The sequence below is a fragment of the Lactuca serriola genome, chromosome 2 (assembly GCF_051521515.1).
Source record: "Lactuca serriola cultivar US96UC23 chromosome 2, Lser_US96UC23_V15, whole genome shotgun sequence".
Lineage (NCBI taxonomy): Eukaryota > Viridiplantae > Streptophyta > Magnoliopsida > Asterales > Asteraceae > Lactuca > Lactuca serriola.
Genome location: NC_136409.1, coordinates 192,129,720 through 192,201,808, shown reverse-complemented (window position 1 = coordinate 192,201,808; position 72,089 = coordinate 192,129,720). Strand labels below are relative to the sequence as shown.

Below are 72,089 nucleotides of genomic sequence, written 5' to 3'. Positions count from 1 at the left end.
GTGTGGTGTTTTTCAGTATGGAGATTCCGAGGCATGCTGGGAGTGGATCCGGATCAGGATCGGGAGCAGGAGAGGGAGTTCCGGGCGGGTCGGTACCGCCCGAGGTTATTGTTCAGATGAGCACGTACGAGTTGGATGCGAGGATTCGTCAGATCCTGCGTGATGAGATTGCTGAGTTGTTCCGGGCTGAGTTGCCGGAGCTGTTTAGGTCGATCAAGACCACCATGGTTGAGTATTTTGATGAGCGCTATGCAGCTCTCACAGAGACGGCTGTCGTGGCGGCTACAGCAGCTGTAGTAGCGGCAGGGGGAGGAGCTGGTCGGGGATTTCAGTATCGGGACTTCGATAATACGAAGCCTCCCACCTTCGATGGAGTTTAGGACCCGATTGTTGCTATGAGGTGGTTATCGGGAGTGGAGGGGTGTTTCTTCACGTGTTCATGCCCTGCTGAGCAAAGGGTGAGGTGTGCTCTGAATCTGTTGAGGCTCGGGGCGAAGGATTGGTGGAGATTGACCACGGGGTCATATTCGGATGTGCAGAAAGATGCGGTTTCATGGGATCAGTTCAGGGAGATGTTCAGCACTCGCTATGTTCCGCGAGTTGAGAGGGAGAGATTGGCTCAGGAGTTCCTTGAGCTGAAGCAGGATTCGGAGTCGGTGACTGAGATCACCAGGATGTTCACTGAGAGGGCGATGTTCTACCCTGAGTTCGCTTCAGAGCAGGCTCAAATGTCTCGATATCTGAGCATGCTCAAGAGGGATATCAGACAGTTTGTGTCTACACAAAGTTGCGAGACCTTTTTGGAGTTGCAGGAGGCCGCCAGGCGGCACGAGTTAGAGATTGAGTTGCAGATGCGTGAGTTGAGGCAGGCTCCAGTGCAATTGCAGTCGGCGCCAAAACGGTCCAAGACCGTTGATTCTAGAGTGGGGGATCTGAGTAGCCACACTTGTAGGAAGTGTGGAAGGATTCACACCGGAGTTTGTAGGTCCGGTGGTGCATGCCGCAAGTACGGAAAGGAGGGGCACTATGCGAGGGATTGTCGGCAGTCAGCGCTGGTTCGGGATTTGAGGATTTGTTACCATTGTCATCAGGTTGGACATTTGAGGGTCAACTGTCCACAGCTCGCGGCAGGACCGGTGCAGGCTCCAGCACCGGCCACTTTGAGGATCACGGGTGGAGGTCAGGGTAGAGCGGAGCCCCCAAGGGCCCAGGGTCGTGCTTTTCAACTTGCAGCAGAGGAGGTCGGAGCAGTGTCGGATGCAGCTGCGGGTATGTTTCTTCCTTGATGTCTTGTTATCTTATGATTATTGTGGAGTATTATTTATGTGCTAGTATCTTTGTGTGGTTCTTGGTGTGGTATTTGTGTTTTTGAGAGTTATGGTATGGCTAAGGGTTTAGTTTTGGGAATTCCGTGGTTATCATTTATGAGGGGTTGTTAGTGGAAACCTGGCACTGGTCTGAAGGCTGGGTAGCATCTGCCTTCTGAGGGGTGGATAGCTACAGATTGAGTTTCTTTCGAGCGGGATGATCAGTGTGGAAATGTGATTTTGTGAAGGTTGCTAGTGCTAGTGGGAAATCAGTCCGCGTGTAAGTGTGAAGTTGTGCAGGGTTGTTTTGGGAGGTCGGTGATAGCGACCGGTGGTTGATAGTCAGTGCCTTAAGTGGGGGAGAATTGGAAAATTCTCTGGATGATCGATGAGTATGTGAGATTGTTGAGCTGTCTGGGATTCAACAGTGTTCTGTCAGCCAAGAGCGTAGGCGGGCATGAGTAAGTGGCAGGCATGCGGGGCGGAATACAGACCAAGGGTAATTATTTGCGGAGTGTCTGGGATCAGGCCGGGATTGAGTTGTGTGATGGAGATAGCTTTCGGAACCCCTAGAGGGCTAGAACGGTATGTATGGGAAGATTTCTCGGAGAGATAGCTTGGAATGATGAATGCTAGTTGAGCGGTCCGGATAGACTGAAGGCTGGTAGGCGTACCAGTCAGGCCGAAGGCTCGGAGGACGGTCCAGCCAGACTGAAGGCACTGAGAGCGGTCCAGATTGGCTGAAGGTTCTGAGAGTGATCCAGATTGGCTGAAGGCCTAGTGAGGCGGTCCAGTCATGCTGAAGACTCTGCAGGTATTGTTGGATCGGTTCGAGGATATGGATTGTGTATGTTGCGGTGTGACAGCATTAGAAGGTCTAGCCCCAGGTAGTGATCTTGATTAGTTGAGATAGTGCATGGGCTTGAGAGTCCCTGCGATCAGAGTCAGAGCATGTGTGTTGGATGGATAGCGGTTACGCTATGAAGGAGTGGTGTAGCGTTGGTCGAGCACCGTGGCACTTTTCGGAGTGACAAGGCGGCCAAGTGGATTCCTTGGTAAAGGAATTAGAGAGGAGTGTAACTCCGAGAAGGAGTGCAAGTTCACGGAAGTGAAAGCGGCAGAGCAGAGTTATGATTAGAGTGATCCAAGTATGGTCATTGAGCAACATGGTTGCGGCAGTGGAATGGAATCACATCCGGTTTGGGATGTCTGCTGAGGTCGCGGAAGGAATTCCGCGGGTGTAGAGCCAAGAGGCTCGGAAGGGATGTAGGGAGGGAGTCTCGGGCTCTCAGTGTGATTCTGATCAGGGAAGTGCGTATGTAGTGGTGGTTCATCCTGGGGATGTTTGGAGATGTCGTCAGTGTGACGGGTTTTCCCAACCCGAGAGTGCGAGGGCTGGTTCAGCATGTGCGTGTGATTGCAAGAAGAGAACTCGTGGGAGTTGCTCTAAGATTGAGGGATGTGTCTTTCTGTCAGCGGAATGGATAGAGTTGGATTCGGATCGGGAATCTGGTGGTGCATGGTTATTTCTAGCTCATATGGGCCGAGTGATGGTTGTGATTTGGAGAAGTGTTGCATCATGAGTAGTACTCAGTTGTCAAGTGGAGTTATCAGAGGGTAAAGCCGATGGTCGGCTTGAGACGGTGGTCAGGACACCGCAAGAAAGGAGAAGGCGATTTTTGGGTTTCGGCGGTTGTGCCTTGAGGAACCTTGTGTGGTTAATGCCAAGTGGCGCGTGGCGGGAGTATTTCTGGAGTTGAGTTGCCGTAGGCTTCAAGGACGAAGCCTAATTTAAGTGGGGTAGAATTGTAACATCCCGAATCCAAGGTTTGCTAGTTCAGGGTTCAAAATGAAAATGTATAAGGGCAACTCGGCGAGTCCATGGGTGGACTCGGCGAGTAGAGTCGCGACTATGGTCGCGTGTTAAGTGGCCAACTCGGCGAGTCGGCGGCTGGACTCGGCGAGTTGGTGATGGGTGAAGAAAACCCTAATCTTCGGGGTTTGCTCCCTATTTAAAGGATGTTATACCTTCTTTTCAGCCTCTATGCCCCCTGAGAGTTCCATAGAACACCCCCAAACGTGAGAAACTCCATTATTGAAAGGATTGAAGCTTGGAAGAAAGGATTTATGAAGAGAAGTGGGAGAGATTCGAGGATAACATCAAGAGGGCTTGGGGATCTGGAGTCTACATCAGTTTAGGCTCATCTTTGGGGTAAGAATTCTCTGTCTTGAGCTCTTTCCCCCTTATTGTCTTCCATGAGGGTTGTTTTGGGGTTTTTGGGAGTATTTCATGAGTATTTCGGGATTGGAAGATGGATATGAGGATGCTACCTCAGATCTGGAGTAGTGAGGATCCAAATATGCATAAAGCCCCTGTGTTTGAGTGTTTGGTGAAGTCATCTTGTCCCAAACCCTAGCCCTAGAATGTAAAATGCCTAGATCTCTTTAGATTCACATAAAGTTTGCCACTTTACGTGATGGATGGCCTTAGGAAGGGTAGATCTATGGTTTGGATCATCTGCATAGCTTGGAGAGCCTCTGTATGGATTCAGACCCGATGGTACTCGGCGAGTCACATGAATGGACTCGGCGAGTTGCTTGAAGATAGGATGGGACTCGACGAGTTGGAAGAACAACTCGGCGAGTTGGATGAAGATGGCCTGGAACTCGACGAGTTGGAAGAACAACTCGACGAGTAGGTTGAAGATAGCCTTAGACTCGACGAGTCTGTTCTTGGACTCGACGAGTCTTGTCGAAGAGTCCCAATCTTTTCTGGTTGAGCCTTGAATCGGTGAGTCAAGGGATGACTCGGTGAGTTGTGTGTGATTGGACTTAGAGTTGTTGGACTCGGCGAGTCTCGGGGTGACTCGGCGAGTTGAGTCGCGGATTGGGGGAATTCTGAGCATGGGGACTCGGCGAGTCATCGGGTTGACTCGGCGAATAGAGTCAGTCAGGGGTTGACTTTGACTTTAACTTTGACCAAGGGTTGACCAGTGATTTCCAGGGGCATTTTGGTATTTGTTGGATATTGTTTTGAGTTCAGTGCCTTGGTGGTTGTCCAATGGTGGAGGTCGTATCAGTAATCGGAGCAGCTTGGGTTATCTGTTCAGTCGGCAGTTTCGAGGTGAGTTATCCTCACTATATCAACAGGGTCTAAGGCACCAAGGCCGGCCCTTATCGGATTGAGATCCGGGTAGTTGTTGTTATGTTATAGCTTTGATATGTTTGCATTCTGGTAGCTAGGATGGTATATGTTAGAGACCTGGTTGAGATAGGTATCCTGAGATGTAGGGTGATGCTATGCTAGTGACCGGTTAGGTCGGTATCCTGGTTAGGATGATGGTATGTTATGTGATCTGTTTGATTGGCTTGTTGACTATGAATTGCTATATGATTGTATGTTTATGTGCACATGGTTGTTTGGACTGGAGTTGGGTTGAGGCGGGTCCTGCTTTGTGCTGTTGGCTAAGATACCCAGGGCGGACCGGTTGTCCCGAAGGCCCAGCGAGCGGTCCGGATAGGCTGTAGGCCCCAAGAGGGCGGACCAGACGTGCCGAGGCTCGGAGAGTGGACCAGGCCGACTGAAGGCCCGGTGCGGGCGGACCAGTCATACTGTAGACTCAGAGAGTGGACCAGGTGGGTTGAAGGCCCGGTGCGGGCGGACCAATCACACTGCAGACTCGATGTATGTGGTTAGATTCGGAGAGTGGACCAGGTGGATTGAAGGCTCGGTGCGGGCGGACCAATCACACTGTAGACTCGAGGTATATGGCTAGACTCGGAGGGTGGACCAGGTGGACTGTTGGCCGGTGCGGCGGACCAGTCCCACAGTAGACCCGAAGTGCATGGCTGTTCTGTGATCGGATATGTTATGGCATGTTATGCGTGTATGGTATATGTGGTTGGTATTTTGGGGATATCTCACTAAGCTTTTCGGCTTACAGTTGTGGTTTAATGTTTTTTAGGTTCTTCAGGAGACCGTGGCAAGGCGAAGGCGTGATCGTATCGCTCCTCGTGTTTATATTGTGATGAGATTCTGGGAATACTTAAAATAAATTGTATTGAAAACCTTTTTGTAATAACTTTAATGGAATTGGGTTGTTTTCGAAAATTTTAAATTGGTTGAAATTTTTGGTCGTTACAAATAGAGGCAATGATCTCATACCTCTCCTGCCAATCACTTTGATGATACCTTTCCATCAAATCTTGGTGCATTTCGAAGGGCCAGAAGTCCTCATAGGACTTTTTCAGCTCAATAGTCACGGTAGCAATCATAATGCATGACACCTTTGTCGCATCCCTCACATGAACCATGTATTGCTCGATTTGTTTAGGATTAGCAGTTTGTTCATCAATCTCCTTCAGCTCTTTATCGAGAACATATTCTTTGTCCTTGTAGAGAAGATCCATACGAATGTTTCTAATCTAATCGTTAAAGTTTGACCCATCGAAGATAGTTCTCCCAACTAAATTTATGAGGGAGAATGAGCTTGAAGGGTTGGAGCCTGAAGCATCGTTTGGGATAGACATCTGAAAAAAAATAAGAACAAAGTTTATATTAGATGAGAATCCTTAATATAACATCCAAATAAAATATTAAGGCTAGGACCCAACACAATATTTTACAATTCGGAAGAGGGATTCCGTAATCCAATTGCAAAATATTTGAAGGTAGGTAAATGACGATTTACCAATTTGCACCACGAAAAATGAAATTGATTATTAAGTTTTAATTGGTTTGAAATTCCTAGATTCTTTTGAGATTCATTGAACTTTTCAAGGGCACGTATAAATCTCGACTGTGCCCTTCAAGTTTGTGACTCGGATGCCGAGGATCACAAACAAGGTGTGAATAACCATGAAAATGTGCTTGGTACTCTTAATGTTACAAATAACCTATTCAATGTGCCGGTTAACCACACACGCTCCATTGATCTATGATTAACATCAAGCTACCCTTTGCCACCCTTGTTAGTCCCAGATTAGTGTGTCGGTTAACCACACACGCTCCACTAACGATTTAGCAAGGTGCAAAGTGCAATTTCATGGAATAGAACCATTTTCACATTTTTCCTAAAGTAACTAAGATTGGGAATTTAATAAAAGTTTAGTTACTTTATAATTATCATTATACTTATAACGAGAATTAATGTAATATCCTACCCGTTCAGCTAACGACCCTCCACCAGTCAAGGAAGCGGTGGGTGAGAGTGGACACCCATTAAACCACCATTTTATAGGTTGTAACCTTATACCCCCCCCCCCCCCTTATAGACCGGCTTTATGAGTGAAGCCTACTAACGGTAAGACTAACTTGTCTTATACATATATATATATATATATATATATATATATATATATATATATATATTAAAATTATAATATTATAATAGTATAAGGGTTGAATTTTAACTTTTAAAACTCTAGGGTTTGGAATTAAATGTTATATTAGTGAGACTTTACAAATTCCAAAACTTGAGGGCAAGTTTTGAAACTCTTCAAAACTTTTGGTTTCCATAACTTATGAAAACTTATGAGTTTTTAATGTTCATGAATGAGACTCTTCATATAACTTGAGGACAAGTTACAAAACTCACTTCAAGAACAACTTAGATCAATTTTAACTAACAAAATTATCATATAATTTCACTATTGATCTAATCTAACTCACAGCAAGGCAATTCATATCAAATAATACAAATATATATCTCATTATCTTAAAATTTGAAAATTTCCCCTTAATTTGATGAGGATCATCATTAACAAATCAGAAAATATGATTTTTTATGATTACAAAATAGTTTGTGGTAATGATCCTAATCCAATTCTGGCCAAAAACTCGAAATTCTGCAAACCGAAGCCTCTACTCGACGAGTACATGAACTGCACTCATCGAGTTGCCCTTTCAGTTAGTGAACTCGTTGAGTCAGGCATTGGACTCGGCGAGTTCATCAGTAAGAGGCCAGAAAATCAATTTTTTCAGCTTTGAAAAATATCCAAGCATCAAATATAATAGAAAACAATCCTAGGCTCTAATACCATTGTTGGGTTTTAAGCACTATAATACTCCTATGGTGCACATGCAACCCTAGATGATTTGGATATATGCTTTCTCTAATTATACATACATTTTCAATTTTCCAAAGCATACATCCTAACTAGCATACAATAGAGGATATACAACATAAAACCAAGTTAGATGAATACCTCTTTATGTAGTTGTAGTTCTTGGCCTTAGAAAGCTTTAGCACCTCAAGTGTGATGCCTCTAATGTGTCACAAACACCAAATGCAAGAGGAGGCTTGAGAGAATAGGATAGTTAGCTCAAAATCGATTATCACGCTATTAGAATGAATGGGCAACCAATTTTAGCTCTAGGGGTTTGGTTTTATAGTGTTAAAAAGGCTAGGGTTTCATCCATGCAAACCCTAATGCACCATGACCCTTCATATTACTTAGGCTCCGTGGGTTAAACCTCAATGGACTATCATATTGGTTTAGCCCATCCTAATCAACCATGGATCATTGGTCCACACTATAAGAATCATTGATTTACTTAGTCAGTCCCCGTATATTTAATCAGTTTCTTTTGATCACTAAATTAATTCCAAATTAATTCTTAGTCAATACTAATTAAATAATATGATTTATCAATTAATATATTATACTTATAATATATTAATAAATCACAAATAACCTTTCTCTCAAAAATCCATCCTATCAAATTGCACTGATGAAGGCAACACAAAAGGACCATGTTACAACTGGGTCAAGTTCATCCCAGTTATAGTTATGGGCTTAGACACCTAATCCAACATGTGCCTACCGCCACAACCAACTCAAGGGTGGTTGTCGTGCCAGAGAATCGAGCCTATTTTGAGTGTGGGATTACTAGGCACATCAAGAGGAACAGTCCCAATCTAAGGAACGAGGTAGGAAACGCCCAAGGAAGAGAGTTTGTGATTGGCGCAAAGGATGCCATTCAGGACCCCACCATTATTATTTCCTATTAACGGTTTATACACATCTATACTCTTTGATTCTGGTGCCGAAAGAAGTTTCATTACACCTAAGTTTAGAGAACTTTTAAGCCATAAGTCTAGGAACTTAGATGGGCCTTATATAGTAGAAATGGCCAACGAAGAATACGGTAGTACTCAAGAAATACTAGAAAATTGCCTTTTAACTCTCCATAACCACACATTTCACGTCAACCTCATGCTTATGATCATCGGTAGCTTCGATATCATAATTGGCATGGATTGGTTATCACCACATCGAGCTGAGATCTTATGCTACAAAAGGTAGTATGATTACCCTTACCCAACGAGGAATCCTTAGTAATCTACAGAGATAAGACCAACAAAATCCTTAGAATCATCTCTTGAATGAAGGCACATAAATATCTTCACAAGAAATATCACGATTTCTTGGACCACATCGTAGACAAGAGGGGTGAGAATAAGGAAATCAAGTACATACCCCCAGTATGTGATTTTCCCAATTTATTTTCAGAGGACTTGTTCGGACTACCGCCAATTCGCGAAGTTGAGTTTCAAATTGACCTAGTTCTAAGGGCAGCTATAGTGGAAAATCTCCTTACCGACTAGCCCCTTCAGAAATGCAAGAGTTATCTTGTTAACTTCAAGAGCTTTAGGATATAGGACTTATAAGACCAAGTTTCTCACCATGGGGAGCCTCGGTTCTATTCGTCAAGAAGAAGGACAAAACCTTCAGAATGTGCATCAATTATCGAGAACTGAATAAGTTGACGATCAAGAACATATATCCACTCCCAAGGATTGATGATCTATTCGATCAACTCCATGGATCCACCTGAAAGATTGATTTAATGTCAAGGTACCATCAACTTCGAGCACAAGAAGAAGACATCCCGAAGATGCCATTTAGAACTTGTTACGGCCACTACAAGTTCCTTGTTATTTCTTTCGGTCTAACTATTGCCCAAAAAATCTTCATGAATCTAATGAACCGTGTCTGTAAATCCTACCTGGACAAATTCATGATCGTATTCATCGTTGATATATTGATATACTCACGAACAGAGGAAGAGCATGGCCAAAACCTTCAAGTCATTTTGGACTTACTAAGAATGGAGAAATTGTACGCAAAATTCCCAAAGTGAGAATTTTGGATCGGGGAAGTACACTTTCTGAGACACGTGGTCAGTGATAAAGGTATTCACGTGGACCCTTCCATGATCAAGGCCATAAGGAATTCGGAATCACCAACAACGCCAACAGAGGTGCATCAATTTCTAGTATTGGCAGGCTATTACAGGAGATTTATAGAAAATTTCTCAAAGATAGCAAAACCCCTCACGACACTCACACAGAAGGATGCAAAGTTTGAATGGAAAGAACAACAAGAATCGGCAATTCAGAAATTGAAACACATGTTGTGTAGTGTGCCAATTCTTTCACTTCCAGAAGGAACCAAAGAATTTGTCATGTATTAAGACGCATCACACCAGGGCATGGGATGTGTACTTATGCAAAGAGATAAAGTGACCGCTTATGCTTTGCGCCAACTCAATACTAACGAGAATAATTACACCACCCAGAACTTGGAATGGGGTATGTAATTTTTTTTCCTTAAAGATCTGGCGACACTACTTGTATGGCACGAAGTGTGTCATATACATTGATCACAAAAGTCTTCAGCACATCTTCAACCAAAAAGAACGCAACATGAGACAACAAAGATGGTTTGAACTGTTGAATGACTACGAGTGTGAGATTCGATACCACCCGAGTAAGGCTAACGTAGTTGTCGATGCCCTAAGTAGAAAGGAGCGAGCCAAACCTCGCAGAGTGAAAGCACTCACTCTAACTATTCAATCAAGACTTTCTGCCCAAATTCGGGAAGCAAAATTAGAGGCACTTAGAGAAGAAAATAAGGCAGAGGAAGCTTACGAGGTATGGAGAAACAATTCGAGTTCATGGAAGATGGAACCTTATGTTTCATGGACCGAAGTTTGGTACCAAAATTTGGCGACATCAGGATCCTAGTACTGGACTAGGCTCATAGGACAAGATACCCAATTCACCCATGATTTGATAAGATGTATCTTGAATTAAATAAAAGGTATTGGTGGCCGAACTTGAAGGCAGAAATCGCCACCTACGTGAGAAAATGCTTGACCTGCAGTAAGGTCAAGGAAGAATACCAAAAACCATTGGGTTGACTGCAATAGCCCGAAATACCCAAATGGAAACGAGAGAAGGTTTCCATGGACTTCATCACAAAAATACCCAATACGCCTAGTGGTTAAGACACAATTTGGGTAGTAATCGATCGTCTGACTAAGTCTTCCCATTTCCTACCCATTAAGGAGACGTGCAAAATGGAAAAGTTAGCAAAGACTTATATCAAGGAAATAATTCGGCTACACGGCGTACCGAAATCTATCATCTCGGACAAAGAACCGTTTTACGTCCTGGTTCTAGCAAACAATGCAACAGACATTGGGAACCCAACTCGATATGAGTACAACCTATCACCCTCAGACAGATGGTCAAAGCGAAAGGACCATAAAAACCTTAGAGGATATGCTCAGAGAATTTGTGATAGACATTAGATATGCTTAGGATATTTACCTACCATTTGTTGAGTTCTCCTATAACAATAGTTATCACACGAGTATAAAGGCTGCAATATTTGAAGCACTTTATGGTTGAAAGTGTCCTTCACCTTTATGTTGGGCATATGTCGGTGATACCTAACTAGAAAAGAAACACGCAGGGGACACTTTGCTAACCGGACCGTAGATTATTCACGAAACAACTGAGAAGATTATGAAAATTAAGGACCGATTGAGAATAGATCATGATCGTCAAAAGAAATACGTTGACTTTCGATGAAAGCCACTTGAATTTCAAGTTGGAGATAGAGTCCTATTAAGAGTATCTCCTTGGAAAGGAGTTATAAGATTTGGCAAGAGGGGAAACCTTATCTCAAAATAAATATGACCTTTTCAAATACTTGCCAAAATAGGCCCAGTAGCCTACAGACTCGCTCTGCCCCAAGAGCTCAACAGCGTACACAATGTTTTCCACGTGTCAAACCATAAGAAATATCTCTCTGAAGACACGCTAGTTGTACCTCTCAACGAAATCCAGATTGACACAAAACTCAACTTTGTTGAGGAGCCAATCGAGATCATGGATCGCGAAGTCGAGGCTTAAACAAATCCGCATTCCCATAGTCAAGGTATGATGGAACTTTAAGCAAGGATCGTAGTACACGTGGGAATCAAAGATCAAATGAGGAGAAAGTATCCCCATTTATTTGAAAACACCCCAACTACACGTTAAATTTCGGGAAAATTTTTCTTTTAACCAGGGGGAGGGGGTAGGGGTGTGACAAACCAGTAAATACGTCATCAACCGCCGTTAGTATTTAACGATAGAATGTGAAAATCATGGTTGCAGAAATCGGGATTAATCGGCGATTAATCGTGGATTAATCGTTTACCGTTCTCCAACCGTCGAGGATTAGGGCATTAATCGGAAATTTAGGATTAATCGTGTTTGACGGGATTAATCGGTCAACAAAAGTAAAAAAAAGTAAAAAAAAAAAGTCAAAAAAACCAAAAAGTGGTCAAAAAATTTTAAATTTTTTTTAAAAAAAATTCATAAAACCAACTTTCTTTTTTTACTTCAAAATTTTCAAAATTTCAAAATTTCAAATATTATACGAAAATGTTCATATTTTCGTATTTCTAAATTTCAAAATTACAATTTTTCTTATTTTCTGATTTTGAAGCACTTTTTTTTCTTAAGATATATTAATATTTAATTAATTTTAATATTTTATTAATATCTTATGGTCCCCGATTAATCCTCGATTAATCCCCGCCAAGACCGATTAATCCCTTAACACCAGTCCACCGTCGAGCTACCGTCAAACGATTTTTACAACCTTGGTGAAAATGCAACAAGGACAACCTTGTAACCATCCATTGTATTTTAATATATTCAAATTTTTTCTTCCTTAATTACCTTTAGGCTTAAAAATAAATGCACAAAAAGTCACATCACTTTAAGAGCATGTTAGCGTATTTAGACTCCTTAAGCCACCTCGATTCTAGAAATAATAATTTTGCAAGGATCTGACTCGGTATGGATGAGATATGACGTTTATAGTAAATAAATATCTATCGTACTTAAATAGTTACAACGACGAAAACTACAAAGAGAATGGTTGACTTTTGGAAAAAGTCACCAACTAGGCAAGCATAGTACTACTTAAAGTAGGAATTATTAGGCAAAGAACGCCTACGATGGAAGTCGTATGAGAAAGTTATGAGTTTTATAAAATCATAACGGTAATAAAAATTAATCGAAAAACGAAAGTCAAACTAGACAAAATGACCAAAAAGAAAGTTGTAGAGAACGACGAGACCTACACAAATATAAAAGAGTCGTTGAGAATGAAGTTCATATGTGAGAGTTATGGAATTTCAAAGTTGAATTTTTACCATCACACGCGCTCGCGAGCAGTGTGTCGCACGCATTCTGACCGTCGATCCGCCTGGATACGGGATGACATGGCACTAGAAGATGACGACATGTAGCAGCCTTCTGTGGCTCACGCATAAAATCATAGAACACACTCCAAAACTTTCTATAAATAGGAAGATTTTCCAGATCATTACCTCACCCTCACACTCATTCTTTCTCTACATCAATTCTTGTGCCGCTACCCCGAGCACCTCTCAAAGTGTTGACTTTCGGTTTCTACCCTGCAGCAACATTTTCATAACTCACAGGTGAGTCATACCCCCATTTTCCAAACCTTTTCGAGGGGAGGGGGGTACATGTTAAAATACAACTTGTTGGATTAATGTCTAAGTCCATAACTATAATTGGTAAGACTTGACCCGACCTGGCATGGTCCATTTGGGTTGCACTTCACCGAAACAATTTATATGGATAATCCTTTGAGAATAGCATGCTTATGATTTATATTAATATATTATAAGTTCTAATATATTAATATATAATCATATTATTTAATTAGTATTGATCAAGAATTAATTTATAATTAATTAAGTGATCAAAATGAACTAATTAAATATGGACTCTTAGATATATATGTGTAGTGGGCCAAGTTCATTTAGGTTGGGCTAAGTCTTCATGGATAGTCCACGGAGCTTTAACCCATGGATCCTAGGAAATGAAAGGTCATGGGTATTAGGGTTTAACCCTAATACTCCACACTATATAAAGGGTCTTATGGTTCATGAAATTGGGCTTATATAAAGGGTCTTACGGTTCATGGATACACTAAAGAGGGCAATAACCGATTTCATAAGTGTGATCCAAGTATCCATATTCTCTAAAGGTTTTCTAAGGTGTTTTGGTGATTTGTGATTCCACTTGAGGCTTCCCCACTATTGGGGCTAAGCTCTTAAAGTTCAAGACTTCAAGCTTCATTAAAAGGTATGTATTATAACTTGTTATATTACCCAAGTATCAAGGATTGTATGCTATATAGGGTAATACCTTGGAATATTCATATTTACATGTATAAAAGAGAAAACATAGATCCAAGGTATTTAGGGTTGCATGTACACTTAGGAGTGTTAGAATGTTCAAAACCCAATAGTGGTATCAGAGCCATGGGTTGTTTCTATTATATTCATGCAAATGTTTGATTTTCAAAGTTGAAAAAAAAAAACAAAAAAAAACATGAAGTTTGTCAAATTTTAAGATAATTCCTTGTTTTGTGAAAAACTAATTATTTGTAAAATTTGAATCATTTGCTATATGAGTTGAATTAGGTCAAATTTAGTAAAAGATAAAATGATATGATTATTTTATTAGTTTTAAAAGTTTGATCTAAATGTTTTAAGGAGTTACAAATTTTGTCATAAAATTTTGGAGCTTAAAAGTTTTTTTTTAAAGTTGTGATCTTAAGTGTTTTGAAACCTCCATAAGCTATGGATATGAAAAGGTTTTAAAAAAAATTGATTCAAAGTTTTTATGGAGTTACAAAATTTGGTGTTAATGTTTTAAAGAATTCCAAAACTTATTCTTAAGTTATGGAACATGAAAGGTTTCATCATAAAACAAGCATTTAAATCCATAAGTTATGGATTACCAAAAGTTTTATGTTTCCTTGATTTATGAGTTAGTTTAGATTAAGGAAAAAAAATTGTGTTTTAGTTGTTTTCAATCCTAATTAATCTAGTGGTAGTTCATAAAATGTGTTTTTGTAACTTGTCCTCAAGTTACATAAAAGGTCACATTTATGAATCTTAAAACTCATAAAAGTGCCAGAGGTTACATAAAAAAATGAAGAGTATTTTTCATTAAATAGTATTATGACTTCATAACTTGTCCTCAAGTTATGGATGTTTAAGAGTCACTTCTTTAAAAGTGTTATTACAGGATAAGAGGTTACATAAAAAATGAAGAGTCTTCATTTTAATGAACCATTAAACTCATAAGTTATGAAATGAAAAGTTTTGAATAGTTTCATAAACTTGACCTGAAGTTTTGGAATTTGTAAAGTTTTCACTTATGAATACTTTAATTCCAAATTAAGCCCTTGGAATTTTAAAAGTTAAAATTCAACCCTTATACTTTATAATATTATAACTTAATAATATTTATATATATGTATAAGAGTAAAGTCGTCTTACCATTAGTAGGCCTCATTCACGAAGCCGGTGTATAAGGGGGGGTATAAGGTCACTGCCTATAAAATGACAGTTTAATGGGTGTCCACTCTCACCCACCGCTTCCTTGACCGTTGGAGGGTCGTTAGTCGAACGGGTAGGACAAGGACTATAATTCTCCCTTCATTGAAAGTATTAATGATAAATACTAAGTAACTAAACTCTTATTAATACCCAATCTTAGTTACTTAGGAAAATGCGAATTTGGTGCTAACCCATGAAATTACACTTTGCACTTTGCTTAAGTCAGTTAGTGGAGCGTGTGTGGTTAACCGGCACACTAGCTTGATTTAACAAGGTAGGAAAAGGGTAACTTAATGTTTATCATAGTATCGGTGGAGCGTGTGTGGTTAATCGGCACATCGATTGAGGGGTACATATTAAGGATACCAAGTATATTTGCATGGTTATTCACACCTTGTTTTGTGATCCTCGGCATCCCAGTCACAAAACCTGAAGGGCACACTCGATATTGAAACATGCCTTTGAAAAGTTCAATGAATCTCAAAATAATCTAGGAGTTTCAAAACCAATTAAAACCTAATAATACATTTCGTTTATCTTGGTGGAAATTGGTGAATCGTCATTCACCTACCTTCAAATATTTTATAGCTTGGATTACGGCATCCCTCTTCCAAGTTATAAAATAGTTTGTTGGGTCCTAGCCTTAATATTTCATATTGGGTGTTATATTAAGGACTTTAGATCAACTATCTTGAATATCTCCCAAAAAGATGTCTGGTTCAGACATGTATTATCCTCCGAAATCTCTTGGAACTTCACTTCCTCCACTTCCTCCAATTATTCTCCATAACCCATAAGTTCAAGGTCACTCAATCCCTATTGGCAAGCAAGGTCTATGTGTGATCGCATCTTGGAGATGAAGTCACATATTGACAAGCTGGGAGAGTTGGGTGTCAAACTCTTGAGAAAGTTGGTGGTTCAATCACTTTCTAAGTCACATAGTGAATTCCTTTGGGACTATTAAACAGACTATGACATGACCCTTAATGATTTTATCTATTTGCTTGATGCTGCTGAATCAGCAATAATTTGGAGCACTGGGATAGCAAATTTGATTAGTAGATCAAGTTCCCAAACTACCATGGACATTGACAATGGTAACATTGGATATCTTGAAAAGCCTTCTCTTCCCAAGGAAAGGGATTGACCATAGTCAACTAGGTTGACCAAATGGTAAAGAGAAAGGCTAAGTCTGCGATAGTCCCATGTGCCATTCCCAAAGAGTCCCTATGTTTCTCCTGCCAAAGGAAGGGGCATTGATTGCGAAGCAGCCTATTTACCTGAAAAATCATAAGGTTGATCAAGTCAAGAAGATTGACTCTACTTCAGGTAAAGTCCACTATCTAACTCTGTTAAGTTTCTATTCTGAGATTCTTGTTATATGATGTGACTGGGTCACATGTTAATGTTTTAAGAATCAAAGAAAAGTGAAGAAAGTTAAAGGAAGTATATGCTGATTCTAATCGCGAAGATGGATCTCGATCGCATGGTTCTGTGATCATAATTTTGAGTTGTTGCTTAGGAGTTATGATATATTGCTTAGGAATAGATAACAACAAAGTTTTTCATGTGGTTTTGCACTGTAAGGATAGTTTTTCCGCAAATTTTTTAAAATAAAAGGAAAAAAATTGATTTTATTTATTTTAAAATATCCTTACAATGGCATTTGTGAAAAGGAAAAAAAAAATTGTTGCTTATATGATTCCATTAAAAGCAAGAGTGGAAATATGAATTTGAATCTTTCATTTGTGGTAGTGTCTAAATTTTCCAAAAAAGGAAAGATTCTCATCACCCAAGTTTCAGTTGGATAGAAACTTGGAATCATGCAAGTTATATAGTATGATGAATGAGAACTTTCATGCATTGGAAAATTAAGACTAATTACTTGTTCACATGGATGTGTGAGTCAAGTAAAGGACTAAGGGATCCAGTACACATTCTTGTGCACTAATCAAGTCCACCACAAATGTAACTTGAGTGACACATCTTAAAGAAGGTTTATAAACACTAGTGAAATGTAAGAGTAAAAGGTTTTCTACTCTTGTACATTTGAATTTGGTAAGTTGTGATGTTTTGGATAAAACAGAGACCAACTTAGGCCAATTGTGTTAAGTGTTTGTCTTGATTAGAATACACACTATCTCTTGAATATTTGGCAAGAAAGTCTTATAGGTCAAGGAGACAGTGGGAGACTAAAAGATCCTCAAAGGGTTTCAAGAAGTAATCAAGAATAAAACATGTATTTCATCACTAGCACACAACTAAAGGTTTATAACCTATCGTTTTGACACTTATGTGCCCATTCCAGTTAAGTTGGCTATACATTTGAGTTCTACATGTTCTCAATTGTTTGCATAGCTACTTGGAAGCAATGGTAGGCCCTTGAGCTACCAGGTGGCCAAAAGTTCAGATTGCACAAGTTCAATCCATATGAGTTAGGATTTGTCACTAACCTAGTCTTGTGATTACGGTTTGACAAATTCACATGGATAAGAACACATACACCATAAAATCTAAGTTTCATAAGGTTTCTCTCCGATCCATGAAAATGTTGGTGAGAAAATTCTTTCACTTAGTAGATTTTAAGTAGATAGCAATTGTGATATTTGCAGTTCTCAAAGTCATTAGTGGAGCGTGCATGGTTAACCAGCACACTAACATTAACTTATGAGACATGGCAAAAGGTCTAAACAATTGAGACTATGATTATGGCATCCCTTTTCATAGTTCTGAAATTGTTTAGACACACCTGTGATCTATCTAAGATAAGGTGTATGATTTTGATAAAGTCTTATCAAAGCAATCTAGTATCAGAAATCTGAATTTTGGTAAGAATGTCAATAAAGTATTGACTTCTAGAGGTCCAACTGTTTTCTAGATACATGTCAAAGCTAGTGGGAGCATAAGTGTTATGCTAATAATAATCATGTTAGTGGGAGCATGATAATTATGATAAGTATTGCAAGTTAGCAATGTTAATTATAGAAAACAAAATTTTCAATTCGCGAGGTTGAAGGGGTTGAAAAAGTTGTTTTGCTATAATTAAGGGAGAGGAAATTATACTTCATTTCAATTCTAAAAAGCTTAGATTGAGTTTATAATCATTCTAAAGAGCTTATATTGAGATTTTAATCACCTTTAGTCAAGAATATATATATATATATATATATATATATATATATATATATATATATATATATATATATATGAATTTCATGTTGGATTGGTTCAACTTAAGAAAATTCTATATATTGCGTTCTCAAAATTCGATTATGATTACGGCATCCCTTTCATAGTCAAATTTTGAGAATATGGCAAACAAAAAATTATTATGGCAAAAGACTGGTCTAGAACCATGTCTTTATGTGAAACATCATGAATCGTGTCCCATTTACTTTGGGTACAAAATCGATTACATGTGTTATAATATTTATCCTTTCTAAATTTTCCAAATGCCTTGGGGCATTAAGGGGAACAGTGTCTAGAATTGGATATGACTAAAGTGATTAAGCAATTGTCGAGGACAATCTAAGGTTTACCAAAGATTGGTTGATCAAGGACAGTTGGAAGTATGCTGTTTATATTGGAAGGACCATATTGACATAGTCTGAAAAGAGGCAACTCTTGTTCAGAAGTGGTAGTCAAAATGGGAATATAGAGTTGTCTTCATATGTGGAAGCAATATGTGTAAGGTTAAAGAAACTTAATGCAAGAAGCATGTTCAAATCAATGTGCTTTGAATTTGAGACATCGTTTCCATGCAATTGATCTCCAATGGAATACTCTGTAATGATTGTTGCCAAGTCTATGTGGCTTTGTGCATAATCATTACAAGAGGAACAGTGCATATAAGTTTAAAATCTAAACAGATTTCGATAAATGTTAGGTATTCTTACATTTACGATGAGGATCTGGGAGTGTGAAAAGAGAATCAATGAAATTATGTTCATTGATCTAGTTCACAAAGAAAAGGATCATAGACAAACATAGAGTGCATACTTGGTGTATGGCAAAGCTATTGTTTAGAAAAACATAGTGTACATGCTTGGAGCATGGGACAACTAGTGTTTTTAATTCAGGTATAAAGTTGATAAAACCGAAAAAATGAATAATGAGTAATCAGTATGGTGATAAATAAAAGTGGTCTATTTATATTCATAGGGTTTGATACCACATTTGATTCATTTATTCTTGTGTTTCACTTTGCATGTTTTGACTTCCATAATAACTAGGTTATTCTTCCGGAATGACTAAGTTATTCAAACCATCCACAGTCGGTCATATGTTGGAAGTAGATATGAATCAAGACTGTCATGGGTTGGCTTGTAGAGGTCCAAGTTGGTGGACAAAGCTGTGCTACAACCATCATGAGTGCTCATAAGTTCTGAGTATTGGATTCAGACTATGCTCATTTGAATCACTTCATGGATTTTATCATGAGTGATCATGAGACGATAATATCTTATATTTTTCAAACCTAGAGATATAAGTTGTTACTATGAGTTGGTTGTACATTGATTGCACGAAACCGCATTGGTAACTCGATGTTATAAAATGTGCCTTTGTGTATGATTCAACAAGTATTAAAACAAGCCATATGAGTCGAAGTTTATCCATTCCTTTTACCTTCGAGATAAAAGCGATATCTGTGGGCCCCTCGATGATTTAATGATGACACATGTGAGTGCTTGGCCAAGCCAGGACTGATTTGATTTGTTCAATCAGTCAGTCGTCATAAATCGTAAATCGGGAAACAACAAATGGACAGAGAGAATGATTTATAATCCATGTCTCGGTCCATATGATATCTAGAATGGCGGAATATATGATCCCTTATCTAATGGACAAGTTATTGAGAAAAGTCAGAGTTCATTGGCGAGGTCAGAGTTCGACAGAAGCTTTTGAGAGCTACAATTGCTAGTCGGGGTTTGAAGTCATACTCAATAATAGTTTTAGATTTATCCAAGTGGGAGACTGTTGGATTAATGTCTAAGTCCATAACTATAATTAGTAAGACTTGACCCGACCCGACCCGGCATGGTCCATTTAGGTTGCACTTCACCAAAACAATTTATATGGATAATCCTTTGAGAATAGCATGCTTATGATTTATATTAATATATTATAAGTTCTAATATATTAATATATATAATAATATTATTTAATTAGTATTGATCAAGAATTAATTTATAATTAATTAAGTGATCAAAAGGAACTAATTAAATATGGACTCTTAGATATATATGTGTAGTGGGCCAAGTTCATTTAGGTTGGGCTAAGTCTTCATGGATAGTCCATGGAGCTTTAACCCATGGATCCTAAGAAATGAAAGGTCATGGGTATTAGGGTTTAACCCTAATCCTCCACACTATATAAATGGTCTTATGGTTCATGAAATTGGGCTAGTGGCTAGTGTGGATACACTAAAGAGGGCAATAACCGATTTCATAAGTGTGAGCCAAGTATCCATATTCTCTAAAGGTTTTCTAAGGTGTTTTGGTGATTTGTGATTCCACTTGAGGCTTCCCCACTATTGGGGCTAAGCTCTTAAAGTTCAAGACTTCAAGCTTCATTAAAAGGTATGTATTCTAACTTGTTATATTACCCAAGTATCAAGGATTGTATGTTAGATGGGGTAATACCTTGGAATATTCATATTTACATGTATAATAGAGAAAACATGGATCCAAGGTATTTAGGGTTGCATGTACACTTAGGAGTGTTAGAATGTTCAAAACCCAATACAACTATACACAGTGAATACTAACTATATTTAGATAATTATGCTTATAACATTAAGATGATATTATGCCCGACAGATACTCTGCCCAAACTATTTAGCTAATATTATGCCTACTTGTTATACGGAATCACAATGATGGATAACATCAAACCTAGTTATCACGTTTTCCAGTTGCCAGGAAATGTTGATACTCGAATCATTATTATAGCTACCCTTTGGATAAGCTTACTACCTAGTGTTACTATGCTCAAATACTCGGCTACGCAGAACACACTAATTATATATACATATTAGATAAATAATTTATATAATAAGTAAACACGTACGAATACAACACGAATAAAAACACGACTGACCAGGTGAGGCCCTCATAACAAGAGTAAAATGAGACACAATTTATCAACACATTGAAATATTTTCAGCTAGCTCCTAGCCTATAATCTCTAAATATTAAGTTAGCAGGAGAGATGTGTATAGATCTATACGTGATTTACACTCCCAACTATGGTTGCTAGCTACAACCTGGCGACAAGTCAAAACAGACATAACTTTCTAAACACATATGCGACGTCCAATGAAGCGTCGTGGTTTTCAGGATCAACGGTCATAACTCGATTATAGGAACTCATTGTAACTTTGTTAAACCAAAACCAACTATCTTAGACTACTACTAGGAACCAACCTAAGAAAGTAGTGATAGTACACAAAAAATCGAGGAAGTGAGTTTAGGATAAACGAGATAGCTAAAATACCCACACAATGTTTTATAAACATAAACCTGTGGACTCACCAACATTATGTTGACCTCTCAAAACCACATGTATTCTCAGGAGAATGAACCCGAATGAAGAAGGGGGTAACTCTAGTGATGAAACCCGGAATCTATGTGCTTTACTTTTGTAATTCGCTTTTGTGACCTACCTGGACCTCGAGCAATTGTGTAACATATTTTATTTAATGAATAAATAATAAGGTTGTTTAATATATCATTAAATTACTCAATGCATGTCTTTGGCCTGAAATCCAACATCCAAACGTCGCACAGCCTGACGTTTCCGCCGTCGGCCAGGGGTGTGACAAACACATAGTACATATAGTATCCAAGCAAGATATACATATAATATTTCACATAAAGAGAAGCTTTAAAGTACATTTCCACTTTAGGGGAAATATGTTACATGGAAATGTACTCGACTCAAGTATATGTAAACTAACCTTCAACAAGTTCCCTTAAGTGGAAAATGATTAACGATCATGTATACAAGTGTTTTCAAGTAACGTTACAACCTATAATTAGCCTTAATCAAGTAATTTATGATTTCTTAGCTATAATTAAGCTCTTTTACCTTCTATCTACTCTTAATATGTTTACAAGGAAGGATTGGAAGCAAGCGACCCACCAACATAGTCATACTACAAAAAGTTATAAATTTTGAGTGGACTGGACAAAACAATCACATGGACCATGTGTTTTAACAATAGAAAACACATGATCGTGTGTTTTCCCATGTATAACATCAACGAAAAAAATAATCCCAAAAATGACCAATAACATTTCTAATTTTACTTTAACCCTTCCACTTTAGATTCTAATAATTTTGGATGATTGTACATGGTGTAACACTTTGCTTAAACTTATCATGCATAAGTAATGCATTCATTCAAAGAATAATCAATATTTTTTCCAATCAAAGTTTGAAAACACTAAAGATGACCACTAGAGTGAAATTTATTCAATGCTTCATATAGAGGACATTGGGATTCATATCCAAATCATATTCAAATGTAGGTGGACCAAAGGGTGATCCACCATTATAAGGCTCACACGCCTATCTAAACTTCATATTTTAAACTCTACTATATTGATGAATTTAATTTAACGACTCTGATATGGAACACTAAAACCAATCTCCAAGCACACTAAGTCATTAGATTTTAACCAATAATTCAAGGTAAGTGGATCTAAGTGATGAGCTACCATTTTTAGAAGCTGGAAACTCAATTCAAATATTCAAATGGAGAATGAGACTGAATCAACATATTCACACTACTTGGAAGGAAAAATGACATTGTAGCATATCAAAGTTTTGATAATTGTCTAATTTGGTCACTAAAGTTTCTTTTTTGGTACATTAAACCACTAAACTCCATTTTTCCTTCTAATTACATCATTTTTCAAAAATTTAGACGGTTTCACAGGTTACCTTTGCCTAGTTGTATTTTTTCAGTTTTATAAAAAAAATCAATACATGGTCTTTTTCTTTTCATTATCCCAAATTAAAAAACCTAGATACTAATGCCTCACCACCATGTTTTTTATATTCTCCTCCGACCCTCTGTCAAAGATTTCTCCGGCGAAGTTACAATGTCGCCTTCAACCAACCCCCAACCCCAACCCCAACCCCAGCTCCACAAATATCCTTGTAACTTCCCCCTCCTCGACCACTAACCCTTTCTGGAGAAATAACCTCCGCCACCATCATCAAGATTTGCAAAGTATTCAAGGATTTCAAGAACACCCATCAATCATAAGCAGAAAAATAATCAAAACACAATTTCAATTAATTAGGGCACATGTAACCTAAAAGGATCTATGTCTTCACAAAAAGCAACATATTATGAATGGTTATCCTACAAAACATTACTATGAAGAAACTATTCATAAAATAAGAAAACTAACCTTAAAGATTGTTATAGCAAAAAATCTTGAATTCCTCCTTGAAAGACTCTTGGAAGCAAGTGCCACAGATGATACCCAAACCCTAGCAACCAATGAGCTTGAAGAGAAAGAAGAGGAGAAGAAGAATTTTGGCCCTAAGCCTCTAAAGAAAAGTCATGAATGAAATTCTTAACCCTAAAGGGTTTATATAGGAGTCTAGGAAGGTATTTGACAAGGCAGGTATCTCCAAGATAACTCTAATCCCTTAGCTTCATCCCTAAGACATCCAAGGCACCCTTACAGCCCAAGGAAACCCTAGAAGGCTTCTAAATTTCGTCCCCCCCCTTATGGGATGTTCTAGAATTGCTCAATGCTCAACTATTGAACATTGTCACCTTTAGTCCTCCTACTTTTAATAAATCCAATTAATCCCAAAATTAATTCTAATTAATTTCTAATTAACTATTAATTAAATAATAATATTTCTAATCAATACATTATCTTCATAATACATTAAAAATCATTTATTTTGATTTCTAATTAATTTATTAACCATATAATAAACTAACAAATCAATGTTCTTTCTCTAAAAGTCATCCTATTCAATTGCCAGGTTTGAGGGCAACCCAAAAGAACTGTGCTACCATCAAATTAAATTTATACTAATTATAGTTATTGTGCTACAGTCACATTTTTCCCTACTTGGAATTAGTGCTTGAAATTGAAATAAAAAATCAACAATCCCTTTACAGTTTCAAAATAAACCCAAGGATTTAAGACCCCAATCATTTTATCTTCTTTAAATTGTCTAAACTGAAAGTGAGAAACAATTTAGGTCTTAAGTCTTCTAAGGTTATGTATAAAAATTATATTTCTTAACAAATGAAGTCCCTTCACTTCTATTTTTATCAAGTGATATAAAACTCAGACAAATCGAATAAGTAGTTGACACATAATTAGAACTCAACCATTAACTGACACAATTTATTGAACTTAGCCAAATTTCTTGGAATCAGTAACTCTGATCAACTTCGACCAAATCAATCAAACTTGGGAAGTCAGTCAAATGGTGGAAATCAGCTTAAAAGGATACTAGCAGTCAATAATTTTTACATTAATATATTTCATTTCTACTTTATCTTACACTCCAACATTAAAACTAATGTAAAGATAAATGTCATTATATGTTTTCCTCTCTCTCACCTTCAAGATTTTCAAGATTAAATTGTTTATAATTGAATTATTTTAACATTATAGCATGCATATTTTTATTGTTATTTTCTTGTTTTGTTATGAAATTAATATTGTTCATATATAAAACTTCCCAAAAATTAGCTGTTTTACAATTTACCTTAACTAAGGACTCCCCGCATAGTCGGTAAGTGTCTGTAAAAAATATTTTTAGCCTTTTTTATTAATATTTTTGTATATTAAAAAGACCATTTATGTCATTCACCCTAAACCCAAAATCATAAATAAGCATAAACTCAAAATCATATCCATATTTCTTAAATGATAAACAAACACAAACAAAAATCATATACTAACAAAAAAAAATATTAGGCAATTCAAACAAAGAAGAAGAGTAAGAAAACAATGCTATTTTTTAATATAAACCATTAACTGTCTAAAGGGAACAAAACTTGTACTTTCGATTGATCGTATCAATAGGTGGGGCTGCATAGGCGATGACCCATGACATCCAAATTTCTAGAGCTCCATTTTTATATACTTTATTATGTTAGTGTGTGTGTGTGTGTGTGTGTGTGTATATATATATATATATATATATATATATATATATATATATATATATATATCATTTATAGCGGTTGAGTGGAAAGATAAAAGAAAATGGAGCCAAAACAAAATCAACAGCGAAGACTTAAGGACATGCGATAGTCTGGAATAATCATTGCATTTAGCCCCTCACCACCATCGATTCAGGGACTCTATAAATCAATTCTGATTTTTTCAATGGTAACAAAAAAATCGATTCATAATAAATCGATTATGATTTCTTTACGTAGCCTTTTGATTTTCGATTTCAATTTATGATTTTGTTTTCTGATTTCAATCTTTCTTGATACATTTATTCTGATAATCTGATTGCACTTATCCTTTAAGAAAGTCGATCTTTTATTCGTGTTAATCTGATTTGAAACATCCTCACGGATTTCATTTTTAATTTCTAATTCGACTTAATATGATTTCTAATTCATGTAAATTCTAAAGAGTCGTTATTGTTTCACTTCTTTCATGTTAGTTTTGTAACGCCCTATTATGAATCAATTCCAATTCTGAGGTTGTGGCCCGAAGATCGGTCATCATAAGGATTAGGGCATTTGAAAAGGTAAGATCTAGGCCCATTCGGGTGCGGGTGATGTATTAGAAGTGATCCAGGTGTTCGGTTCGTGTTTTGGAGCCTAGGGGTATTTCGGTAAAGTGTCAGTTGGGCTTTTGTGGAAAATGGATTTTTGTTTGGAAGGTCTTAAGAAAGGAATGATTTGATAGAAGTGTAAGGCTTCTCGTTACCTTTACGTTGATATAAGGTTCATCGGAAACGGACCTAGAATGAAGGAGTTATGATAGTTTCAAGGCTTTGGCAGTTTAGGTCCCTGGGTGGGAAAAGCTTGTATTTCAGCATGCATGCAAAGGTGACAACCAATGAGTATGCTCAACGTAAGTTAGGAACTCCCGGCATAGTGCTGGATAAGTGAAACGTGGGCGCGAGGATGTACGACTAGCGTATATCCAGGATCTCCAAAACCCTAATTTTTAGGGTTGGCTCACTATTTAAAGCATCTTAAGTCCAAGGGGGGTGTGCCTCTCTTTCATTCACAGATCCTTAAACCCAAATTTCGAGTGGTAGCTTTACCCAATAGTGTTGTAAGCTTTGTGGATGCATTTTAGGTGGGTTTTGGTGCATTTCATGAAGTGGAAGCTCAATACAAGGTGGTGGTTTAAAGGTGGGCTTGTAGATCGGGATTTCTTGCTACATGTTCAGCTCAAAGAAGGTAAAAAGTTCTGAGCTTGATCACTAGATGTTGTTGTTTATGAATATGTGGGTTTTTTGTCCCTTTTTGGCCTAATGAGCAAGATCTAGTGGGTAGACACCACTTCAAGAGCTTTGAGTTGCTACTTTTAGCATTTCAGAGGTTATAAGCCCATAAAGTTGCAATCTTTGAGGCTAGAAACCATTCATGCATGTCCTAGAGGAGTATTATTGGGTTAAGTTGGTCATTAAGACCTTTTAAGCCATGCAAATGCATAAAGGTGCCAACTTTGTGCATAAAGAGCTTCATTTGGTGGTTCTATGAAGTTTAGACACAAAGTTCTTAACTGATTAAGTCACAAAAGTAGTTTGGAAATTCTGCAAGTACGCCCTGCGTAAGTCGATGTACGCCCCGCGTACAGAGTCAACCATCCCGTAGATGGTCAATACAAGGCGATGGTACGCCCCGCGTACGACTCTGTTTTGGATTTCGGAATTTCAGCATCGGGTTTGGGCCATCTTTTTGGGCCTAGATTCTTGGACCCTAATGGACTATCTGGTTGGTTGTGTTCTAGGATAATTGCAGGATTGGATCATAGGATGAGACCCAATAAGGAGTTTGGGCCTAATTCGGAAAATTGGGCCATTAATGGGCTTGTAATTGCATGGATTTCGTTGGGTTAGCTATAGACAAGTATAATGATTCAGAAAATAATAAATGGGCTTTAGGAAAGGCCCATGTAAGGGTTTGGGCCCAATTTGGAAAATTGGGCTATTAGTGAGCCATTAGTGGGTCTTTATGGATTTTGGAGTATTGGACTTGATTGGTTTTGGACTTGGTCATTAGCTAAGTATCTTGTGGGCTAGGGGTAAAATGGTCATTTTACCCAAGTATAGATTATGGATCATGGTATAGAACCCAATTGCTAATTGGGTGATATTTTAGTATTGATAGCTCATGAAGTGGATAGGGCAGCAACTAAGGAATTCTTTTAGGAAACTTCTGCATTCGAGGTGAGTCTTCTCACCATACCAATGGGTCTAAGGCACCAAGGTCGGCCCATTTAATGATTGATAGTTGGTTATGTGATATGTCGCTAGGACATTTGCATGGAAGTCTACAGGGGGTTCCTATGGCAGTATATTAAGACCATGAGGAGGTTCCTATGGCATTTAGTATAAGTACTGGGAGGGTTTCCACGGCTCCTAGTATGTTTACTTGTTTAGCTCGTATGATATTTCCATGATTAGTGTAGACCGTATGGAGGTTCCCGCGACAATTAGCTAAGACCACGTGGGGGGTTCCAGTGGCGGCTAGTAAAGACCATGTGGGGGTTTCCCGTGACACTTGGTGTACGACCTTGGAAGGTTTCCACGACATCCCTATATGTTTATATGCATGACTTAAGTGATTGATATGGTTTATGTGGCTGTTATAGCTAATATGGATTATGTGGTTATGTGGATTGTGTGGGGTAAGCTCTGGGGAACTCACTAAGCTTCGTGCTTACAGTTTTGTTTATGGTTTCAGGTATCATTGTTTTGGAAAGGAATGGCTCAGCTTGATCGCAGCGCACACACCCATGTTTTCCGCAATGATGATTTTATGATGAACTCTGATAAATGTTTTAATTAGCGATGTTTTGGAATGTTTGGAATCAATGATATCTATGTTCTGGTTATATTAAAAATAAAGTTTTTACCCTTGATTTTTGGGCCGTTAAAAGTTTTATGATAAAAAGTTAATTTGTGTGGTTTGTTTCTGTGTAGATAACTTGAAACTTCAATATCACAAGTTTTAAAATCCTTGTCGTTGGAGCCTAGAAAAAGATAAAAAAAAAAGTGTTATCTTTGTTGTTGGAAAATGATTGAAAATTATTTAAAATAATAACATTTTGCAAAGAAAATACTTTTCTGATAGTGAGAAAAAAAAAACTAATACTCTAAGGAAAAATTTATAGCAATGGCCAATTTAAAAAAAAAAACAAAAGTTACCCCACTTTAATATATTTTTTACTTTAAGACATTATCAAACCTACATAAAACTCAAATTTTCTACCATTTTGGTGTGGAGTTATCTCAAATTTCACTCAATTTCGCACACAATTTTGATGTATTGGAGCGTTAAAACACCAACTTTGATGTTATACTATTTATTAGGTGTGAGACATGTGTACTACACAAGTTTATTAAAAAATAAAAATTTAATATCAATAATTAAACAATAAATATTTTATAAAATAATATTTTTACATAACATAATGTAATCTTTTGGAACATTTATAAAAGAAATCAAATATTCTTTAGAACATTTATAAGGATTTGACAAGTGGTAAAAACATCTTCATTTATTATAGAGGATTTACATCAAAATGATGCAAAACTTCATGTACCGGTTATAGTCCTTTTCCATAACCTCTATTCAATTTTAATCATATATTAATTAGTTATTAGTTAAGTATACTTACAAAAGTTAATTTAAATTTTATGTTATGTATTAAATTGATATTAATTAGCCATATATATATATATATATATATATATATATATATATATATATATATATATATATATATATATATATATATATATATATAAAACTTAATGTTAATGTTTTAAATTTGTGTAACTTTTTTAATTAACAAATATAATTTTAAAAAAAATAACATCTATTTCGAGTTAGCAATATATAAATAATTAATTTGGTTATAATTTTGTAATAAATGTATTTTATAAAAATTTCAAATAAAAATGTAAGATAAATTACACCATTCGTCCCTCGTGCATATGCTGAAACGTACATTTAGTTCCTATTTTCAAAAATTAACTCGGACCGTCCATGAGTTTGTTTTTTCTTACACTGTTATTCCCTATGGACATGAAATGACTATTTTATCCTTAACAATTTTTATTTTTCATTTTCTTTCATTTATTATCATTTTTAAATTTACAAAAAAAAAAATAAGAAAACAAATATCCCCAACCCTCCCCTTCCATTTCCCCGTCTCAAGATTTTCCACAAATTACCCAACACCACCTATCACCGCTAGCACCTCTGACACCACCACCTATCACCGTCATGTCCTCCTCCAACTAAATCATAATCCGAAAACCTTGCACCTGGTTTCTTCCTTGATCTGAAACCTTAGGCGGAAATCAATCTGAACATATGTGAAGAAGAAGATCAATCTAAACATATACCGACAGCTTGTTCCTTGATCTGAACCTTGCACCCATCTTCTTCATCAATTATCCCTATATGCTTTCCATTTAATTAGACTTATGGTTTGTATGATTTCCTTACATGGTGCATCCAGAAATCCAGATGTAAAAGAGATCCAAAAAATCAAATCTAGGTTAAAATATGATAATCATCGATTGTAAAATTTCTCAAACGTCGATTGTTTTCTAATAAACAATCACAATTATAAAAAAAAAAGATAAAAAAAAGAGACCAACATTCCAATTCGACCATATCTGAAAGGCACTTGGTATCGATTCGAACGGATCTAAAACGGGTTTCGCCTCTGATTCAAATAGAGAATAAAGAAAGAGTGTGACAGTTCTTTCTGGCGATGGTTTCCCTCCATCACAAAATCAGATCGAGAGGAGGTAAGCTTGCTCCTATGGTGTATGATTTAGGTTTCGGATTCATAGTAGCTTTTGAGGTGCATATTGACTTCATGGGTATCTTGAAGCTTTCCAGAAGCATATGATTTTGCCGACGGGTTTTACAATACTGAAAGAAAAGAGAAAGGGGAGATGTAGGGGGTGGATGAGAGTGGGCCCAATTTCCTTTTTTAAATGATTAATAATGATAAATAATATTAGATTAATTGAAAAACAATACACAGGGGCATTATGGTCATTTTAAATCTCGTAAGGACTAAACCTACAACAAAATTGTTTTTTAAGGATGAAACATGCAACTTTAAACCAAACGAGGGACCGTCTGAGTTAATTTTTGAAAATAAGGGTTAAACGTGCTTTTCGGCAGCTACACGAGGGACGATTCATGGTTAAAAACTAATTAGTTAAGGGTGTTTGACAAATTTAAATATATACAAAAAAGAATATAGTATGGAATATTCTTTTTGTTGTAAAAGATTGTTTAGGGTTGGAGATTATCTAAAAGCCTTATTTTGGTAGGCATTTAATTTAATGACATATTTGTAACACTCATTAGCCACAAACATGGGCAGTGTAATAAAATTAAACAATGATGAATGGGGTGTAACAAAATAAAAAGTTGGATCAAAGATTTTTTTTAAGCAGCAAATCTAACATATTCTTAAACTACACCTTAAATCCAATTATGTCTACGATGGGTCTTGACCTTAAATCCAATTATGTCTACGATGGGTCTTAAACCCTCAACCTAAATGAGGGAAAGCAACATCAGATACCATCTGGGCTAGAAACCCTTTGGTAATGCTAGACTATATCTTTATTTAATGCTTGTCACTCTCAAATGTTGTTGTGGCCTGAATCCGATGCACATGTGCCAAATCATAGCCGTGTGGAATACAAATGAGTTATGAGTAACACCATGTTACCTTTTTAGCTTACGTATAATAGCAATGGATTTTGGACTTCTAGAAGTGCCTTATGTGTTAAAAAAGTTAATGAGATTTATATTATTGTTTTAAACAAATGTTATGTTTGATTTGACTAATAAAGGTAATTTCTTTTACTAAACTAAACACTTTCAATACTTTTAACCCAAAAGAAAACTAAAGCTTATCAATCACAATTAGTCCCACTAATATTTTGTAAAGACAGTTTATGGCTCTAGTTTGTAAATCTTTCGGGAAAAAAGTTGCATATATTTTAGGGCCCTGTATTTTAACAATTTAAATAAAAAGTTTTGCATTTCTTTTAAAGGATGATTAAATAAAACATATTTAGCCATGATTGGTAACAAACTCGCACTAACCTTCAGAATCAGAAAAAAATGATTTTAACAATATATTTTTCAGAAAGAAATTGAAATTCAGAAAGTTCCAAGATCCAAACAACTATTTTTAATAAAGGGGAAGCTTTGTGGTCGGTTTATTTCTGGCCCCCCATTTGTTTATATATATATATATATATATATATATATATATATATATATATATATATATATATATATATATATATATATATATATATATATATATATATATATATATATATATATATATATATATATATATATATATAAAAGTGAATTAATTATTGTGAATTCACGGGTGTGTATTCCTCTACAATAATTGATGGTGGATATAGATGACTACACCCCCTTCGTCTGATTTACACGGATACTACTTACACCCTATTTTAAACATTGATTGATCGATTAAATGTTCTATTTAAAAAAATAGTACAAATCAAATTATATATATATATATATATATATATATATATATATATATATATATATATATATATATATATATATATATATATATAGGGTTAGATTATTTTGTTTTTACTAACTATTATGTGCCAAAATGCATAGATCTGGACCATTGGATGAATTGAATCAACAATCATGATCTAAGGGTCTATGATATTATCATAGGGTAGCATGTATCATATAATCACACAAATTTTAGCAAAAGGGTATTTTGGTCAATTAACCTATTTTAAAAAAAGAAATTTTCGGATTTTAAGGGATCATTAATTCCCTTATTTTTTAAAAATCTGAATTTTTCAAATTAATTCTAATTAAATTTTAATATTATTTTTAATAATAACCGATTTTATTCTGTCAGAATGACAAAAAGTCAACAATAAACTAGTAAATATATTTGCGGTTTTATTCTTGCAGAATATTGTTTCATTCAAGATACTTTTTATATTAAACACGCTTAAAGAATTATACAATACATTATCAAGAATAACATTTTCTAAAGAATACATATTATATTTATTCTTAAAGATTAAAACTAAAAATGGTTAAAAAAGAAAAAAAAAAAAAACATCAAAATCTAACAAAAACACTAATCCATTCCAAAAGAATATTATTGTTAATAAACACTTTATACATTTTAGTATAATACATTTTGCAAGAATACACTCTAGTTCTCCATGTTTGTTCTCATTTTCCACATCAATGACAGTCTTTTCAAAACCTAAATCCACAAAAAAAAAAAAAAAAAAAAAAAACATAATCAACTTTCTAATATTAAAAAATTTGGAGCATTCTAAAAGAATAATAAGTATAAATTCTGATAAAATGTAGTAGACATCAAACAATTGTAATTTATTCTAACAACATGCATTACTAGTTATTCTCCTAAAATATAACATAACTTCTATTCTAATAGAATTTAAAACATCTTTTTTTATAAAATAAAAACAACAAAATAACATAACTACAAATATATACATCTTTTACATTCTGGCAGAATACATTATGCTAGAATATACTATCGTTTTTCATGTTTTTTTTTCTTTCTATATCACTAAGAACTAGGAAGGTACACATAAATTTTTTACATTTTATAAAATTCAATTACGGGTCGAAAACTCCAGTAACAAAAATTAACCACCTATAAGCAAAATACTAGACAATCAATTAACAAGAAGAATCAAAATTCAATTAGTAATAAGAATCAGAGAGCAATCAATAAAAATGACAATCATGTAATCAATAAAATTGAACTTACCTGATGTTAGTGGAAGAATGAAATCCTAAGAACATAAGTAATGCACAACAGGTAAATTCAAAACGAAGATGCATCCATTAATTTTGAAAATCCATTAAAAAACCAAAATCACTTTCCAGTTTGTGTTTCCTTAAAATGTCAAACAAAAGAAAAAAAGAACAATCATTATTTGTTTTCTTATTTTCTCTATCTTTACGTAGACAAAGGAAAAAAACATAGTTTAATTGGTTTTGTATTACTTTTGTATGAATTGATTTCTCGGTAGAAAAAACAAAGAAAAAAACAGAGCCTTTTATGAGAATTCAAAAAGGACTTCTTGGTGTTATACAACCATTCATTGACAATGAAGAAAAGGAAAAAAAAAAGATCATCATTTAGCCATGTTGGCTAGAGATAGAGATGAGAATAGGGAAGAAACTTACCACCGATAAGCTATTTCTTGGTGTTCGATTCATGTCTCGTTGATTGAGAAGAAGTCGATCGCTCTGTGTACATATGGAAGAACTAGAGACATGAAAACAAATTAGGGTTACAGAGATAAATGACTGGAAGAAATGCATACGTGATTTATTTCCTTATTTTATTTCCTTAACTGCAAGATTCAATTAAATGATTTTCTTAATTAAAAAGTACAAAAGGTCCAAAATACTCTTAAATGATTTATTTAATTGTTTATTATTTCTTGAATTCTCATTGGTTCATTTAGGCACACAATACTTGCTAAAAACATTTGAACCTAGCTCTCTCTCTCTCTCTCTCTCTCTCTATATATATATATATATATATATATATATATATATATATATATATATATATAGGGTTAGGTTATAATGTGGATTGTAACTATTGTGTGGATGTAATGATCCTTTGTGGTCCAAGTATGTTTCCTAAATTAAATTATATTTAAAGATGGAAATTATTTGATTTCAAGGGATAATTGATTTTTTAATTTTAAAAATTATGATTGTTTTTTAGTTAATTCAAATCGAACATACTTTTTTGATTATAAACGATCTAATTCTGTTAGAATGATATTCGGACATAATACATGTTCTAATTGAATGAACATTTTGAAAAATAACAAAAATTTGAACTGATGAGTTGAAGAATAATAACAAAAATTACATTAATTCTTATAGAATACGGGTAACAATTACTAAGAATTACATTTATTGTTAAATAATAAAACTAAAAAAACTTTCAAATCGGGAAAGAAAACATCAAAATCTAACAAAGACACTAATACATTCTAAAAAAATAATGTTGCTTAGAATCACTTTCAATTTTGTGGTCTGTTCTTCAAGCATCAACTTCTATGAAAACAAAACCAAATTGTAGTTTAGAATCCAATAATACATTAGCAAATGAAAAATAAAAAACTAAATTCCTTTAGAAAAATATGCGGACTTATGAATTGCACCAAAACCAATAACCAAGAATTGTAGAACATGCATAAATCAGTGAGAAAATATCCATATTTCATTCCAAAAGAATTGGAATTTGTGATTCCATTCCAATAGAATTAAAATTCAAGATTTAATTACCGTATGTATTCTATTGGAATTAACTCATAAGTTTTACTTCACCTGCTCATTATGTAAAACAAAATTCAAATATTTAATTACCTCACCTCACATTATTCATACTATAGTATAGATTCTACAAACAAATCCATTATCACATTACCATTTATCAATTAAGCTTGCAAAAGTTAGAGAAGAAGCTTGTTACCAAAAAGAACTATAAGCATCGCATATTTGCACATAAGGGTAGTAAAATATCAATATTAATTTATGATTGTGTCTGTCTATGGAGTTTTGAAGGCATAATATCTTCTAAATCAAAACTTTCGATCTAAAGATAAAAATAATAGTCTATCGAAGAAAAATTAAGAAACCTACACCAATCATAAAGCACGAGATACAGTGCCATTTATGACATTACGATTACAAATTTCTGAATAATTGATATTTAACATACCTGATGACTTAAATGATGAAAACGGTGGTATGAAGGAGGCTAGCCGACCGTGGAGAGGAAGGAGGAAGAAGTTTGGTCGAGGTCGATGTCAAATAAGGACGTGTAGGGTTTTAAATAATTAAATTAATTTGCCTAAATTAACGGGAGTGGTTATTTAATTACCAAAATTAATAGTTTGAGATTACAATTATCCCTTATCCATGTTTTTAAAATAATTGGTCCATATTAATCCTTACATCCATACAATAATTATCAATCCACATATGAACGTACCTCTCTCTCTCTCTCTCTATATATATATATATATATATATATATACATATATATATATATATATATATATATATATATAGGGCTTAGGTAATATGTAGCTGTTATGTACCTAATATTAGGTATAGAACCATCAAAAACTGTATAGCTTTAACAAAATGAAATCAAATCTCTCTACCATCTTACTTGTATCCTCTATAAGACTAGATGATAGACTTTGTACATATTTTTATGGAGTTTTAAATATTTGATTTTACACCACAATCCATGTATAAGATTACATTATCAACTACCTATAAGTCTTCATATCCAAATTTAATATAGAAAACTATAGTGAAAGATTAAAATTGTTCATTAAAAACCAATAAACTTTTTCCCATAACATATCAAAAAGAATCATGCAAGTATATAAATGGTAGGTGTCAAAGAAAGTTATGAAGTCTACTAGAGGTCTAATATAAACAACACATTCGAAATACATAGATGTTCGGGATAAATTATAAAATCAAAAATAATATGAGCTCAAAAGCAATCAGAAGAAGCTAACAATAAAAAATATTGTGTTTTTTTTAATCAAAATGAAGTCAATTTTGATGGTTCTATATCTAATATTACATACATGACAACCACATATTCACTTTTCCCATATATATATATATATATATATATATATATATATATATATATATATATATATATATATATATATATATATATATATATATATATATATAGAGAGAGAGAGAGAGAGAGAGAGAGAGAGAGAGAGATAGAGAGAGAGAAAGAGGTAGGTTCAAATGTTTCTCACATCTATTGTGTGCTAAATGTACCAATAAGAATTTAGTAAACATTAAATTTATATTAATTGATATCCATACTTATAATTCTTTTTTTATGGAAACTAATTAAATTCGTCATTAATGTCAATAATAATAATCTTTCAGAATAAATTCATATATACAATAATAAGAGTGTATTCTAGGAGAATGAGAGTAAATTTTACTAGAATGCACTCTCATTCTTCATATTTCATACAACTTTATTGTATTTTAAGTGAGAGAGTTCTGAAAGAATATTATTGCTGACACAAAAACCTAGATACGAATTCATTCTGAAAAAATATTATTACTGACATTAATAACGAATTTAATTAGTTTACATAAAGAGAAAATTATAATTATGAATATCATTTAATATACATACAATTATAGAAATCATTTAATATCTATATTTATTTAATTAAATAATAATTAAATTTTACTAAATTTCTATTGGTGCATTCTAGCACACAATAAATGTACGAAACAATTTAACCTAGCCATATATATATATATATATATATATATATATATATATATATATATATATATATATATATATATATATATATATATATATATATATCAATCAAATGATATGATGCATAAATACATACTGTATGCTTTATAAAGTGCGAAAATACACCTTTTTAGCCTAACTCATAATGTGAAAAATGAGGATATATTATATTTGTACAATCATAACAAACTCGTTTATAATGACTATAATCATTAATTAATATTTTTTTTGAGAAACTGATACTTTGTTTAGTTAACTTGGATCATTATTGTAACAATTTCAAAGAGAATTTGTTTATTTGTTTGTTTAATTACATGCAAAGCAATTGCTTGTCATAGGTCATTTTGTGATACGCAAATTATTGTTAAAATGTTGTGTTATAAGTATCATTTTATTTATATACAATGTCATATCGGAACAAACAAAGACTATTACACTCACATCTAGGGTCCTAGATACAGGTACATATAAAAATTGCCTTACTAAATACATACTTTTAATGCTAACTAGGTTCAAATCTAGGTAATAAAATTTGTAATAATAATATTATTATATAACGATTCGTTAAAAAAATCAAACATGGCACACGTATATAAAATATATAAAATAATAAATATTCTTACAGTCTTACCTACCCATTAACTATATTCCAACAATTATATATATTAATTCAAAAACGAGTTGGTGAACAGTAAAGTTTGTATATTTTGCATTTTTGCCATCATATTAAAAGTTTTTACATTCGCATTTTGGACACCAGATTATTATTAAATCACAAAAAGAGTTTTGCCATCATGTTACTTTTTGCATTGTTTCCATCAAATTATTTGAATAAATTCTTGAAAATCTCCGAAAAAGTGCTGTAAAAAGAATTAAAAGATAAAACAGCAGATGTGCAAAGGACAAAAAAAGTGATATTTGGGAATGCATCAGGTACAACCGTCCACAGCGTCAGCATATAAGTCAAAAAGTACTATTTAACTATTTATTTGCAAAAGGTCATAAATATCCCTAGGATCACGGATAAGCTTTGCCCTGTTTTTAGGACTATTTAGTATTTATTTATTTATTTATTTCTAAATAACATCACTTTTCGGCTCCTTTTCTTTTTTCAAACTTATTTACGATAGATTAAATAAAAAATAGGTGAATATTTGTTTGTTGTGGCAGAATAAGTTTATATAAATTATATAATTAAAACTTAATAAGTAAATACTGAAAATAATTTTGTTATTGATATTATGTATAAAATAATAGTTTTTTTAGGTTAATTATAAAAGAGTAACGATTTTAACAAAAAAAAAAAAATAGAGATATTAGAATACTTAAATCAAGACTAAAAAATATCAAGAAGGATTAGATAATTATAACATATAACTACCTCTAAAAAGACTAATCTTGTTTTCACTATAAATAAATATTACACCTTGTTCATGAAAAAGACACATATCACATGAAATTAATGTGTAAAAGAAAATGGATATATTTTTCACTTTATAATTACCATATAGCATTCATAGTTACAAACTCAAAAGATGATTTGATTACAAACACATTTCGGAATGTTCTTAAAGTGCTTATGTGGCAATGATCTGAGCTTCGTCTCTGAACTTCTTGTAAATATCTCCATTGTAGAACTTTCGAGTTCTTATCACCAAAATCAACGAAGATAAACCACCAAAGCAACAAACGCAAGCCAATATGATAAAAGACGACCTGTAACAATGGTTGCCCATGCAAACCAACTCTTTAACTGCTGACCTATCTAACCCTTTCTTCGCAAGCCCCTTCAATGCTTCTTGATCATACAATGGCCCTGTAACCCTAACATTCAAGATGTAAGATCCCAATGGGCTTCCCAATTGCCCGCAATTGAACAATGTCGAGTAGTATTTCAATCCGAAAAGCTCTGAAATGATGGCGAAGATTAAGGGCAGTTGTGCCCCAAATGAGAATCCGATGATGATGGAAGCGACGTAGACAGATCCCGGAATCGGAAAAGCAATCAGGAGGAGGCCGGCGCAGGAGAGGAAGAGTACAAGTGTGAACATTAGTGTTCTTGGGAATTTGTATTTCACCAGGAGTATTTCCGATACGAATCCGGCGAAGATCCGGCCGAAGTAATTCCAGATACTTAAAAGGGAAACGAATGATTTTATCGTCTTTGTAGGGTAACCTAAAGATTCGCCGATTTGACCTAAATTGTCTACTGCGGTTAAGCTTGTTCCAAGCCCACAAAAAGTTGCAACAAACAGAATTAACATGTCTGTGCTTAAAAGTGCTTGAAGAATACTGTAATCCTCTCCTCTTTCAGGCTTATTCAAGAACACATTAGCAAAACACGATGTTTTCGCTTTTGGTTTTGGATTTGGATTATCCAGTTCCAATGATGTGGGATTTGTGGATTGATGTTCATGATTCTGATTCATATTCTCGATTTTAACCTCGGGAACGATAACTGGTTGGTGTTTGTTTCTCACCCAGAGGTTCAATTCCTCTTTAATGGCCATAAAAAGGGGGACAAAGAGTACGAAAATTACCACAGAAGCACTACCAGCGTAAGCCCTTCGTGAAAACGTCACAATATTCTGAGCAATCGTCATCCCCATTATGAACAATGCTAGAAAAATCGAGACGCATAAGAAACGGTAGAAGATTCGGAGCTCATTCGGTTGTCTCACCAGGGTCATCGCTCGGATCGTGTACACAAACACCACAGAAATCGCCGCCGGGAGCCAGGCAATCAGCAGGATTAACGATTTCGAATCGTTTCCATAAATAGCCAAGTAGATTTGAGTCATGATGGCTCCACTTAATCCTGTGAAACCTTTCAACAATCCCAGAATAACTCCCCTGCTTTCCGGAAAATTACAGACGGTTGTCACCAACGCTCCGGTGTTCGCAAAGTTCTGTGAATTCGCTCCGATGCAAATGTATAAACACATCTGCCAGACTTTAGGTTTCGCGATTCTGTTGGTGACAGCCAACCATATCATGAAGTAACCGCCAAAATTCAACGCAGATCCGAGTAATAGCACGAACCATGTCGGAGTGACCTCCGCAATTAGGCCGGAGAGAACACCGACGTTGGCACCAAGGTCTTTGAAGAAGCCTAGGAGGTTGAGGGTGGTTTGATCGTAACCAAGGGAGGATTTGATGTCTTTGGAGTAGACGCCGAAGAGGTACGTCGCTCCGGCTCCGGTCATGACTAAGAAAGAAGCGAAAAGTGAGAACCAGCGGCCACGGATTACATGGACGGCAAACGGCAGACTTGTGGCGCTGCCGGCGACGGAACCGGAGGTGGTGGTTGAAGGCGCTTCCCCCATGTTTTAGGAATATTTTGGGATGAAAGGCGGAAAGTGTGAGTGAGTAGCGAAGAGTGGGAGTTACAGAGATATATATATAGAAAGGATTATTGTTTTAAGATTTACATGGGCTCGGTTGTAGGGTTGTTTGGATCATCTATTTAATATATTTTATTTTATTTTTGGAAAGTATTATAAACATAAATATACAGTATATAATTTTGTGTAACTGTTTTTATAATTTATAGTCTAATTATATACATTAGTTCGTAATTACGATAAATTAACTAATACAGTATAATAATTAGATTGAAAAATGATTACGAAAAAAATAATTCAATGTAGAGTGTAGAGACCAATTTTCCTAAACTAACGTGATAAACTATTAAAATAATAAAATTGAGTTCACAATCTATATTTTCGTTTAAAATATTTTAAATATATCTTGGTCCTATAAAAATCTAGACGTCCAACTTATAAAGTTTTTACGATTGCCAAATTGCGTTTTATCCAGCTTATAAAGTTCTTACAAAATTAAGATAAGTAAGTAACAATTATTATTTTTGTTTGTTTTATTGACGTCATGACTTTTTTTATATATGTATTAAGATTAAGATATTATATTTATGAAATCTATTTTGCTGAGTTATTCGATAACTTTAGTCTTTTCGCCGATAAATTTGCTGAGTTTTGCAAAATTATCCATTATGTGATATGAATATTACATTTCTAAATATCAAATTTATAGAATAGACGCATGCACCAACAACCATATTTTATAACCCAATATTATAAAATAAATCTTTTTCAGGGATAACATAAATAACTACCAACTTCATTATAATTTTCGAACTCTATTATTATAATCCCTTATTTAAGGCAGTATGATTATAATAAGATATCCACTTTAGAAATCTTGTTAGAAACTCATTTCGTAGTTCTATGTAGATGTTTTCTCATACGAAAAACATGCTCAAAATTCTAGAAATAATAATTGGAGACTCATTTTATTCAAACCATCTTATATAATATGTATTAGGTGTCAGACTAGTATATTATACGGGTTAATTTAAAAAATGATTAAACTTAAAGTATAAAAATGAAATATTTTTTAATATACAACTTTAAAATAAAAAAGAAAAAAAACGTATTTATTACAATTTAATATCATATATATGATATTTAATACTTTACATATATAAGTATATGACTTTAACTAAAAATGAAAAAAAAAAAAAAACAAAAATTGACAAGTAGATAATATTTATTTCAAAACTACCACAAAATGACACGTGTCAAATCTCATGAGAGAATGACAAGTGGCAAAAAAAAACCTTTATTTATTAAGGAAGATTTTAGACAACAGTAGTTCATAGTTACAAGCAGTAGTTTTTATTTTTTGTAGAAATGTTGGACAATGGTAGCTAATAGTTTAAAGACCAAAAGTTATTTGAAGTATCTTTTGGTTTATGAGTTTTATGTTTAAAATAAAATCTGAAAATTTGTAGAACATGGATTTTTTTTTTAAATTTTTTCTTAAAAGCTAAAAGTAAAAAAATCGAAAAAAAAATTCAAAGCTAGCCATAAACAGGTTCGAAAGGTGATTGTCCAAGGCCCACATCCGGATCTTAGATGTTTCAATAATGTAGTTGTTTTTGAGAAATGGTTGAGTTATGTGTTATTCCTTATATACATTCTCTTTGTCATGTAATTAAGGTTTGTTGTGATTTGAACAGTATTGAAAAAAAGGCATTTTGTACATGATTATGTGAAATAAATGGGTTTTACAATCTCATGTCTTCATAATGAATTCCTTGATATTGAGAGGCGTCATATTTTATATGAACAAATGGAGGTGGAACCTGATTTTCTTTATTTGGTTGCTAGTGTGCTTCAATACCTACTTATGCAAGCCTAGGAAATATTCAAAGAGTCAAAGGGATGAATTCAGTAATTCTCAAGAGGGGTCTAGACATAAACCGGATCAATGATCTTTCCCTGATAGGAAACTGATATGCGTTATCTTTTAATTTTGATTGTTTTTTGAGCAAAGTCTATGAATGAGGCAGAAAGGATTTCGAGTACGTGGAACCAAACTAAAATTTTGTTGTTTAAAGAAGGTACATAAAATCATAAACAAAGCCATTAAGGGGAATGATAGATTTCTATGTTTAAACCACATGATAATTAATTGGCTTAGAGATGGCAACCGGTGCGGGGAACACAAGGGACCCCAATCCCCATCCCCATCCCCGAATCCTCATTCCAATCCCCATCCTCATCCCCATCCCCATCGGGGAATATAAATAAACCCTCATTCCCACCCCAGTCAAAACGGGTGCGGGTTTCGGGTTCCCCATTGGGTATGGAGATTTTTTCCATCCCTAAATTGGCTGTTTTTTTCCCACTATAACATAGTGCTCGAAATAAAATCATATCTCGATAATTATGATCACTTTCACATATATATGAAAGTCAACGTTTTCATGTTGCATCACCCACAAATTTGTTATCACTATATTCCGCTATTTTTTTTTCGGCGAGAAATATGTTAATGCGAAAAGATATCCATGATTAGGAGCTAAAAACACAGGCATGTAAGAAACTAAACTAAAACAATTTCTTGTTTGCTAGGGAGAAACGAAACGCATGTAAGAAACTAAACTAAAACAATTTCTTGTTTGCTAGGGAGAAACGAAATAGGAAAAGAAATTATTGACTTGCACACAAAGTTTTATGAGAACGGCAATACTTTAAATTTAAAGTTAAAACTATCACATCTATATATACTAATTGGATTAGAAACCTGCTCAACGAGATAAAACTAAACCAAAATATAGTAACTTTCCTATATTGCCCTTGACTATAAAGTTTGTTTTTCAAACCGATTAACCCAACAATCACACCGTTAATCGGTTTGATACTTTGATTATACCACTCGTTCAAAACACTGTCGGTTCCTCTTCTATTAGACCTGCTTCTTCCTTTTTCCATTTAGGACACTCGTTTTTATAGTGACAAAGCTCATCACATTTGTAACATCTAACGTGACTTTTTATCCCGGACACGTTCATTATCATCTCGACTTCTCCCGGACTCCCGACCTTTTCCCCGGCCATGTCCAAAGTCATCCCGATTTGAACGTTCATTGTCACAATGCTTACAAACATGTGATTTTTCCTCACTAGCCAACAATAACCCACCTTGAGTGTCCTCCACTTTCTCAGTTCCTCTTATATGCTCCTCATATGCCTTCAATCTTCCAACCGCTTCATCGAATAACATTGAATCCAACTCGAAACATTGCTCTATTGAAGCTACGATTTGAAGAAAAGACTTAGGCATTGAATCTAGTAACCTTTTTACCAAATCACCTTCTTCAAGCTCATATCCAAGACTATTTGCTTTTAAAGCTAAACCGGATAATTTTGTCACAAAATCATCGACCGTTTCACCCTCCTTCATGCGCAAACTTTCAAGCTCTCTCTTTAACGTTGCAAGTCGAGCCGTTCTCACCCGATCCACTCCCAAATATCGTGTTTTCAGCCCATCCCACACTTTCTTTGGTTCGGTGTAACTCGCCATTTGCAACACCATGTCTTCGGGTATAGCTTGAAACAAAAGGCAAGAGCTTGTTTTGACTTCTTTTGATCTGATGCTTCACCTAACGCCTTTGGTTCAACCGTCTCCCATATGTCGTATGCATCCATAATCGACTTGACTTTGACCGCCCACACCGGATAATTCATTGGAGTCAAAATCGGAACTTGATACGTCATCGAACCTCCTTCTTTAACCAACGACATCCTTTTCTCCTTAACCCCGACTTATTTAATCAAGCTTGTTCCGAGAGCACTCTTCCACCGGACAACAAGACAATGTCACGACCACCTTTACCGTCTTTCGTCACCCACAAAACGAACTAAATCAAAGCAACCTGCTTTGACGTCTTCCCGTCCGTTTGTTCCGCGCCTCCGATTAGTCTCTCACAAGCCCGAGAAACGGGGTTAATTGTAATTAACCTCGAATCACACTCCCTTCAATGAAACCGCTCTGATACCAAGTGTAAGAAACTAAACTAAAATAATTTCTTATGTGCTAGGGAGAAACGAAGAACAAAACAGGAAAAGAAATTATTGACTTGCACACAAAGTTTTATGAGAACGACAATACTTTAAATTTAAAGTTAAAACTATTACATCTATATATACTAATTGGATTGGAAACCTACTCAAACTCTAATACCTACATACGAGATAAAACTAAACCAAAATATAGTAACTTTCCTATATTGCCCTTGACTATAAAATTTGTTTTTCAAACCGATTAACCCAACAAGGCAAAGTTACAAGATATAAAATACAAGATAAATGAGCAAAAGACGAAATACTCCAATCGACCCATCTTCTGACATCATTCTCACTTCTATAATTACACCATACATATAAAAACCAAATAACAATATCAGCTATGCTGTCTGTGTGTTTGGGAGAGAGAGAGAGAGAGAGAGAGAGAGAACTTGTTGAATACGATTGCTAGTCGGGTTGTGGAGTTATACTTGCAATAATTGTTATTAGAATTACCCAAGTGGTAGATTATTGGCTTAGGTGTCTGTAACATCGTAAATTTTCAAACAAATTTTTCATTTTTAATTTCATAAAACACATGTCATTTTAAATAAACACCATTTAATAGTCAACAAAGTTTTCAAAACATTATCAAAATCCAGGATCCCCATTCGTGACTCTTTTCTCTGGTGTGTACAATCGAGCCGCCACCTTCCCACGGTCTTGATAAGAACCTGAAACACATAACATATAACACGGTAAGCACGAAGCTTAGTGAGTTTCCCAAAATACCACGTACAACACATACGCCACTCGAGGCTACAGTATGACCCTCCGGTCGATGTGTCTCAGCGGGACCCTCCAGTCCCGTAGCTCGTTGGACCCTCTGGTCCGATCATAGCTCATCGGACCCTTCAGTTCGGTCTGTATCGTTGGACCCATCGGTCCGGTCTATATCGTTGGACCCTCCGGTCCGGTCTATACAACATATGGCATACATACAACAAAATGCACATAATCTCATACATACACATAGCATACAAGACCCTTTCGGTCTACACATAAATACCACTCTAGGTAGTGTATAGTGAGAAGACTCACCTCGAATGATGAACGGCTCCTACGAATGTCATCGATGCGCACCAGCCTCTACCTCTGAGCCATATCTACAATGATCTCAAATTAGGATCTAAGTCCCAACCCTCATTCTCTAGGTCTAAAGGTAGTCCACTAACTAGTCCATAAATAACCCCAAAACCCATTGGGCCCACCAAGGCCCAATAATAAATGGACTCTATCGAGGCCCAACTCTCAAGTCCAAGAGGCAAGCCCAACTCAAGGGCCCAAGGCACATATACATATTCCTCTGGTCCAAATCTCTAGCACAACAAGCCCAAACTTCAGGCCCAACACTTAAGGCCCAATATAAGACTTAGTGAAACATCCCAAAAATACAGTCTGAAAATTTCGTTTTAAAATAGTAATAAAACCATGTTCATCAATCGTCATATAAGAATCATAAAGAATGTATCTCAAAATATCTTAACAATTGTCAAATATATCAGAGTATAAACATCCCAGGCTGAACAAATGGTGTGTGCACTGCAATCTTCCCGAGCTCCTCTTTTAAAAACTGAGTACCTGAAACCAAAACTGAAAACCGTAAGCACGAAGCTTAGTGAGCTCCCCCAAACTACCACATACCATACAATAACATATAAAGCATCTACTGGGCCTTGCCCACTGCATCGGACCGAAGTCCGGAACTGACTGCATCGGACCGAAGTCCGGAACTAACTGCATCGGACCGAAGTCCGGAACTGACTGCATCGGACCGAAGTCCGGAACTGACTGCATCGGACCGAAGTCCGGAACTAACTGCATCGGACCGAAGTCCGGAAACTGCATCGGACCGGAGTCCGGAACTAACCAGGGCCTTGCCCTCTGCATCGGACCGAAGTCCGGAACTAACTGCATCGGACCGAAGTCCGGAACTGGCTGAACATAACATAGCATAAACATATCAACTAGCATGAATACATATACTGCATACTGCATCGGAATAGAGTCCGGAACACATAACATAAAACATGCTTGAATCACAAAGACACCAAGCACTCTAACTACTGCATCGGACCGAGGTCCAGAACTAACTGAACATAGCGTAACGTAATCATAGCATATAATATAAACACATATACTGGATACTGCATCGGACCATAGTCCAGAACACATAACTCATACCATGTCTGTATCACAAAGACACCAAGCATACTGAACTACTGCATCGGACTGAAGTCCGGAACTACTGCTAACTAAACGGGCCGGCATTGTGGCCGTAGACCCGTTCCTACTGGAAGGAAACTCACCTCACACTGCTGAAGTCCCGTCGACACAATCCCACACTGCTGAAGTCCCGCAGACTCCACCCCAGCTGCTGGTTGACAGTTTCCCGAACTGTCAACACCAAATAACACCCAATTAATAATTGGGTTCTAACACATAACTATAAATACATGCTTTGGATAATTACTATATTACCCCTAGCTTGGCTTACCTAAGCCCAAGGCCCAATCCATAGGCCCAAAGTCAACTAGGGATCAAAGCCCAACATATGGCCCAATTTTCCAAATTGGGCCCAAACCTCTACATGGACTTCCCTTAAGGCCCAAATGTCCAGTCTAGTCCAACATGTCCCATTCTAAGGGCCCAATATCATACAATCCTCTCGGCCCCAACTATGGCCCATCTATGGCCCAATTTTCCAAATTGGGCCCAATCCTTCATATGGGCCTTACCCTAAAGTCCAACTAAGTACTCTAGTCCATTTGATTATTCTCGGATGGCCCAACACAAAGCCCAAGTGAAGGGGTTCACATCAAATGATAACTAGGGTTAAGTGTTTCTCACTTAACCCATTAAGGGCTTAATCCACTAAGGACTTAATCCATTAAGTCCATTATTGCTTAGGTTAATTTCTGCCAATGATTATTTAATATTTCACTTATTAAATAATTCTCGTGTGTGTGTCCCCATAACTTCTCAAATTTAGGGTTTTCTCACTTAACCCATTAAGGACTTAATCAATTAATTCATTTACTCTATTAGATAAATAGCATGGAATAATTTGGGCTTAATTCACAATCCAATCCCAATGGCCCATAAGTGGGCCCAATAAGTCTAAGGCCCAATTACTCACAATTAGGGTTTTCTAAATCCTAATTAGGGTTTTCACTCAAACATGGCCCAATAAGCCCAAAACTAATCTCTAGGCCCATTAGGGTTTGCTAGCGGGGCACCACCCACTACCACCTCGGGTAGTGGTGGTCGATGGCGGCTCACGGCGGCGGCCACCACCTTACGGTGGTGGTTACTATTATTTTATTATTCATGCTAATTACAATTACAAGGTTTTTATCCAAAAATAAACACACACACACACTAACACACTCTAACTAACACACACACACAACCACACCATGGTGGCCGGTGGTGGCTCGTGGTGGCGGTGGCTCTTCTGTGAACTCCGGCTACCCCAAACACCTAACAAACATACAACTAATAAAATACAACCACACACACCTACATCGAAATAAACCCACACATACAAGCTTTTAATTTGCAAGGTTCACCCCAGCCACCAGCTTGGTGGCTCACGGCGGCAACGACATCACCGGAAGGCGGCAGCAGCGGCGGCCACCATGGCAGGAGGCCATGGTGGTTCTTCTCTTCGAATCCCGGCCAGCAACAACCTCACAGCACCTCTCGATTCAACACGACAGGTGATAATCCACGTAGGCTCGACTGTCCTTTCGGGGTGGCGATCATTACCGGAGCAGAAACAACCCCATGGCAGCGAAAGGAACGAAAAAAGAAGAGAAGAACGGCGGCAATGGTGCTGGAACAAGAAAACGACACCCGAGGGTCACCCGATAGCAACAACAATTTTAGCTTCGTGTTCACAGTAAGAACGAAAGGGAAAGGAGGTGAGTGACGGTTGGGTCTTACCGGCCGTTCTCGTTCATTCACGCCCAACAGATGACAAACGCTGCTCCAAAGACCGATCCTCAGCGATTATGCGTGATGTTCATGACGTCTCCGACAGTGCTGTTATGGCGCTCATCGGTGGTGTAGCAGCGGCGGACAATGGCTACTCAACCGATCGGAACATTGGACTAGGGGGGCGACTTCATACATGGCGGCTGGAGGAGGGGTGATAAGGTGGGGATGACGGCTAGTGCTACCAGATAGGGTTAGGGTTTAGGAACGCATATATATACCCGTCCAAAATAAGCATTTCCTCATAATTACATTTCTGGTCCCTCCCCATGAAATCCTTTCAAATGAAATCCAAAACTTACACTTTAAACCCTGAATATTAGAATCCATTACAACTTAGGTACGGAATTTACCAAACAACCCCTAGGCCTCTAAAATCTCTTCAATGAAGTCCCAATAATTTCCATTTAGTCCCTGCCTTCATAAACACTTACAAAACTAATCTGTAATTTACACTTTTAACCCTCAACATCTAAAATTCTTCGCAAATCAGTCTGGGACTTATATTTATTAAGTTATTGAAATAAACGGGGCGTTACAACTCTCCCCCACTTAAATTAGATTTCGTCCTTGAAATCATTCCTTTCACTTCAAACCACTCTAGTAACCTGGTCACCATCCTGGGCACACCCTAGCCTTTCTAGGGTAACTGTGACCAACCCTCGCGACAAGATCACATCTATTCCGACTGATATCTGTTGCCTTGAGATGGTCTGATTCCCTGAAAGACCACTCATACCAAATTATTATCGATGAAACCAGCCTGCTTATCTCTCAACTGACTACTCAACTTCTGCTAGCTTGAAAATTTCCACTACAAAACAGGTTCACAAACCCAATTATCCCTGTAGATCACTTATACTTGGCCAATGCTCAGCTATTTCCGCTGTGAGTGACTCGTCACTTCCTAATAAACCAGTTATCCTGTCTGTACTTGCAAATCAGGGCACAATTACTAACATTGCCCAAGAGCTGTAACTGCCTGAAACACCGAGCTGTCTGAACACGGAACTACCTGAACACTGAATTGCCCGAAACACTGAATTGTCTGAACACTGTATGTTGTCACATGGCTGCTTCCTGACATCTATCGAGACCTACCTGGTCTCAATTTTCCGCCAATCATCTGAAATACCGGGTTCCGACCTGGCTGCGGAGCCAAAAGACTCCCCACTTAGCCGCCTTGCACGACTTCTGGACGAAATTCTTCTATGGATCTAGCTGCTACTACTTATCCTGACACTGTGGCCCTAACGGCCTTCTGCTCTAACTGACTCGTTCCATGCGTCGAATCCTGACGTCACCAAACCCAAAGCTAAACGCGATTGCTACATCACCAATTGTAGCCTTATGTCATAAATGACCTTAAGCAGTCCACTGCTTCATTGCTCTCATCTCTGTAGTGGCGCTTCTACAGTCTTATCACTGGCTTAACCAGGTCTAATCCGTTTCGGAAATTCCGAAATCCAATCCATGGATTTCCATATCCTTACTGCTATACCTGAAATGGTGAGTACTACTGATCTTTCTGCGTCCTAACAACGCACTCACGCTATCTACCAACCTAGTGAAGGCTGCGGCTACACCCACAGACTCACATCACTCTAGTACTATCTGCTAATCTTATGAATGCTACAGCTACACCCGCAGATTTACAACACTCTACTACTATCTGACTGCTAGTGAATGCTACGGATACACCCGCAGGCTTACAACACTCTGATGCTATCTGACTACTAGTGAATGCTACGGCTACACCCGCAGGCTTACAACACTCTGATGCTATCTGACTACTAGTGAATGCTACGGCTACACCCGCAGGCTTACAACACTCTGATACTGGATCGAACACACGCTTGCCCCGCGTACTCTAAATTCCACCCAGCGTACTCTAAATTCCGCCCAGCATACTCTAAATTACGCTCAGCGCACTCGGCTAAGTCTAAAACCACAAAACTTCTGAAGACCATAACTTCTTCGTTATAAGTCTGTTTCCGATGATCCTTATATCCACGGAAAGCTAACGAGAAGCCCTACACTTATATCAACTTTATTCCTCCTGAATCCCACTCGAACTCAGATCCAAAATTTATGAAAAGCCCAGCGCCTTAACATTACATTTGGGCTCTAAAGCACAAACCGAACTCTTTTATCACACAACCTACCTCACCCACATCCCAAAAGGGCATAACCTTTCTCTTTCAATGCCTCAAAACCTTCTCATACTCGGATTAAGGCCCACGGGCCTTAAATCACAAAATAATCCAAAACAGGGTGTTACAGTGTCTAAGCCCATAACTATAATTGGTATGTACTTGACCCGAGAGTAGCATGGTCTATTAGGGTTGCCTTCACCAGAGCAATTTGATAGGATAGACTTTTAAGAAGAGGTTATTTGTGATTTATTAATACAAGTTCTAATATATTAATATGAAATCATATGATTTACTTCGTATTGATCAAGAATTAATTTGGTGTAACACCCATAAATTTTTACGCCAAATTTAAACTTTTCAAGCATAAATAAAACCAGATAGTAACAGTTTACAAAACATTTTTATCAATATCCATCAGATTGTCCCAAAACAAGATCATAAGCATGAGGAGCGGTACGGTCACGCCTTTGCCTTGCCATGAACTCCTCCTGAAGTACCTGAAACAATAAACTGCAGACTGTAATCCCGAGGGCTTAGTGAATTACCCCCAAAATACCAATACTACGCTGAAATACCAAGTATGTAACCACAAACCAACAACATGCATACTGGGCCATTGGCCTGACTGGACCGCCCTCCAGGGCCTACATCCTACTAAATCAACACCGAGCCTTCGGCATGACTGGACCGCCATGTGGGCCTACAGTCTCCCCGGACAACTCATAGGGTATGTTGGCCTTCAGCATAAAGTAGGACTGCCTTAACCCAAATCAACAAGCAAATAACCATGTGTGCATACCAACATTTATTGGCATATACAAAACATCGAACATATCTATCTCACTGATTACCACACATAGCAATCTCTCATAACTAGAGCACTGACCTAGCAAGTCACTAACTTAGCAATCCCTACGGATCATAAGAACATAACGTATAGTCTATCCTAATTATGATCTAACGGATCATATCTACATGTATCATATCATAACGATAACAACTAAAGGGTCGGCCTTGGTGCCTTAGACCCTATCGATATAGTGAGGATAACTCACCTCGCAGATGTTGACTCGAAAAGTGAACTCCAACTCTCGAATCACTTGACACAGGCTCCACCACTTATTATCATAGTACAACATACTCATAGTCCTTAACCTTTTAAGGTACTCCATAACCCACTAGTCAACCCCTGGTCAAAGTCAAAGTCCTCGGTCAAGGTCAACAATCCATATTGACCTCAACTCACCGAGTTCCTTGAAGCACATTCCAACTCGCCGAGTCATCGGGGTGACTCGTCGAGTTCCTTCGATTCTCAATCAAACTTTAAGGCCACCCGTCGAGTTTCCTCTTTTCAACTCGACGGATACACATGTATACATATCCTGGAGAAAACTCATCCGACTCGCCGAGTTGTTCTTCAACTCGTCAAGTCTTATGGCAATCTTCATCGGACTCGTCGAGTTTTTCTTCCAACTCGTCGAGTTCATAGCCATCTTCATGTGACTCGCTGAGTCCATTCAGTCCTTTTTCCATACAGACTTGTTTTTAGCCATGCAGCGGCTCCAAATCATAGATCCAAGCTTCTAGGGCATGCTTATCACATAAAGTAGCAAAATTTACGTGCATGCATGACTATAAAGGCTCGAAATGCCTATTTTAAGTTCTTAATGGATCTTCATGCTCAAGAGGGACCTCAATCATGACCAAAACTATAACTTTATGCTTCTAGAATCCAAGGAGGGTCTAGATCTGAAGTTACAACCTCAGATCTAGCCCATAGCCCATCTTACCAACTTAATATTCCACAAAAACCCTAAAACTCAACCAATAGAAGAGATCTACAAGGAAAATGGCGATTTGGGTACCTCTAGAAGATGATAACTAAGATAAGTGTTGATTCCTACACTCCATTTGCTCCAATCTCCTTCTCCTCCAAGCCTTCTCCCTCCAAAAATCCTCTTTTCAAGCTTCAAACACACAATGGGCACACACACACGTATTAGGGTTCTCAAGGACTCTCTAGAATTGTAAAGAGGACCAAGGGAGGCTAAGGTTCCTTTAAATAGGGTGCAAAACCCCGGGATTTAGGGTTTCATCTGCCAGCTCCTACTCGCCGAGTCCCAATATGAACTCGTCGAGTAGGTCACTTAACTCGCGATCCCACCCCGCTGCTACTCGACGAGTAGGGCAACCAACTCGTCGAGTAGGGCCTAACCCAAGAAATCTTATTTAAAACAATACCTGAGAATCGGGGCGTTACATTTGGAATTAATTCAGTGATCAAAAGAGACTAATTAGATTAATGGGGGCTAATTGTGTAAATTAGTTATATATATATATATATATATATATATATATATATATATATATATATATATATATATATATAGTTTGGGGTTATGATACATGATGGACTAAGTTTATAATAGAATCCATAACTTGAGTTAGTCCATATGGATCATGGATCATGGATAATAAGCTCAAGGGTATGGATTAGGGTTTAACCATGACTCTTAGAATCCTATTATATATATATATATATATATATATATATATATATATATATATATATATGTTACCCTATAGCTAAAATCGGACACTATATATGTTATAAGAGTTCGTTTGAGCCGATTTTATGCAAGGATATTCTCTCTCAAAAGTCCTCATTTGTTCATGGTGTTTGTGAACCATTGAGGCATCACACTTGAGGTGCTAAGTTCTTAAAGACCGAAACTACAAGCTACAACAAGAGGTAATTCTATAACTCATTTTAATGTTGTTTATGTCAATTGTATGGTAGTTGTAGGCTTAATGCTTTGGAAACAATATTGCATGTATAATTAGAGAAAACATAGATCTAAATCATTAAGGGTTGTATGCGCACCATAGGATGTTGTAGTATACAAAACCCAACAGGGAATAAGATTATCGTGGGCATGGATTGGTTGAGCCCTAATGGGGCAGTGATCGACTGTGAGCAACAATTAGTTCGGGTTCGGACCCCAAGTGGGGGAGATTTAGTGATTCATGGTGAGAGACTATAGCGTGGGCCAATTTTGTGTTCTGTAGCGAGGGCCAGACGCTATCTTCATTAGGTTGGTCGGGTTTTGTCGCCTATGCCATGGATACTCGGGATAAGGGTAAGGCGACCATGGATGATGTGCCGATTCTGCTGGATTACCCGGATGTATTCCTGGAGGATTTGCCCAGGGTACCTACATAGAGGCAGGTGGAGTTTAAGATTGATCTGGTTCTAGGTGCGGCTCCAATAGTCAAAGCACCTTATCGGTTGGCTCCTCCCGAGATGCAGGAGTTGTCTATACAACTGCAGGAGCTATTAGACAAGCGATTTATTAGACCGAGCAGTTCGCCTTGGGGAGCATCGATTCTATTTGTAAAGAAGAATGATAAGTCTCATCGTATGTGTATCGACTACCGAAAGTTGAATAAGGTAACAGTGAAGAACCGTTATTCCCTCCCAAGGATTGATGATCATTTCGACCAGCTTCAGGGCGCATCTTGGTTCTCCAATATTGATTTGCGATCGGGATACCATCAGATGCGGGTCAGGGATGAGGATGTGTAGAAGACAACTTTACGGAATCGATATGGTCATTAAGAGTTCGTGGTGATGCCTTTTGGGCTCACCAATACTTTAGTCGCATTCATGGATCTCATGAACCGCACGTGAATACCAATGTTGGTTCGGTCTGTGATAGTATTTATTGACGATATTTTGGTTTATTCCCAAACTCAGTAGCAACATGAGGAGCACTTGAGGGAAGTGTTGGAGACTTTGAGTAGGGAGAGACTTTTCGCAAAGTTCTCCAAGTGCGAGTTCTGGTTGCGCGAGGTGCAATTTCTAGGACACCTAGTCAACCAAAAGGGTAATTTGGTCGATCTGGCCAAGGTCGAGGTCGTGATGCAGTGGGAGGTTCCGAGGTCTCCATCTGAGATTCGTAGTTTTCTTGGTCTGGCTAGCTATTATCAAAGATTCATCTAGGATTTCTCCAAGATCGTTGTTCCATTGACCCGACTTACCAAGAATTCGGTGACATTTCGTTGGGGGCCTGAGTAGCAGGCAGCTTTTGAGACTTTTAGACAGCGGTTGTGTGAGGCACCGATTCTGACCCTGCCAGAGGGTGTTGATGACTTCGTGGTTTTTTGTGATGCTTCGATCTCCGAATTGGGGGCAATTTTGATGTAACGGGGTCGTGTGATTACTTACACTTCGAGGCAGTTGAAGCCTCATGAGGCGAATTATCCGACACATGATTTAGATTTGGGGGGCATGATTTCACCCTCAAGATTTGGCGGTATTACCTCTATGAGGTTCGTTGTACTATTTACACGGATCACAAGAACTTGAGGTATCTAATGGATTAGCCGAATCTGAACATGAGGCAACGTCGATGGTTAGATGTGGTGAAAGATTATGATTGAGAGATCCTTTATCACCCGGGAAAGGCCAATGTGGTGGCCGATGCTCTCATCTGCAAGACGGTCGGGGCTCCGATCAGAGATAAAATTTTTTAGGATGATCGTGATTACTCTACTGTTGGAGCGGACTCGTGAGGCTCAAGTAGAGACTATGAATGAAGAGCACCGGAAGAGTGAGCGCATTGTGGTTCAGCTGACTTCCTTCGATTATGATAGCCGCGGATTATTGAGTCTGTATCGGCAGTTTTGGGTTTTGTATTAGGGCGGTGTACGCCAGGTTCTGATGGAGGAGGCCTACAAGTCGAGGTTCTCCATTCACCCCAAGGCGATGAAGATGTATAGAGATATTCGTCCTGATTATTGGTAGCCCTGCATGAAGCGGGATGTGGCATAGTATGTCAAGCGGTGTCTGACTTACAAGAAAGTCAAGGCTGAGCATTAACATCCTCATGGCAAGATGCAGTCGTTGGAGATTCCCATATGGAAATGGGAAAACATCACTATGGATTTTATCACGAAGCTTCCTAAGTCTGTGCACGAAGTGGATTCGATTTGGGTCATCGTGGATCGATTAACCAAGAACGTGCACCTCATTCGGATTCATGAGAGTATTTCTGCAGAGAAGTTGGCCGAGATTTATATCAGGGAGGTGGTGGCACGTCATGGGGTGTCGGTATCAGTGGTTTCGGACAGGGATGTTCACTTTACTTCCAGGTTTTAGAAGCGGTTTCATGACGAGTTGGGCACTCGTCTCCATTTTAGTATAACATTTCATCCACAGACCGATGGTTAGAGTGAGCGAACTATTCAGACCCTTGAGGGCATGTTGCATGCATGCGTATTGGATTTTGGCGGGAGTTGGGATACGTATCTTCCGTTAGAGGAAATTTTGTATAACAACAATTATCATGCTAGCATTGATCTACCTCCTTTTGAGATGCTCTACTGGAGGAAGTGCATGACCCCGATTTGTTGGGGGTGAGGTCGGTCAGCGAGTTATGAGGAGTACTGAGGTGGTACTCAAGACCACTGAGTTAATTCAGCTATTTCGGAGCAGGCTCTAGACAGCTCATAATCGACAGAAGAGTTATGTTGACAGGCGCTGGTCGGAATTGGAATTTCAGGTGGGAGATATGGTTCTCCTGAAGGTTTCACCTTGGAAAAGCGTCATCCGATTCAGGAAGCAGGGCAAGTTGGGCCCCATGTATATTGGTCCCTTCAGTGTTTTGGCTTGGGTGGGCCGGGTTGCGTATCGTCTAGACCTTCCATCCGAGCTCAGTCGAATTCATATCACATTTCATGTCTCTCAGCTGCGGAAGTGTTTAGTGGATGATTCCGCAGTTGTAGAGCTGGTGAAGGTGTAATGATTGCACCGTAAGGGGTCGAAGTGGACTTGGGAGCCCGAGGATGAGATAAGAGAGCATTATCCATGGTTGAGGTGTTTGCATACCTCACACTGGTTTGAATATCCTTTTCCATGGTTGTCATTAGCCAATCCTTGACTATGGCATCAACTCACATCCATGCCATGTACATGGGAAATGTAGCTTCTCGTTTCTTGATTGATCGATCGATCGATCAATCAATCCTACCTTGTTATTTGAAAATAGAAAATTCATTATCTCCGGTTTCCATTCATTGAAGTTGTTGTCATTCAACACATCGTGTACCTCATGCGGATGGATGTAGTAGGGCAAGTTAGCATCAATGGTGTCTTCATTCTTCTTGCTTGCGTCTCCCTTTTCTCATGTCATGATCGTCGGTGGCCTGGTACTTGATACCATATATAATTTGATAGCAGAAAAGTGATTTGTATTATTGATTGAAAAAACTCAATACGTACAATGCAAGTCTACTGAACCTTTTATACAAGATTTTGAATTGACAATTATCTAAAAACAAACTGATAAATATGATATAAGGATAATGACAGATAAACAACTTTATCTCAATAGAACAATCTCGGTTCTTTTATAGTTTTATATATAGCACCAAATTGCGGGTGCTTTAGATATTGGGGTCATTTGAAATAAATATTTAACTTGAAACTAATTATTTTGTACTTTATTTTGTGAATTGTATTCGGTGATAATAACTATTATAATTTATAACTTCTAACATTTTAATAGATGTGTTATCTCTTTTCTCCGGTCGCAGTAAAAATCCTATTTTGGGTTCATATTTTTTGATAACCGTCTTGTTAAATTTTTGGTTTATGTTTTTTAGACAACGTCCAATCATTTTTCATCTCTCACGTTCTGTTTTATCATCTAATGGTTTAATTTTTTCGTTATGCTACTATATACATACATACATATACATATACGAGCGATTATTATTATATTATTGGGCATAAATGCTCTTGATGATCTTCACCAAAAGGCGCTGCATGAACTCTCTATTCACGTATATATATATAACTGAAACTGCCCTTCCATTCGATATATTAACGATCATATTAAATGAACCATTATAAAGAATTCAATGGTAGTATTAATAGTACTTTACTAGTAGGAAGGGGAAGCGCTTAGTCGTCTCATCCACCCGCGGTTGCGATTTTTTACCTACAAATATGTAATCTACATTCATTTTTTCTTTAAATCAGTCATCTCTCTCTCTCTTCTCAGTTTCTTTCTCTAATTAACATGGCTCTAACAGCCACCAAGAGCAGTGCATCTAAAAGTTCGTCCAAGAGAAGGAACTACAGCTCATCTGACAGTGATGATGACTACTCTTCCGTGGTTGATGAAGGAGCGTCTGGTACTCTTGACCTTCATCATACAGTACCACTTGTATCCAAATATGATGATCGAATCCGACCCTTGCTTAACTGCGTTGATAACCTCCGTCATCTTAAGGTGATGCAAGAAGGGATCCAACTCCCGACCATCGTTGTTGTTGGTGACCAGTCGTCTGGGAAATCCAGTGTGCTTGAGTCACTTGCTCGAATCAGCCTCCCTCGTGCACAAGGCATTTGCACCAGAGTCCCATTGATCATGAGGCTACAGCATCATGCAGACCCTCGCCCTCAGCTCCATTTGGAGTACAACAATAAAAGTGTTGTTACTGATGAAAGTCGAATCGAAGAGGATATTATAGCAGCGACGGATGAGATTGCTGGAAATGGGAAAGGCATATCACATACTCCGCTCACACTGATCGTGAAAAAGAGAGGTGTCCCTGATCTTACCATGGTTGATTTGCCCGGAATAACCAGAGTTCCTGTTCACGGTCAACCCGAAGACATCTACGAACAGATATCTGCCATTATCACGGAGTACATAACTCCCGAGGAGAGCATCATTTTGAATGTGCTCTCTGCCTCCGTTGACTTTTCCACTTGTGAATCCATAAGGATGTCTCAACGTGTGGACGTAACCGGACAAAGGACGCTTGCTGTTGTTACCAAAGCAGATAAAAACCCCGAAGGTCTTTTAGAAAAGGTTACATCTAATGATGTAAACGTTGGCCTCGGGTATATCTGTGTCAGGAATAGAGTTGGTAAGGAGAGTTATGAGGAAGCTAGGATCAAGGAAGCGAAGCTGTTTGAGACACATCCTCTACTGTCGTTGGTTGATAAGTCCATGGTCGGGGTCCCTGTTTTGGCTGAAAAATTGGTCGAGATTCAATCGACAATCATATCAAAGTGTCTCCCGGATATCGTCACAAAGATCAACGAGAAACTTACTGGGTATGTCGATCAATTGAACAAATTACCTCGGAAGATGACCTCTGTTGCAGAAGCCATGACGGCGTTCATGAGAATCATCGGTTCTGTTAAAGAATCGTTGAGAAAGATTCTGATTAGAGGCGAGTTTGAGGAGTACCCGGATGTTAAATCCATGCATGGAACTGCTCGTTTATCAGAAATGTTGAATGAGTATTTCGTCAAACTTCAAGCCACTGCTGACAATGAAGGAAATGGGTTTTTCTTGATGGAAGAAATCAGAGTTCTGGAAGAAGCGAAAGGGATTGGACTACCCAACTTTCTTCCTCGAGCAGCTTTTCTCACCATACTCAACAGAAGGGTAAATGGAATTTCTCGTATGCCTGTTGAATTCGTCGGGAACTTGTGGCATTATATTGAAGATGTTTTGATCAGTGTTTTGTTGCGTCATTCCGAGAATTACCCTCCACTACAATCTTCAATGAGAAGATCTGCACATAATTTGATGGCAAAGATTAAGGCGGCTTCTGTTAACAGAGTGATTGAGATGGTAGAGATGGAGAAGATGACAGATTATACTTGTAATCCAGAGTATACGCTAATTTGGCAGAAGCTGATGAGTCATGAACAAGCTTTCGTGGAAGCCATTATTGATCATTCAAAGTCAGGGAAGATTAACATCGAGGGGTTGAGCTATGAGGTGGAGCATCTGAGAAAGTATGGCGTTGATGTGGTGAAACAAGCATTTGATATGAAGATGAGGATGATTGCTTATTGGAAGATCGTGTTGAGAAGAATGGTGGATTGTATGGCTCTTCATATGCTTTTTAGCATTCAGAATCTTATTAACAGGGACATGGAGGTTGAGATACTGGAGGAGTTAATGGCGCCACATGGTGGTGGTATTGAGCGGATGCTGGAGGAGGCACCGATGGTGGCAGGAAAACGGGACAAGTTGAACAGAAGTATAAAGTTGCTGAGGGACTCTAAAGAAGTTGTGGCAAACGTGATTGATCAAATCGCTGCATATGGTGATTAGGTGTGCCCCTGTTTTTCTCTCGTTTTGCAGTTGTTGGCTTTTGTTTTTATGCTTATGATCTTTTTAAGATTGTTTTTTGATATTTAATGCTTACTGCGTTTGTTATTTATTGAGCTCTTTCAAGTTTTAAGCGTAGTGATATCACATTTTATCCACAAATGCTTAAAATATAATTAGCTTGCCATGGAAATGTACCAAATAACAAATTATAACTCAAGAATCAAATTCTACATCATCAATACATGTGTTGCAGTTGCAACTCGAAACCAAATAGAGCTCCAATTGGGCTAAAACCCAAAATAAAACAAACATACAACACGGTATCACAAATCATAAAATTCATGGCTTCAGGCAAAAATTCCCACTTTCACCATAGAATTCTTCCAACTGCTCCTTTTTGTTTATCTTAAAACCTCTAATCCTCACTTCCTCAGGCAATTCAACACAATCTTTATCAACACTCTCAATCGTCCACCCATTGTTACACACAGAGCCTCCTCCCACTTTGACCTAAAATTTCACACATTTAACCATTAATATATTATTATGCCTAATGACTTCAAACTTTTTCAATTAAAAGTTTACCTCAGCTTCATCAACAGAATCAACAATAAGAGCTCCATCCAACTTAAGATCCTCAATAACAACATTGTGACCCTTTATAACCAATGTAGATTTTTGAGAAACAGAATTGTTTCCTTTCACTTTGCTTTTAACATCAGAAAATGTAACAGCCCACTTTGGTTTCCACACAACACGTGACCACACTTCCACTTCTTGACCATTAAAGACTTGTGTAACTGGATCATCCACCTTCACACCTGCCTATATAAACACATAAGAAACTGGAATTAAATATATAAATTATAGGAACAGTTTTCAGAGTTTTGCTAACCTTTCTTAAAATCATGCTGTTTGCTCGATAAATTGCTGTTTCTCCAGAAGTAGCACTGTGATATGGATTTCCTTTAGGTACCTTTAATTTAGTGATTTCTAAATTAGTTACTTATATCAAATCAAGTGAGAATTAAAATATATATTTTTTAATTTAGTACCTTTGCAGCATCTTCAGGATTGTTCTTTACAGGTGCATAAGCAAGCCATATTTCTGTCACCTAAAAAGTGATTAAAATTTTGGAAAAAAAATCTTAAGTTGTTTAAAGATATCTTAAACTGGAAGAAGAAGTTTTACTTACTGTGAATCCAACCCTAGCAGATGGAGGCAATGTTTTAGGATAATCTTGCATCATACATTCCAATCTTGTGGAGGATTTGAATTCAGTTTTAGTTGAATCTTTGTATCTTCAATGCAAAATATACAAATTAGTTTTTGAGACAAAAATTATTAGGAGATTTAAAAATAAGAGAGAAAATTACTTGGGGTTAATAAACTCCTTTATGGCGCCACCAGTTTTTGAGAGTTCATCAATGTAAGGGCCAAGTTCAAGAATCAACTGCAATGAAACATAATTATTTAAAAAACAAGACTTTATGATTATAAGAAAAAAAAAAGTCAAAATCAGATGAGAATCTAGAATCATACTTGGTTTATGTTTCCAGGGTATGGAGAAAAGCCAGTTTCACAATTGACATCACCATCAGGATGACCTGTCGCTCTAAGGAGAGGATCAAGCTGATTGTATTCCACATTAATCACCATTTCCCTACCTAATATCATATTATTTAGACAACAATGAATAATAAATATAAAAAAAAAATGTAGTCACTAGTCAACACAATTTACCATCTGTATGAGTAAGCTTTGTAATGCCTCCAATGGCTTCTTTGGCCTTTCGAGGAACAGCAAGAGAATTAACATGGTATTCTTTAGTGACACTAACTCCTAATGCTGCAGGAATCGCCTAAAAAATGGGAACAAATAAAATTTTATTTAAACTTTTTTCCCACATGAAGTAATTATGCTACGATTTTGAAGAACCTTAAAAAGAAGTCCATTTGTATCTTGAAAAAATAAGACCCATCTCAAACCAGCATCTTTCCTGCAAAAAAAAAAAAAAAGTAACAGTGGCTTCATAACTTGGATCAAGAGGGCTAAAATGGGCACTTATAATTTAAGCTATAATTGCAAAATGAAAAGATTATATAGGACACAGATAAAGTAATAAATCTACACACCATTCTTTAAGAAGACCACTGGAATAAAGAAGAGCATGAACATCACCATGGCCATGAGGTTTTGTCTAATAAGAAAACAACAGATTATGATATTATGAAAAGCCAAAGGGATCAACTTGTATAACTTTTAAAATCTCACCTGTATTTTGTATTTATTGTTTGGATCTAAAGCAAGCCTAGCATCATTATCAGCCAAGCAAGCAACCTTTTCCTGTAATATGATTAAGGTGAACTATCAACATTCAACACCATGTTGACTGCTGTAGATTGTATTGAGTGTCAATGGTGGAAAAAAGATTTACCTGTTTTAAAAGTTTAACTTGTGTAGGTTTCATTCCAAAATAAGAATTTGATTCTAAGAGTTGTAATGTATGCCCATGTGTATCATCTGATGTCATTATCACAAGAGGTACGTCTCTTTGACATTCACCTACAATTCAGAATTAATGATGACATGAAGCAATCAGAAAATAATGAACTAGTTGTTGGATGATACAAAAAGTGAAAAAAGAAGAACCTTGAGCATGCTTGTAGCTAGCTTTTGATAAGGATAATATGGACTCGATGTAATGTTGTAAGAAACAAGTTCCTGTAGTTGTTTCCATAGGAAGCGCTACCTGTAAGATGATGTGATATTAGCATTGAGTCAAATAAACAAATGTTTTGATATTAGCATTGATAAAATGATGTGAAAAAAACCTTTATTCCTTTGTATCCAAGACGTTCCCCAAGCCCTCCTGCAACAAGAACAAATGCAGCATTCTGTATCTGCTTCACACCACTCTCCTCATATTGGATAAAGTTATCATCACCACAAGTGAGGACTTCGCCTGATGGAACCTTCAAAAATAGAGACCTTTTTTATACTGAATGATCATAATGAGATAAACTTAACAATGCAGATAATCAAGAAAACAAAAGGCTAAGTTGCAGTGGTTGATACCAAAAGATGGGGTGTAGTAGTAACTTACAGAAGGTGTGAAGCCATCAAATGGGTTCCTTCCAGCCTTTGAATCTGCCAGAAGTTCTCTGGCAGTCTTGATATATGATGCCAAACCTCCAGGGTAGCTTGAATTAAGCAGATCTACCTAAAAGAACTAAGCAAATGTCATTCTAGGATACAAACAGCAACGAAAATTGTTGCAATCCTATGCATAAGCATCAAAAAGCTAGGATCTGATATACTTTTGATATAATATTTCCAATTTAGGGTAATGAAGATGCGATTACACGATACCAAGGTCAATGGAGATGGGCCATCAAAAGGATAACATATAGAAACGACCTAAATTAATTGCCTGATTCAAAACCCTAGCAGCAAGTAAAATTACCTGAGCAAGCAGAGCCTTTTTATCATCATCATCAACACCAGGATCGGGCCAATTCTCAAACAAATGAACCTGACCCGTCTCCAACAACATCTTTCCGAGCTCTATCTGCACATACCTCAAAAAGGTAAGATCAATCCAGTGCAACTTCATTTTATACAGACACACATACACATACACATACCTGTTCGGGAGACAGAATCGAGAGGTTTTTTTGGAGATTAGGAGATGAAGATGTGGAGAGTTCATTGAGTTGAACGGTGGCGAGTTTCTGAATGGCGGAATCGACCGCTGAAGCCATGAATTAGGAAATTGTGAGAACGCTCTCAACTGTGATCCAGAAACAGAGCTTGGTAATTGCAAACAAAAAATGGTGAAAGTGAAGAAGATGAATACAACGATGAAGTAGAGAAATAGCAGACGGAATTTTTTTGGAGTATATATTCATATCGATCTGCGGGTCGGGTTGGTCACATTTTTCTCGATTTAGGTAGCGTTTGGGTTAGTTTTTACCACAAAAGGGTTTTTTAAGAAAAGTATTTAGGGGTTTAAGGCCGGTGGGAAAAGCAATTTAAAGGGTGTTTAGCAAAGTTTATTTAAAAAAAAAAATTATGGAAGTATTCTGTGAAATAAAGAGTTTTTAATAATCACTTATCACTTTTTGACAAGTTACCAACAATCAACAATTATAAGTTGTTTTTTACCTAAATATTTTTTTTACCTAAACATTTTTTTTACTTATATCGGTAATAAGTCAAAAAACTTCTTTTTTAAGCTTTGCCAAACAACCCTAATAAAAAGCTAAGTTTTAAAAAATGATTTAAAAAAAAAAAGTGAAAAGTTATGATTCTCTAGCTTTTAAAAAGCCTTATATTTTATATATGTAAAAAGTTTTAAAAAGTTGTTTCAAAAGTTATTTTTAAATACTAAAGCTCAAAAAGTCATTTCAAAAACTATTTTTAAATATCCAAACATTTTTTTAGCTTATTAACTTTTCAAAAAAACTAATAAGGTAATAAACTATTTTGAGAAGCAATCTTAAACACCTACTTACTTCTTTTATAATTATTTCCTTAAGAGGTTAAAATTTTTATTTATGTGTCACCTTGAAACATCCTGTTTCGAGAATTTTATTAGTTCGGGATTCTGGAAAATAAATTGATCAAGTAAAAGCCTTGGGCTTTAAGGGAATAGGGTTTAAACCCTATTGGATGTAGATGATATTAGTTAGGTGATCCAATCTCTTGGTTTATGTTTTGGAGTCAAAGGGTAAAATGGGAAAAGTTATGTTTTTGACTTCTTTCATGAATTAATGATTTTAATTTGGTATGTTTAAAGTTAAAAGTAATTATATATGATTGTGAGGCTCTTCAATACCAATCTGTACATATAAAGAACGTCGAAAATGTAGTTGAAACGAAGAAGTTATGGATGTTTGAAGTTGAAGTGGAAATTAGGGATTTTTGGATTACAAAGGGCGTAACGGGGATTTAATGAATTATGCAGGGCATAATTTATGTTATACATGATGTAATCTGGGCATATCAAAACCCTAAATCTTCGGTATTGAGCCTTATTTTAGGGCTCTAACTTATGGGAAACCCTCTCATTACCAGCCTCCGTCACCTAAGATCATCCTTTGAGAAACCCTAGCCTCATCTCACTTGTTTTTTTAGCATTGGCATAATTTATGAGCTTATTTCTCCATTGAAATGTTGAATCTTGAAGAGTAAGGTAGTGGCAAAGTTTATAAAAGAAGAGTTCAAGTATAGATCTAGCAAAATTACATCATTCCTAGTCCATTGTGAGTAAAAAGCTTCTAACTTGTTCATTGGTTTTATAGATCTAGTTATTTGTCAAATTTGCCACTTTTCGGTCATTTTAGTGCATAAAGTTTAGATCTTGAAAGTTTGTGGCCAAGTTATGCATAAAGTTGGAAACTTTATCCATCTAAACATCATATTGATTCAGATATGAAGGTTAGTGACTTGTACTTAATGGATTAAGCTGAGAAAGATGAATTTTTGGTCCCTTTGAAACTTAAAGACTAGATATTGGTTGTTTGGACCATCCTAATGGATAAAGTTGGAAGTTTTATCCATTATAGAGCTAGTAGGAATAAGATCTGAGCTTTGAGTGAAAGGTCTTAATGTATTAAGTGCTTAAAATGAAGTTTTGGATCTGGAGGCGTACGCATGGCGTACTTAAGGTTATGCAACGCGTAGTTTGGGTGGACCCCTTATTATGGAATAAGGCTTTACGTCATGCATAGAGTTGGAGTACGCAGTGCATAGGCAACAGATATTGACCTTGACTTTTTGACCCGTTGACTTTTGGTCAACTATGAGGGGTTGAGGACTTAGAAGGGCAAAATGGTATGTTGCCCAAATGAGGATTTATCTTGGTATTTTGAATTGCTAAGTTGGAGTATTTACCTTAATTACTAATTAGGGTTTGGTTTGTGGATATGTTAGTGGGAGAGACTTCAGCACCGACAACTCGTGTGTGATATCTATTCGTTTATCCATCAATGTGAGTCTTCTCACTGTACTTGTGGGTCGAAGGCACCAATGTCGGCCTACTGGATTGTGTTATGTAGGATGCTAGTTGTCTTTGTGACTCTTGCATGTATGATTGAGTTTAAATATACCCCAAGGATGGGGTCCCAGATCCGGGCTCATAGTTGTATGTTTGGGTTGAAAAAAACCTCAGGGATGGGCCCACTATTGCATGTTTGGGTTGAAAGAAACGCGAGGGTTGGGCCCATGATTGCATGGTGGGTTGGAATATACCCCAAGGTTAGGCTCACTGATTGGTATGGTATGTGGTACTTTGAGAAACTCACTATACTTTGTGCTTACGATCTGTGTTTAAAATGTTTCAGGTACTTCTGGTTTCAAAGGGAGGGTTAGGCTTGATTACACTACATCCCTTGGAGATTTATTCTGCACTGAATGTTTACAAATTACTTTGATGTTTTGTGAATGTTCTGACTTTGATTGTCTTTTGGAACAATAAAGGAATAGTTTTAACTTATTTAAAAATTAAAAAAAATCTCAAAATTTTTAGGATGTTACACAACTATTAATAAAGATCAAGGCGGATTTGTTGTATTACAATTAAATATTTATACGAAGTGAAATTTTTTTAGATAAAAACAAATCATTCATTGAATTTAAGTAGTTGCATACCCTTCAAATTCCATTTTTTCTATATCATAAAATAATAATAAAAAAAAAGCAAAATTTACAAGTTGCCACCATTTTTTGTGTTGGAAGTCGTTCAACATAACAAAAGTATTTAAAAAATCAAATCTTTATAGTTCAGAAAAACTGTAGAAAATCAAATCCAGAAATTCAAAATCTATCATAATCACATCCAACTATCACAAAAGTTTATAATGCTTTAATCCAAAAAAAAAATCCACACAATTTATTCCTTATTGTTATTAAAGGACTTTAACAAAAAAATTTATAAAACCCATAGAATGTTACCTGAAAACCCTAACATTTGAACTTTGTCTTCGCCTCTTTGGTCACCACTCAGGAGTAACAACGATCGCTATTCAGCCGGACCCCGTCTCACTCTATAGCCTTGAGTGCTCTTCCTACTAAGTTCGTCCATTCCCGTCATGTTATTTGCAAGTCTCTCCTTTTCTCCCAGACTCTCACTCTCAAAATCCATATTTATTTCTCTCTCACACAAACTCACTCATGACCGCCTATATCTCAATTTGACTTTGGTTCAAGAGTCTTATGCCTTTGTAATCTTAATTTGACTTTGTCTTCACCTCTCGGTATGCATAATGACATTTAATAATCCCATGCATGGTGATAACTAAGCAATTATAAAGAAACCGTGAACCTTAGGTGGAGACTTAACATTTCAACTAATACGTATTACGCATATAATTACATAATCATAAATAATAAAAGCATGAAGGATATTAATACAATACATACTAGCAACAACATATGGCAGAACTCGGGTCTCCTCGGCCGACAATTGATATGCTCGGCTCCTCACCACCAGAGCCTCCACTTTGACCTCACGGTCATCAGTAATCCTCAGCGTAGCTGGAGCAGGTGCTCTCACTGCTCCTAGGATTATTTAACCTTTGCAGCATTTAACTTAATGTATTCATTATATAGTTAACTTACATCAATATAAGTCCTACAAAGCACAAAGCAACCAACATTCGAGTAGTACAACTCTATAGGCCACAAAGCATCAAAAGGCATCCTTCCTAATAGGCATCTCTCCTAATAATCATTCTAGCATGCAACCCTGAACATATCATTATGTTAACTTCTAGCATGTAAAACATTCCATAATACATATAATATATCAACATGTATAGGTATTCTGGGAACCACTTACTTGAGTTCGGCTGATTGCATGCATCACACACCTTTTTTTTTATAAAAATCCTTTTTAAAAAAATTATTTTCTTTCAAAAAATATTATCAATTCCCAATTTGAGTTCAGACACACCTAATAGTGTGTCTGAATCCCTCAAACCATGGCTTTGATATCAAATTGTAACATCCCAAAAATACCAAATAAAATTTTCATTTTTCAAACCATCAAATCCATACAAGCATTTTTCCCAAAATCAATTAGAGTAAAATATATCTTTTGAGCATCAGAGTAAAACAGTAACAATCAGTGCGGTAAAGTCATCATGGGATTGTAACATCCAAAATATTGAAGATAAATTGTTGGGAATAACCCTATTTCTAGGTCAACTCGATGAGTTGGAGGGACCAACTCAACGTGTTGAAGTTGGAAGAATCGCGAGAATTAAATGAACCAACTCGATGAGTTGAGGAGCCTCAACTCGGCGAGTTAGCAGCTGGGAAGGAAACCTAATTTTTAGGTTCTTTCACCCTTTTTAATGGCCTTAAGTCCTTTTCTGGCCTCCTTATCGGCCTCCATTGTTATCAAAACCCTAAAACGAGTTGTAGCCTCCATTGTCAAGTTTTTGAACCTTAGAAGGAAGTATTGGTGTCCATTTTGTGCATTGTGAAGGAATTAAGAAGATCTTGAAGTTTTTAGCTTGGAGAAGGAAGTATTGGATCCAGAATCACTCCATTTCTTGCAGTCACTTTAAGGTATCAAGTTCATACCTTGATTTGTAGATGATTAGATCTCCTAATTTTGGGTTTTGTTGTGTTTTGGCCTCTTTTTGGGGATGATGATGGAGTAAAGTCATTTAAGGGGTTGTTCTTTCATATCTGAGCTGGTTTTGGTACCTTTGACCTTAAGGTGCAAACATTATGAGGATTTTGGTGTCATGCATGCATAAGTCAATTATTAAGTCCATTCTAAGCTTAAGAGCTTTATTGAGACATGAATGAATGTAAAGTTGGCAATTTTACATGGTTTTCCAGCTCAAGGAAGTCATATCTATGTGTTTGGGGTCATGTCCTTACGGATTAAGTGCTTGATGTATTAAGATGTGGGTTTCTGGCGAACTCGGCGAGTTTATGGATAAACTCGGCGAGTTGGCTCGGTTTTCCTTGACATTTTTAGATTGCTAGAGGAACTCGGTGAGTTGACTTGGTTTTTCCCAATCTGTGTAATTGATGGAGAAAACTCGACGAGTTAAAGGACAACTCGGCGAGTTGGGTCAACTTGGACTGTTGACTTTGACTTTCGATTTATGTCTTTGAAAAAGTTTGTCCCAAGTGGTACTTGAGGAAATCTGAATTGTAATAAGGAAAATTATGGGCTTAGAATAAGGCCCATATGGGGTTGGGCCCAATTTAGAAAATTGGGCCATTAGTGGGCCTCTGTGGATCTTTGGTTTTGGGCCTCAGTTTTGGTCCATGTTAGGTCAGGGGTAAAATGGTCATTTTACCCTAAGTAAGGATTATGGATTATAGCATCGAACCCAATTGCTAATTGGATGTGTTGTTGGTATTGATAGCTCGGGAAGCCGACAAGGCAACAACTAGGGATTTCTTTCGGGGAGCTTATGCATTCGAGGTGAGTTTTCCTCACTGTACTTTTGGGTCGAAGGCACCAAGTTTGCCCCATTGGATTAGATATTGTGACATCCCCAATTTTCACGGCCAGAAAAGACTGATTTGTTTATGCTTTATTTTTAAAATCAGAGTAATCTTTTAAAGAAAACTGTTTCGGAATTTGTTCCCAGAAAATATGATAAATACTTTATCCAAGCATCTCCGAAGAGATGTATTTTATTCGTTTTAAAACATTTGGGATGTCCTGGTCAATACAGACACATAAGCATAAACCGAACTTACATTCACCTACACTAATGATATACATCTCTTTAATCTCTCAGTGTAATGTTTCTTTGTATCGATACCTGTGATACAAAAATATTGAGTGGGTTAGCTTTGGAAAACCTGATGAGTACATAGGGATTTCAATCCCAGAATGTTGTAACATATATATAATTTAGAATTCACACAATATAAAAATTTCTCTCTATATATATAACCAACTCTTACCCCACCCTGTCAATCCTCTCAACGAGACTATCCATAACCTTGGACCTTAAATTTTAACTCTTACTCCCAGATCTAATCCATATTCTCGAGTCCATGATTGTGTCCATTCCATACTCCCGGATAAGGGACAATTGGTCTATGTCTAAATCCATACTCCCGGACTAGTGACATATTCTATGTCCTGTCCATACTCCCGGACTAAGGACAACTGACTATGTCTTAATCCATACTCCAGGATTAATGACAACTGACTAAGTCTTAATCTATACTCCCGGATTAATGACAATCAACTAAGTCCAATCGATACTCGCGGACTAGGGACGAATGACTATGTCTAATCCATGCTTCCGGATCAATGACATATTTTAAAATTCTATTCTCCGTATATATCTCGCTCGTACTCATAAAGAGATACTACCCCATAACCATTATAACAAACCTTAGGTTTACTCTTTAACCTAACTTATCATAAACAATCAGGTATATTCTTTAACACATAATTCAGACATCATCAAATAACTCACACAAAACATATATTTAATACATTCAAACAATACTTGTATTAAAATCATGTTCATGAAAGGGACTATGCACTCACTTGTTAAGACGATTGTCGGACAGCACTACGGCTCTTCAAGTAGAAGTTCTTCTACGAAACCAGGATATCTTCACACACCAGGCTTCTCGTGGGTAGAGCTTCGGCTTGAAACTCTTTTCTCCTCGGGATCTTCGGGGCTTTGGGACCTGCTTCGGTTGTCGGGATGATATCGGGGCTTCAGGGGTATTTCTCGCAAAGTAGAAGAAAGAAAAAGGGGTGAAGAAGTGGAAATTAGCAATAAAACCCGGAGGTCTCACTTTCTATTTATATGGCCTGAACCCCCGATTTATGTTGCGCGTAACTTCAAAGTATGTGGGGCGTACTCCTTCGTCGACATGTATGTTGGGCGTACTGAGTGGATTTAACCATTGAAACTTGAAAGCTTTCCAGTTCTTGAGTTCAATAGGGATGAAATAAAAACATATGTTGGTCGTATACTGTACTCGGAGAAATGAATTGCGATATTTCTTTTTCAATATTTGGAAAACACTTGAGAAATTTTCTCACTACAACAAAATAATCATGGAGTAAGAGAGAGAGAGAGAGAGAGAGAGAGAGAGAGAGAGAGAGAGAAAGAGAGAGAGAGAGAGAAGTAGAGGGAAAAGAAAAAGGTAGGATTTTTTCTTAAATCGTGTACACAATCGTTATGCTTCGCTGTAACCTAATACATAAATTTTATTTGTTGTTGATGTTTAAAGCTTATTCATAAGCTTTTGGTTTTGGTGAGAGACGGTTTGGAATTGGAGCTTTGGGGAAGATGAAGCAAATGGAGTGAGGTGGGGTGCCATGTTCTATTGTTTTATGGAGAGAGAGAGAGAGAGATTTCAAATTTAATAAAATATTAATTTAAATAGAAAAAAACATAAAAAAAAAAATATCATAGGCTATTAGTCATTTCAATTTACTCGGAGACCGGAATCACAACTAAAGTTGCTTAAAAGAACTACAAATCCAAAAAAAATGAGGTTTGGATAAAAATCCAAAAAAAATGCACACCTTAGAGACCATTTTTTGTAGTTTTGTCATAATTAATTTCTAGGATTTATATTTTTACTGTTTTTGAAGTAGCAAACTGGAGGTTGCATGCGCAGATTGGAACATTTCTATGAATAAGTTATTAGTACTTCATGAATTGTATTATACAATCCTAAAAAAAAAAAACTTGATTCGTAGAAATGTTCAAACCTTTGCATGCGATCTCCAATTTTCTACTTCAAAAGAAGTAAAAGATCTCAATCATACGAATTAGTTACTTTTACGATACAACCCAATGAAACACTAAGGAACCAATGTTTCTGATGGCACTATCCAAATGCGTTTTCTGTAAAGTTCAAACTTTTATATGTTCCATCTTGTTGCAAGAGTTATTGAACCATTTCATTGATGAGTTGTACAAACAAACTCAACGTCACAAATGTTTTGATTATACCATTCATCCAAATAAGTTTTAAAAAAGTTCATATTCGATATTCATTGGTGCATAAAAAAGGAAGAGAGGGAGAGGGGGGAGGGGGGAGTATATACAAAAAAATTCCATAAAATTTCACCTAGATGCCTAAATGATAACATATTTTAACTTAAATGGTCAATTATGTCATTAATTTTAAATGTTTCTTATAAATGTGCTATAGTCAGTTATAAGGGCAAATTGAACAAAAATCGAGATTTCAAGATCTAACCAACATTGTTAGATCTTTAGTGGGTAAATCGAGCAAAAATTAAAACTTCACGGTTATTTAAGTCAAAACTCATTTTAATACAAGGCACAATCGAAAGCAAATAAGCTTACGAGGCTTTCATATAGCATGATATTGACTATTTTACGAGAACTTATATAATATTCAGAATTAATGTTCTAATAAGTGATTAATGTTATAAATAGATAATATACAACTTTTTCCTTCATAAAACAAAATATATAAGAAAACAAGCAATTTGAATTTTGTGTATCATTGTTATAATGGGATATGAAAAAAAAAAAAAACAAATAGTTCATTATCTGTTTATGATACTTTTTAAATCAGTGATGTTCTGTAAAAAAAACAAATGATATATTATCTCTTTGTATATTAAACCTGTGTAAAATAATCATAATATATATATATATATATATATATATATATATATATATA

The 72,089-nt window shown here is 36.6% G+C and overlaps 3 protein-coding genes and 1 long non-coding RNA gene across 5 annotated transcripts; 1 reads left to right on the top strand and 3 right to left on the bottom strand.

The window, feature by feature from the left end:
* Positions 1-38,143: 38,143 nt before the first annotated feature.
* Positions 38,144-40,064, bottom strand: LOC145087896 (protein NUCLEAR FUSION DEFECTIVE 4-like). The gene has a single exon (XM_079025999.1). It carries the CDS (start codon positions 40,004-40,006, stop codon positions 38,258-38,260), a length of 1,749 nt encoding a protein of 582 aa, XP_078882125.1. The 5' UTR covers positions 40,007-40,064; the 3' UTR covers positions 38,144-38,257.
* Positions 40,065-44,611: 4,547 nt separating this feature from the next.
* On the bottom strand, positions 44,612-48,288 carry LOC145087895 (uncharacterized). Of its 2 annotated transcripts, XR_013700910.1 has the most exons (4): positions 48,061-48,288; positions 46,422-47,950; positions 45,154-45,693; positions 44,612-44,786 (listed from the first exon to the last, which is right to left on the bottom strand). It is a non-coding gene; the product is annotated as an uncharacterized LOC145087895 (long non-coding RNA). The 2 variants fall into 2 exon arrangements; XR_013700909.1 differs by having other exon boundaries at positions 45,154-47,950.
* A 9,034-nt stretch (positions 48,289-57,322) lies between these two features.
* DRP4C (Dynamin related protein 4C) lies at positions 57,323-59,522 on the top strand. The gene has a single exon (XM_079025996.1). The coding sequence runs from the start codon at positions 57,353-57,355 to the stop codon at positions 59,411-59,413; it is 2,061 nt and encodes a 686-aa protein (XP_078882122.1). The 5' UTR covers positions 57,323-57,352; the 3' UTR covers positions 59,414-59,522.
* An 81-nt stretch (positions 59,523-59,603) lies between these two features.
* USP (UDP-sugar pyrophosphorylase) lies at positions 59,604-63,299 on the bottom strand. The gene is made up of 17 exons (XM_079025997.1): positions 63,062-63,299; positions 62,881-62,985; positions 62,521-62,637; positions 62,249-62,389; positions 62,067-62,166; positions 61,852-61,979; positions 61,689-61,760; positions 61,550-61,614; positions 61,353-61,413; positions 61,158-61,275; positions 60,957-61,081; positions 60,791-60,867; positions 60,610-60,715; positions 60,469-60,528; positions 60,309-60,389; positions 59,999-60,238; positions 59,604-59,923 (listed from the first exon to the last, which is right to left on the bottom strand). The coding sequence occupies exons 1-17, from the start codon at positions 63,176-63,178 to the stop codon at positions 59,753-59,755; spliced, it is 1,884 nt and encodes a 627-aa protein (XP_078882123.1). The 5' UTR covers positions 63,179-63,299; the 3' UTR covers positions 59,604-59,752.
* Between the last annotated feature and the right edge of the window lie 8,790 nt (positions 63,300-72,089).

Excerpts from the sequence above, each read along its gene's own strand:
- USP (XM_079025997.1), bottom strand. The coding sequence starts at position 63,178 with ATGGCTTCAGCGGTCGATTCCGCCATTCAGAAACTCGCCACCGTTCAA. Across the intron at positions 61,615-61,688 it reads ACAATAAATACAAAATACAG|ACAAAACCTCATGGCCATGG; the intron begins GTGAGATTTTAA and ends TTTTCTTATTAG. Across the intron at positions 59,924-59,998 it reads ATTCTGTTGATGAAGCTGAG|GTCAAAGTGGGAGGAGGCTC; the intron begins GTAAACTTTTAA and ends GTGAAATTTTAG.
- DRP4C (XM_079025996.1), top strand. The coding sequence starts at position 57,353 with ATGGCTCTAACAGCCACCAAGAGCAGTGCATCTAAAAGTTCGTCCAAG.
- LOC145087896 (XM_079025999.1), bottom strand. The coding sequence starts at position 40,006 with ATGGGGGAAGCGCCTTCAACCACCACCTCCGGTTCCGTCGCCGGCAGC.